This window comes from Lissotriton helveticus, chromosome 1_1, assembly GCF_964261635.1.
Source record: "Lissotriton helveticus chromosome 1_1, aLisHel1.1, whole genome shotgun sequence".
NCBI classification, from domain to species: domain Eukaryota; kingdom Metazoa; phylum Chordata; class Amphibia; order Caudata; family Salamandridae; genus Lissotriton; species Lissotriton helveticus.
Genome location: NC_136057.1, coordinates 798,186,181 through 798,258,269, shown reverse-complemented (window position 1 = coordinate 798,258,269; position 72,089 = coordinate 798,186,181).

Here is a 72,089-nt window from a genome sequence, read left to right as displayed (position 1 = left end):
CCTGCAAACTAACAGAGGTGGAGAGAGCGGACAGGCGTGGCGGCCACGGAGCGACCGGGGAGCGGCGACTTCGCGGGCCGCCTGACCCTAAGAAGGTGGCGCCCGTGTGAGTGCCCCAAGCCCCGGACGTCTGGCCAGAAACGCTAGGAGGCCTGCAGATTCCCCTCCTGTGGAGGAGTTTCCCGGCTACTGGAGCGGGGGCACCTGTGGCCCCTGTACCGGGGGGAGCACGACGACAGGTGGTGGTGGCCGAGGGCTGCTGCCGGTTGGGGGATCCGTCGCGAGAGGACAACAGGAGGACCGGGGGGCACCTTCGCGGGAGGCCCACAAATCTCTGGCACGGCCCGGTGAGCTAACCATAGGATCTCTGGTGGCCCGAGGCCGGCAGTGCCTGTTTTGGCTGCTTCTCTGGGTGCCCCTAGGGGGAGTCAACCTGGGGGCCCCATCTTTCTCCTCATTCTTGGTGGGGCCCATGGTAGACCTGCAGTGAGAGGACCAGGACTCCAGGAGTCTGCCCCTTGAGCCGGAGCGCACCCCCTGCTGTCCACGAGCCGGCCTCTCCACTTTACTGCTGCCTGCTGCTGCGGGCGACCGCTTCGGGCAGGCCCTGGAGCCCTCCCTGAGGACCCTGGTTGGGGCGTCCTTCCTGCGCTGACTTTGCCCCTGCACCCACTATCAGTGGAGTGGGAGTGCTCTTTGCCACGGGACGGTCCTTTCGTTATTTGGCTCCTCGTGCTTGGTATGACCTTCCAATTTCTTTAAGACAGGCTTCTAGCCTGTTGTCCTTCCGAAAGGCCCTTAAAACATGGCTTTTCCCTTAAACTGGTGCTGCTTTTGTTCTGTTTTTTACATGTCCCTTCAGTGTTATGTTTCTCCCTTACTTGGTGGGTACCTTCGATAAAGCGCCGGGATACTCCGTGGAGTGGCCGTGCGCTATAGAAGCATAAAAATAAAATAACATAACATAACTGAGGGGCGCGGACCTGGTTCTGAGGGCTCCCCTGTGGAGGTGACCGAGGGCTGACGTGCCCGGTGCACTGATCCTGAGTGGGCGGCTTAGAGTGGACTCCGGAAAACTACCGCAGGATGGTCCAGGGGGCCAAAAAGAAGTGATTTGAGGTTCTGAGGCTGGATGACCTGGGTCACAAGATGACAGGTGGCGAGCAGGCATCTGGCTCTGGGAGCTCAGCCCCACCACGGGACCCCTCCCTAAGTGACCTTATGCAGGTCATTGTGGCATCGCGGGAGGCCCTGGAGAAGCGAATGGACACCATTGGATCTGACCTGTCCCTCCTGAAGGATGACCACAGGAAGCTGAAGGAGCGGGTGACGACCACGGAGGCGAACATGAAGGACATCCCAGGTGATGTGGCAACCCTGAAGGCCTCATTGGCAGAAGTGGTGCAGAAAATTCGGGTGCTGGAACTCAGGGCCGAGGACAGCGAGGGACGCTCCAGACGTAACAACCTCCGCCTCGTGGGAGTCCCGGAGAGGGAGGAGGGCCAGGATGCGGTGACCTTCTTGGAACACTGGCTGAGGACGGAGGTGGCGCCGGAGGGGCTCTCCCCATTTTTCGCTCTGGAGCGCGCCTACAGAGTCCCGACACGCCCGCCTAGAGCCGGAGGACCGCCTCGCCCAATGGTGGTGCGCCTTATACACTACCGGGATCGTGATCACATTCTCCAAGCGGCTAGGGGCCTGCTGAACCTGCGCATTGGAAACAGCAAGGTCATGATTTTCCCGGACTTCACCAGGGACGTCCAGCATCAACGATCATCCTTCCTGGCAGTCAAGCGGAAGCTAAGAGCTTTGCAGATGCCCTATGCTATGTTGTTCCCGGTCCGCCTGAAGGTCATTGCTGGCGGGAGCACTCACTTTTTTCTTACACCACAGGCGGCTTGGGACTGGATAGAAACCAGGGGGGCAGCTGGTGGAGACACCCCCACTGCGACCACGCCTAGACATGGCTCCACTGATTTGACAACGACGCGGCGACCTGGCTCCCCCACTGGATGGCAACAGGAGAGAAACAAGGCGGTGTTGGCGGTGGCGGCCATCAGCCAGGGGGAGGTCAGCCCCTCCAGTAACGGCTCAGAACACTCGAAGAATGCTGAACTGAGTCCAGGCTCCAGCAGCGCTCATGGTCTCTCCGAGACGGATCTCCCGGTGGTCACCCCACAAACGGCGGATGGCATCTTTGGCTGAAGCGGCTGTGAGGACATGGGACACTCTGTTATACGGTATTGGGACACGGGGAGGGTCCTACCTGCTGTTGCGAGGGTGGCGGGGGTCAGCTGCCTTCTGTGGTTCATAACTGTACTGTTGAGGGGGGAGGAATGGACGATCTTTTGAATATTTGGGGGGGAGGGGGGGAAGCTCCGGATCTAAATGGCATTGACGTTCCGTATAGCCTAGCCTACTCTTGTTGATTAATGCTTGTTTTACAGGGTTTGGATGGGGTTACCACGTTGGTTATCCGTCCTGGGAAGAGGGAGTTGGGTAGAACTGTTCAATAATGGGTATGTGGGGTGGGGGGTGGGTTCTGGACGTGACAGAGGCTCCCATGGGGGACTAAGTGAACTGCAATGTGGACTGCCATGGGACCCGACTTAGGATACAAATGTCTCACGTGGAATGTGAGGGGGATGCATACCATGCATAGACGTCACAAGATTCACTCATACTTAATTCGACGGGGCATACATGTCGCCTTCCTCCAGGAAACGCATCTCTTAGCACAGGAGGGGAAAGCATTGCAGCGGAGATGGAGGGGACAGGTATACCACACTGATTACTCGGCCTATGCCAGGGGGGTGGTCATCTGGATAAGGGCTGGGGTACCCTTTCAATGCACACAACAGCTTATTGACCCGGAGGGTAGGTATGTAGTGGTGGGGGGCAAACTGGATGGGAGGGACCTAACGTTGGGATGCATATATGTAACGAATGTGGACCAACCTGCCTTCTTCTCCTTGCTGTCCCGCACATTGGCACCGTTCTTGATTGGCCCACTGCTCCTTGGGGGGGATTTTAATTGTGTGACTGACACTGCCTTGGACCGCTCCCATCCCCCTTTACCAAATGCACCGGCAAGCAGACTGGCGCTTGTGCGTTCTAACTGGCAACGGCGTTGGGGGCTAACCGACGCTTGGAGGGCTCACCACCCATTAGACAGGGACTACTCCTTCTTTTCCTCCCTTCACGAACTTCACGTCCGCATAGACACCTTCGTATGCTCCCCGGATGTGCATGGCGAGGTGTGCCATAGCGAATACCTTATGCGCACGATTTCCGACCATAACCCGTTGCTGTTGCACCTACGTTGGTCGCAATGCCGCCCACGCATTCCTACCTGGAAACTATGCCCGGAGGCGCTAGACGATCATGTCTTCCGGACCGCGATAGCCTCGGATATAGAGTCGTATTTTCAGGTTAACGCGGGGACTGCGGGGTCGGCAACAGTCGAATGGGACGCCTTCAAACAGTGGTGCGGGGACGATGCATTGCGACAGTGTCGGGGGTGCGGAAGACCTTGCTCAGTGCAGTTGACCAGGAGGAGAAGGACCAACCTGAGCGGCCAGATATTCAGGAGGCTCTACTTGAGGCGAGGGAGCCAGTAGCGGCAACGGTGGAACGCCTCAGATGCTTTGATCACAAAACCTACCTCAGGCGTGCGCACTCAGAACGTGATAAAACGGGGGTGCTCTTGGCCTGGCTAGCCAATCCGGCCCGCCGAAGTTCGGTCATTCTCGAACTCAGAGATCACGCAGGAATGGCGCAGTTCGACCAACAGGGGATAAATGAATTATTCCATGACTATTACACAGAGCTCTACCGTAGTCGGGTCCTTCCGTCGGAGACTGAATTCCAGAGATTCCTGGAGGGGCTGGATCTGCCGGAGCTGGAAGAAGAGACTGCAAAACCTCTAGGGGGTAAAATTGATGAAAGGGAGGTGAGAGTCGCCATCAAGAGTATGGCACGGAATAAAACACCAGGCTCTGATGGTCTACCGACGGAGTTCTACCACACTTACGTCGACCTCCTGGCACCCCGTCTGGCTCTACAATGAGGCTAAGCGTCTGGGCAGCTTACCGAAGACCACTGGTGAGGCGTTAATTGTCCCACTATTGAAACCTGGCAAACCGCCTTGGGACAGACCGGCGTACCGCCCGCTGTCCATGCTTAACCTGGACTACAAAATATTGAGCAAAATCTTGTCGACACGCCTACTTCCCCACATGTCCACTCTGATCCACCGGGACCAATCTGGCTTTATCCCGACCCGCAACACCGCGCTTAATATACAGCGGCTTCTCCACGTTCTGGAGGCTGACACCTACGAGGTGGACGAGGCGGCGGTGTTTGCGGTTGACATGGAGAAGGCCTTTGACAGCCTGGAATGGCCGTATCTTTTCCATGTTATGCGCGCCATGGGATTGGGTACGGGTTTTGTGGACTGGATGGCACTCTTATACAGGAACGCTACGGCGAGAGTCAGAACGGGAGGTGTAATAATGGAGGCTTGCGTAGTAGGGAGGGGCACGCATCATGGTTGCCCCCTCTCGCCCCTGTTGTTTGCCATAGCGATCGAACCTTTAGCGGCGCAAGCCCGATTGGGACGGGCATATCAGGGGTTGGACGTCTATGGGCAGGTGCATCATATCGCATTATATGCTGATGACCTCCTGCTGTTTTTGGCGGACACTGCTGCCTCCATGCGGGGAGCTAAAGCTCTACTTCAGGCGTTGAGCAAGGTGTCTGGCCTCAGGGTGAACTGGGCGAAGTCTTACCTGTTCCCGACTCGGGCGCGCGGACCATGCCCGCACTCTTCGGAAGGGGTGGCCTGGGAGTAGACGAGCCTTCGATACTTGGGCACTTCGATCTACCTTACTAACATAGACATTCTGGAGGGTAACATCAGCTCGGTGATCCGACTCACTAAAACGAACTTTGACTTCTGGGGTACGCTTCCACTATCCCTGGCGGGAAGGGTGGCACTCCTTAAGATGGTGACCTTGCCGCGACTGCTCTATTTTTTTCGGACTCTCCCGGCGAGCTACTTTCGTCATCTGCGGTCCATGGTGACCAGGTTTCTGTGGAGCTCGGGTAGGCGCAGAGTGGCACTTACCACGCGTCTACGGCCTCGGGCTGAGGGGGGTCTAAAGGTGCCGGACTACGAGCTGTACTACCTGGCGGCCCAGCTACAGTGGTTGACACAGTGGGCAGCGAGAGCCACGAGGGAAAAGAACGGATCTGGTGAACCAGCGGGGCCGGTGCAGGTGATCTCCCGGATTATACTGGGCCTCCCGATGGGGGTCCTCAATCTTACTCAGGAATTCGCGATGGTTCGGAAGTGTTGGAATCGATATCTGCGGAGAGGTCACATTGAGGTGCCATACGCACCAGAGATCCCGCTCAAGCTATGCAGGGCGCTCCCGCACGGGGGCACATGGCACCGACTAGAGAACTGGGAGCACCAGGGACTGACGCCCATTGGAGATCTATATGACGACGGAGCTCTAATGCCCTTCGACCTCTTGCAGGATCGCTTTGGACTGCCAAGGGGAGACTACCTCCTTCATGCGGCGCTGACTGCGGCGATCCGCAAACACTGGAAGGCGGGTATGATGGAGCCTCCGCTGTCCGTGGGCTGTCAATACGTGGCAGTGGACGCGGGGACGGTTAAGGCTGTAACGTGCCTCTATAAACGCATGACTGCGGAGGCTCAGACCCCCGCTCGCACCTCTGAAGGCGAAATGGGAGGCGGATCTAACAACGGAGATCCCTGAGACGGCGTGGTCTGGTATAGTAGAACGGGCCTGGAAAGGGACGCGCAATGCGAGGTTTCAGCTGATGCATTTTTACATCCTACACAGAGCGTACCTGACCCCTGACAAGCTTCATAGGTATTTCCCGACACACTCGGCGGCCTGCCTGCGCTGTCCGGCGGAAGTGGCCGATTTCCAACACATGTACTGGTCCTGCCCGGCTCAGGGCTCTTTTTGGCAAGGGGTGGAGGAGAATCGGGAGGTCACTGAGAGGGATTTGCAACCCACAATGGCACACTGCATCCTACACTGGTTCCCACACACATCAAAAAACAAAGTCACTAGTAAATTCCTAGACCTGGGTCTGCTGCTAGCGAAGCCAGCCATAACGTCCCAATGGAAGGCAAATAGGGGGCCCACGGTGGAGAGATGGTGGGCGGAGCTCACTAAATGGGCCAGCTGTGAGGGGGAGGTAGGCCTGCAGCTGGCACTTAGGGCAGGCACTGATACTGCTCTGGAGCGGACCCGGGCCTGGGGGCGGTTGGTACTCGAACTCGCGCTTCCGTCTTCTGACAGCGAGGGCTCCCCCGCAGATAGTCCTGGTCCTTAGACACCCTGGCTTGGGTTGGTGCTAGGCCCATTTCTTTCCTGGGATCGCCCCGCGCCCCACGTGTTGACTGCACTTTCCTACTGGTTATTCCTGATTGTCGGTCTCGGGCTTGCAATGCCCGCGAGGGAATCAGGCTTGCTCTTGTGGACCTCTGACACGACTGGGGGGATGGGTGGGAGTAGGGGGGTGGTATAGGGGGTAAGGGGGGTAAGGGATGGAGGGGTTAAGAGGGGGTAGATTAGGAGGGGGGGAGTTGTTTGATATTGTTTGGAGCTCATTGGTCAGGTGCGGGGGGAACCGGATGATTAGAAACGCAGCACTGTGTACTGCCTACGAAACAGTTATATGTGAGTACTTATGCAGCTCTTAGCAAATAATGCTCTCCTGTCTACTGCCGCTCGTCCTCCGGGGTGTGAGCTAAATGGCTGTGTTAGTCTAAGGTTTCCATTTCAGAGCTTTTATACCACGACTGGAAGATGCTGCCCTCGATGGCGACTTGATTGTGCACTTATTATTGCTGCAATAAAAATTCTTTTAAAAAAAAAAGTGAGTGAGAACCTACTTCTTTGGAGGATATTATCAATGGAAGCATGTGTCTTTGCTCTACTTCTACAGATTATATCAAGTCTCTCATTCTGTGTTGTGTTACTTATCTTCCTTGTCAAGAGTTCAGACTGCAATGTGGTCACATTAGGCCTAGGTAGGAACACCACCATTTTACATGCTCACATTTAAAGTTGACATCTTTTCTTGAACGTTGAAATTTGACACAAATTTGCTTGCAAGCTGGTATTGATAATTTTCTATGAAATAAGTTTGCTCATATTTACACTTCTTCGTAGGCTTATTATCTTGATCATTCTGCACGAAAGTTAAAATTCACTGCGCAAAATGATGTTGGCTATAATTATTTGCTCTGTGACAGCCTGACTGCGACTTTGGCATGGCAAAATGGGTGAAGTTTATTCTATAAACAACATCACTCCTTTGCATTATCAGAGGAGCATTTTGCTGACACTGTCGAAGTTTACCCATCCCGGATTTCTAGCCCAGCTGAATCCTGTTTACCTTCTGAGAAGGACGGTGCCCAGCTAGGGAGGAGCACAAATATAACTATATATGCAAGCATATACTCTATGTCACAGCACAATGGTTGAATTGTTTATTTTCTTTGCCATTCTCATGATGCTGATTACACAGCTCTGTTTCCTTCTAGTGATTATTACAGCACATGTATTTTACACAAGAATCCTATTGCTTCGATAAATATTGAAATGCCAATTCGACAATTCCATGTGTTTCTCCTGAGCATGCATGTTTTACCAAATGAAATTGTTCTAACTCTGTTTCCACGATTTCCTTGGGGAGTCTGAGGCTGCGCATACCACCTGTTACTTTGCTAGGTTAGGGGTACAGATGGTGCACTGTGAGCCAGCCAGGACTCAAGCCAACATATTCTGATGGTATACGAAGAATCAGTCTTGCACAGTTTTGACATTTATGTTGTCCAACAACTGTACAGTTTTACTGAGAAAGTATGAACCGTATGACATGGCGCCCAAAATATTCTAGCTTGGGTACTTATTTAATGGGTCTTCCTAGTTTTTCTTTTGTATGCCCAAATACCCTACCTAACTACTAACCGGAGATGTTTGAGGTGTTACGGAATAATCCTTCTCAAGAGGGAATCCCTATTTTCTGCCTGTAGGTTTTTCAATCTTGAACCTTCAAAAGATCACCGCACAGAGGTACCCTCTCTGAATTCCACATATTCAAATGGCTACTGCAGCACTAGTTCACATACCAGTAAACTTGCACTTACACAAATGCTGCAACAACATAGGCTTGGCTTTGCAGGAGGAGGCCTGCCTGCGCTGTCCGGAGGAAGTGGCCGATTTCCAACACATGTTCTGGTCCTGCCCGGCTCTGGGCTCTTTTTGGCAAAGGGTGGTGGAGAATCTACGGGAGGTCACTGAGAGGGATTTGCAACCCACAATGGCACACTGCATCCTACACTGGTTCCCACACATATCAAAAAACAAAGTCACTAGTAAATTCCTAGACCTGGGTCTGCTGCTAGCGAAGCCAGCCATAACGTCCCAATGGAAGGCAAATAGGGGGCCCACGGTGGGGAGATGGCGGGCGGAGCTCACTAAATGGGCCAGCTGTGAGGGGGAGGTAGGCCTGTAGCTGGCACTTAGGGCAGGCACTGATACTGCTCTGGAGCGGACCCGGGCCTGGGAGCGGTTGGTACTCAAACTCACGCTTCCGTCTTCTGACAGCGAGGGCTCCCCTGCAGATAGTCCTGGTCCTTAGACACCCTGGCTTGGGTTGGTGCTAGGCCCATTTCTTTCCTGGGATCGCCCCGCGCCCCACGTGTTGACTGCACTTTCCTACTGGTTATTCCTGATTGTCGGTCTCGGGCTTGCAATGCTCGCGAGGGAATCAGGCTTGCTCTTGTGGACCTCTGACACGACTGGGGGGAGGGGTGGGAGTAGGGGGTGGTATAGGGGGTAAGAGGGGTAAGGGATGGAGGGGTTAAGAGGGGGGAGATTAGGAGGGGGGAGTTGTTTGATATTGTTTGGAGCTAATTGGTCAGGTGCGGGGGGAACCGGATGATTAGAAACGCAGCACTGTGTACTGCCTAAGAAACAGTTATATGTGAGTACTTATGCAGCTCTTAGCAAATAATGCTCTCCTGTCTACTTCCGCTCAACCTCCGGGGTGTGAGCTAAATGGCCGTGTTAGACTAAGGTTTCCATTTCAGAGCTTTTATACCACGACTGCAAGATGCTGTCCTCGATGGCGACTTGATTGTGCACTTATTATTGCTGCAATAAAAATTCTTTAAAAAAAATAAGTGAGTGAGAACCTACTTCTTTGGAGGATATTATCAATGGAAGCATGTGTCTTTGCTCTACTTCTACAGATTATATCAAGTCTCTCATTCTGTGTTGTGTTACTTATCTTCCTTGTCAAGAGTTCAGACTGCAATGTGGTCACATTAGGCCTAGGTAGGAACACCACCATTTTACATGCTCACATTTAAAGTTGACATCTTTTCTTGAACGTTGAAATTTGACACAAATTTGCTTGCAAGCTTGTATTGGTAATTTTCTATGAAATAAGTTTGCTTATATTTACACTTCTTCGTAGGCTTATTATCTTGATCATTCTGCACAAAAGTTAAAATTCACTGCGCAAAATGATGTTGGCTATAATTATTTGCTCTGTGAGAGCCTGACTGCGACTTTGGCATGGCAAAATGGGTGAAGTTTATTCTATAAACAACATCACTCCTTTGCATTATCAGAGGAGCATTTTGCTGACACTGTCGAGGTTTCCCCATCCCGGATTTCTAGCCCAGCTGAATCCTGTTTACCTTCTGAGAAGGACGGTGCCCAGCTAGGGAGGAGCACAAATATAACTATATATGCAAGCATATACTCTATGTCACAGCACAATGGTTGAATTGTTTATTTTCTTTGCCATTCTCATGATGCTGATTACACAGCTCTGTTTCCTTCTAGTGATTATTACAGCACATGTATTTTACACAAGAATCCTATTGCTTCGATAAATATTGAAATGCCAATTCGACAATTCCATGTGTTTCTCCTGAGCATGCATGATTTACCAAATGAAAGGGTTCTAACTCTGTTTCCACGATTTCCTTGGGGAGTCTGAGGCTGCACATACCACCTGTTACTTTGCTAGGTTAGGGGTACAGATGGTGCACTGTGAGCCAGCCAGGACTCAAGCCAACATATCCTGATGGTATACGAAGAATCAGTCTTGCACAGTTTTGACGTTTATTTTGTCCAACAACTGCACAGTTTTACTGAGAAAGTATGAACCGTATGACATGGCGCCCAAAATATTCTAGCTTGGGTACTTATTTAATGGGTCTTCCTAGTTTTTCTTTTGTATGCCCAAATACCCTACCTAACTACTAACCGGAGATGTTTGAGGTGTTACGGAATAATCCTTCTCAAGAGGGAATCCCTATTTTCTGCCTGTAGGTTTTTCAATCTTGAACCTTCAAAAGATCACTGCACAGAGGTACCCTCTCTGAATTCCACATATTCAAATGGCTACTGCAGCACTAGTTAACATACCAGTAAACTTGCACTTACACAAATGCTGCAACAACATAGGCTTGGCTTTGCAGGAGGAGATGTAACCATCACGGTAGAGGTCACAAAGCATACAAAACAGAGGTATTCTATTCTTCGGTCACGTTCCCAGCTGTAAATGCACAATCAAGACACTTTCACAACTACATTGTAGCTGCAGTTCCTAACAACTACACAGCTTATATAGCATTAGAAATACCTTTAACAATAGAAGAACACATGAAAAGGTTTGAAGGCGCCCTACCACATATAAGAAACAATGTTACACTGAGCCCCCTCAATAATGAGGGAACAATATGGCCAGTCCTAGTGGGTTACACACCTTATCTTGATATAAGAAATCTTACTGCACCAGAACTATATACACTGTACTCAAGTCTAATCAGAATATACAGATGTTTGACACAATACGTGATGCAAACAATGAAAATAAACCCAGCAAAGGCTGCACAAGCTGCACAACCACAATTGGCTATGCCTGGAATTAGTCCAGTGGGCATTAATTTAAGAAAGGGCAAAATTCCCATCAGAAGGGAAGCAATTCCTTTCTGGATTGCTAAAAAAAATGAATCAGTTTAAAGTAGTGTTTCCCTATACTGGACCCCAGAGAAACATAGAATTATCACAATATGCCTGCCAATGGGGATGGCTCCCCAGGTGGAAGACTGCACCACTTGGTGCATAGTCCTTGCTGCAGTATATAACAAAATAAATGGTACACCCTCATTAGCTGTTTTGCTTGAGGTGTTTAAACAGATCTAAAATGAGTACGGGCGGTCACTACCCTGGATTTGGGGATGAAACTGATAGGCAATTTTGCTGCACTGCCTTCAATCATGTTAAGTAATATAAAAGGAGAAACAGCAGCGTTGGCTATTCGCCCGCAGCTCACACAAGTTGCTCCTGGAGATCAGGAGCATGAACTAACTAAAATTATTGAGAAAGCTATGCATCAATAGGTAGAGATATTTTGAAAGCCAGACCCACTAAACCACAAATTGAGGGTAATTTGAATAGGATACCTTAAAACAGGCACCTCAGTCTTCTAAAAAGAAGAGATAAAATATGAAAAATAAAGAAAATACTAGAGCATAGGGTGGATCTCCTCAACAGGAGTCCACTGGTCCACTGAAAAGCAGTATACTCTGTTCAACCATGATTCAATAAAACAACCTGATAGGTATCAGGATACTGATAAACATCCGACTCATTCCTTTAAGGCGTCGTTTGAAAAATGCTCAGAAAGAGGAGGAAAATCAAAGCACAGATCAGAGGGCTATGTGAAACCAAAGAAGGACTCACAATGCTTTTCTGGCTACATGATAAAATAGAAAGACAAACCTCCACAGTCAAAAACTCAATTTAAAATGAAGAAAGTGGCAGGGATCAAAGCCATGCATGCCACAGCTTCTGAATGGGAAGTAGGCTCTAACCATTCTGGGCAGTGCAGCAGAAGTCATGATAATTTGCTGGAATATTATGGAGTGTCTGGTGGCAGTAGCAATGAGTGACTATGTCCAGGTGTAAACTCCGGACCAGAGACTGTGTTCCTTGTCAATTATATGAATTGCAACTCTAGATGGAGGGGGTTATACAACAAACTATCAAGGATGTATGACATTACAACGCATGCTTTTACTACGCATGCCTATACATCGCAGGTTTTACAACGCATGCTGTTACAACGCATAGCGTTAAGGGGGGCTGGATAGTGAATAGTTTAATTTACTATTCCAACTCCAGTCCCCGTGGATAGTAGGGAAGGTGTTGGATAGTAAATTAAATCCATTCCCTATCCTAGAGCGCCCCCAGCGCAATGCGTTGTAATGACATGCGTTGTAATAGTTGCGTCGTAAAGGCACTGGGTGGTAAAAGTTGCGTTGAAAAGGATGTTCCCCAACTATCAATGTTCTCTTTTGGGAGAACTTGTCATTCACACATCCCACAAGGAGAAACAGTAATTTTACTACTTTTTTCCAACCTCATTTCAGAATCTGTTGAACACACATATGCCAAGGAGTGGGCTTGAGGGCAAGAACTGGGTTTGTACCCCAACCACGTGGATAGGGATGATGGATATCCATATCACATGTACTTGTGAGGTCCACCCTACAACCACAGAGACAATACCCCATTAAACATGAGGCCAAAAAAACAGATTAGAGAGATGCTCACACAATTTGAATACCAGGGTGTAATAGAAAGTTGCTCCTCACCATTGAATAATCCTTGTGTCCAGTAATGTAACCAGACTATTCATATAATTTAGTCTGCTATTACAGACAATTGAACACTTTAAATGCACATTTTCAGTACAAAACATGCATCGCGCTGCATCAATAAGCGACATAGTACAAAAGAAATATGAAACCACATTAGACATTTCAAAGGGATTTTGTCGGTCAAAACATAGCACCTAACAGCAGGTGCTTGACCTCATTTAGCACCCTTAGTTCTCAAAAACAGTTCAATTGCCTCGAGGTTATAAGAATAGCCCCAGGCTGTTTTCATCTTGGGTCATAGGACTATTACAAGATTTTGATGACCAAGCATTGTCCTATGTTAATGACATATACTTAGCAGATGATGCACTTGACTATAGTATATCACATAATTCAAGTATTTGCTGGCATGGGCTACAAATGTATTTACAAAAAAATCAAAGATTGCCACTGTCCTGTTCTTGGGATACAAGCTGCCAAGTGAAGGCATAAGCCTAACAACATATTTCTTAGAGAAGTGTGTACTTCTACAATCTCCCGAACACATTGAGAAAAATCCAATCAATATTGGGTTTTCTAAACTTTGGCAGAACAGATATACCTGATTATTTAAAATGGGTAAAACTGTTTTACGGCTTTATTCATCCGGACTTTTAAAACACACATTGAACAGCTGAACGCACACACCTTTTATGTTCAGTACCAGCTGACATGGTAGTTTCAAAAACTTACACACATGTGTAAACACCACAAACTTAGCAATCCCTATAATTGTGGGTACATCAGGATACACATGTCACATTCAATGAAGGAGACACTGTACCAATTGCATATACATCGCATTTATATACCCATGCAGAAATGCATTTTGCACTAACAAAAAAGATCCTGAAGGTGGTACATACAGCTGTTGTGAAAGAAAGATCATTGGCTCTGGAAACACTAATAATTGTTGTGATTCCCATTCCAGCCGAAGCTGTCACAAAGCACAACATTCCAAATGCAAAAGCTTTACATCCAAGATGGATACAGTGGGCCAAATCACTCACAGCAACAGATACATTTTGAATCTACACTATAAAACACAAACATACCTTCAATACAAACATGAAAATCCTTTGCCCAATGAGATAATGCCTGTAGATCAGTATGATGTTCTTGTCTACACTGATGGTTCCGGTCAGCCTACAGTAGGGACAAAACACCAATACTCGGCCACTTGCACAGCGCTAAAGAGTAAAATTAGGGTTGGAGAATTCTAGCCTCATAAAACATACACACAGTCTCTTGGTGTGAGAAGTTGGCCTGATGTGCAGTGTTCACTATTCTAGTGATCACTATATATCAGTCCAAACAACCCTTATTGATGATTGGTTGTAAGTCAACCTTATAGACCAGCTATCCTAGTAGCATGGATACGAGCAGTCTAAGGCTAAGACTCTAGAGGGCGTGTTAAGCCAGCTGTTTTACCATCACATTACCCCTTGAACACCCAGTGAAAGGACACCACACAAGTTGTTATGAAAATAAACAGTGTATTTATTTATAACAAGACTACCCTGGCTCTTTATGAGACAGGGAGCTAAGCACACAACAAAACTCTTACGAAAATACTTTTAAGTTAGCACGTTACACAAATGCCCGAGGGGCACGAAAAACCATATACGCTAAAAGTGGAATGCGAATTACTAGCAGGTAAGTAACAGTTCTAATAGGCTTTGGAATCGCTAGGACTGGACTAGGGAATCGTTAGATTACTACTAGGAGGCCTAGGGGACTCGGGTGCAGAGTGTGCACTCTCACGCGGGATGCGGGACAAAGTCTATGGAAGCTAGAATTCACAAAGTTAGTGTTCACGGGCGAACCCGACCTGGTAGGGAGAAAACGACAGTGGATCCTGACCCTTGGATAGTGAGGCTATGCTGGGACACCGGAGTGCCGAAGTTACCTAGCCCAGGGGCTGCAGCTGCATAGGTCTGAAAAGACGTCGGGGATCTCGTTGCCGGACCAGGAGCCTGGAAGGAAGAAGTTGCTGGCAGGCGACCAGTGAAGGAAAGTTCGATGGATCCAAGCCTGGATCAAGGAAGAAGAAAACCTGAAAGCAGAGGGGACCAAGTTCTTGAATCACTAGCCAGTGATTAAGTGGGCACCAGGATGGCACCGGGCGAAGTCACCGCAGTCAGGTGAGTGGGCACTGCTGGGCTCTGCAGTCTCTCGGACCAGGAGGCGTTGTCGGCGACCAGGATGGAGGTGCGAGCTGTCCCACGAAGGATGAAGTCGTTGGCGTCGAAGTTACCCAGGATTGGGCAACAAGCCTTGGCTAATTCAAGCCCACGCGGTGGACTCAAAATGGCGTCTTGAGTGGACCAGGAGGGTCCAGGGTGCTCCTCTTCTGGAAGGGAGCAAGGGCCAGTCTGGAGCAACCAGACCAGCAGCAGAAATGTCGTCGGGCGTCGTCAGGAAGGCCACAAGCCAACGGGCTAGTAGCCAAACAACGCGGTGAGCAGCGGAAAGCAGAAGGGCCCCACGCAGATCGTGGAGATGCTGGGGGGCTGCACTTCGGAGCTGGAGCTGCTCAGAGTCGGGGCTTCTCGGACCCCAAAGCACTCACCAGTAGATTACTCGGCGGGCTTGCTGGAAAGAAGTCGTGCAGTCTTGCAGATGGCCGGTCCCTTGAGGTCTCGTCGCACCCACGGTTCTCAGCTGGGCTGTAGAGGTGGGTAGAGGTCAGAGGTGCCAGGGAAGCCGGTTCTCGTCGAGCTGGGCAGTCGGATTCCGGAGGAAGGACTTACAGCAGACCGCAGTGTTCTTAGATGGTGCCTGCGGATGCAGGGTGACTACTCCTTAGTCACAAGGGAGAAATCTTAGGAAGAAGTCTTGAGTTCCTTTCGCAGAAAGTAGTTTCAGGATTCAAAGATGATCTGATTTGGAAGGGGGCCAGTCTCTACCTTTATCCTGTAAAAAGGGGCTGGCACGCGACTAAGTCCTGCCCTATGGGTGGGACTAGGAGGGGGGTGGTTACACCCACTTCCTTGGCGGGCTTTTCCCCAGCACAGGGTCTGGAGTGACCCTGGAACTGGTTCCAGCCAGCCTATGCACAGTGAGCACCGGGGTGCCACGTGCAGTCACCTTCCTCTAAAGCCCTGCCTACCTACAATACACAAAACCCTGTCTGGGACGGTGCTGGCACCGCCCCTGGCAGGAAACCCTTTGTCCTTATCTCCTGCTCTGGGAGGACTCCCAGCAGCAGGAGGGCAGACTTGTGTCTCGGTGGCAGCATCCATTTTGTGGATGCTAAGGCTCCGTCTGACTTTTAACCGGGTTATAGGTTACATGCATGTCGTGTCCCTCTAGAAGGGTGGAATGCTAACCCCGTCGCCAGAATTGGCGAGGGGTTAGTATTCCAATTCGTATGACACCTTACTCGACATGTTTTGATAAAGCGATACCAGAGTTGGCACATAACCGCGAGGATTATAATGCACTTAAGAGTATATGGTATGCGATATCATGGAAACGGCTAAGGGATGGATCCCGAAAGCCGCAGACAGGCTCAGCTCATGCCAGAGCACCATCTCACACGATTCCAAGCACTCTGCCTTCAGGATTGTTAAGGCCTGCCATAGGAGTGACTGATAGGAGATCTGTGTGTCCATTTTAGGGTTAGATATAGGTATACTATATCTAAAGCAAAGGGTGAGTACACCACCTTGCCCCAGCTGTCGTGCAGCCAGTTGTGTCAGTTTTAGTTAGTCAATCCAGGGGTGGCATAATACATGCTTCAGCCCCTGGGAGACTTCTGGGTGCACCTCAGCCCTGGGTACAGGGACTTGGAGAGGGCCCAGTGCCAATTCAGTACCTAAGTACAATTTGGATAGAGAGAACAGCTAGGCTGTGGGTCTGATTAGCAGGCCCACAGCCAGGGAAAGTCGTAAACCAGTGCAGCAAAAAGCAAAAATCTGGGTGATCATAGGATTGCAGACCCTACTCTCCTACATGACCCCCCCCCCAAACTTTGGGACAATAAGCTAACCTTGACCAGGTGAGTCTTCTTGCTCTAAGTGGAAATACCTGGAGAGCCCATCAGCATTGCTGTGATCAGTCCCAGGTCTATGCTCCACTGTAAAATCCATCCCCTGTAGGGAAATGGACCACCTAAGCAGTTTGGGGTTTTCACCCTTCATCTGATTTAGCCACAAGAGGGGCTTATGGTCTGTCTGAATGGTGAAGTGAGTGCCAAACAAGTAGGCCCTCAGCTTCTTCAGGGCCCAGACCACAGCAAAGGCCTCCCTCTCAATAGCTGACCAATTTTTCTCTCTGGGTGTCAACCTTCTACTAATGAAAGCAATAGGCTGATCATTACCATCAAAATTCAGTTGAGACAGAACAGCTCCCACACCCAACTCAGAAGCATCTGTTTGGACAATGAATGGCTTGGAGTAATCTGGACTCTTGAGGATAGGTGCTGTGCACATGGCCTGCTTTAGGTCATTGAATGCTTTCTGACAGCTTGCTGTCCACTGAACTTTCTTTGGCATCTTCTTGCTTGTCAGGTCATTAAGGGGGGTCACTATGGACCCATAATTTCTGACAAACTTCCTATAGTACCCAGTCAGGCCCAAGAAAGCTCGAACCTGAGTCTGGGTGATTGGAGGAGTCCAGTCCTTGATAGCCTGTATCTTACTCTCCAGTGGCTGAACCTGGCCTCCACCTACAAGGTGGCCCAGGTATACAACCTGTGTCTGCCCTATCTGGCACTTTGTGGCCTTGATAGTGAGGCCTGCCTTTTGCAGGGCCTCTAACACTTTCCTCAGGTGGACCAGGTGATCCTCCCAGGTGGAGCTAAAGACAGCAATATCGTCAAGATAAGCTGCACAGAAGTCATCCAGCCCAGTGAGGACTTGATTCACCAACCTTTGGAAGGTGGCAGGTGCATTTTTCAGTCCAAAGGGCATTACCACAAATTGATAATGCCCTCCAGGGGTAGAAAATGCTGTCTTGGGTTTGGCTTCCTCAGCTAACCTGATTTGCCAATACCCAGCTGTCAAATCAAATGTGCTTAAGAAGTTGGCAGAAGCCAATCTATCTATAAGCTCATCTGCTCTTGGTATTGGGTGGGCATCAGTCTTAGTGACTGCATTGAGGCCTCTGTAGTCTACGCAAAACCTCATCTCTCTCTTACCACCCTGGGTGTGAGGCTTTGGCACTAGAACTACTGGGCTAGCCCAAGGGCTATCTGAGGGCTCAATGACTCCCAGTTCCAACATTTTCTGCACTTCAGTTTTGATGCAGTCTCTAACATGATCAGGCTGCCTGTAGATTTTACTCTTGACAGGCAGACTGTCTCCAGTGTCAACATCATGGGTACACCAATCAGTTTGGCTGGGTGTCAGAGAGAACATATGTCGAAAGGATTGCAGAACTTGCCTGCAATCCTGTTGCTGATGTTCAGTGAGGCTGCCACAAAAGACAACACCATCAACTGACCCATCATCAGGATTCTGAGTGAGCAGGTCTGGGAGAGGGTCACTCTCTTCCTCCTGTCCCTCATCTGTGGCCATGAGCAAGCTCATGTCCTTCCTGTCAACATATGCCTTGAGCCTGTTAACATGGAGCACTCTGAGAGGGCTCCTGGGAGTTCCAAGGTCCACCAAGTAGGTAACCTCTCCCTTTTGCTCAATGATGGTGTGGGGCCCAGACCATTTGTCTTTCAGAGCTGCTGGGGCCACTGGCTCCAGCACCCACACCTTCTGTCCTGGCTGGTACACAGTCAGTACAGCCTTTTGGTCATGCCAAGCTTTTTGAAGTTCCTGGCTGGCCTCAAGGTTTTTAGATGCCTTCTCCATATACTCAGCCATCCTGGAGCGGAGACCAAGTACATAGTCCACTATGTTGGTTGCAGGCTTTTTGAGAGGTCTCTCCCATCCTTCCTTCACCAAACACAGGGGTCCTCTTACAGGATGCCCATACAGAAGCTCAAAAGGGCTGTAGCCAACCCCCTTCTGTGGGACCTCTCTGTAAGCAAACAAGAGGCAGGGGATCAGGACATCCCATCTTCTCCTAAGAGGTTCAGGTAGTCCATGAATCATCCCTTTCAGGGTCCTGTTGAATCTCTCAACAAGCCCATTGCATTGTGGATGATAGGGTGTGGTGAACTTGTAGTTCACACCACACTCTTTCCACATGGCAGTCAGATATCCTGACATGAAGTTTGTACCTCTGTCAGAAACGACCTCCTTAGGGAAACCCACTCTGGAGAACACTCCAACTAGGGCTCTTGCCACTACAGGGGCTGTAGTGGTCCTAAGGGGAATAGCCTCAGGATACCTGGTGGCATGGTCCACCACCACCAGTATAAACTTGTGTCCTGATGCTGTCTGGGGTTCCATTGGACCAACAATGTCAATCCCCACTCTTTCAAAGGGAACCCCCACCACAGGTAGTGGTATGAGGGGGGCCTTTGTTGTGCCACCTGACTTACCACTGGCTTGGCAAGTGACACATGAGCGACAAAACTCCTTGGTATTCTCATTCATATGGGGCCAGTGAAAGTGTGAGACAAGCCTGTCCCAAGTCTTTGTCTGACCTAAATGACCTGCAAGGGGAATCTCATGGGCCAAGGTGAGAAGGAAACCTCTCAGAGACAAGGGGATGACCAGCCTCCTGGTTGCACCAGGCTTGGGGTCTCTTGACTCAGAGTACAGGAGTCCATCTTCCCAGTATACCCTGTGGGCACCTGTGGCATTCCCTGCAGCCTCAGCAGCAGCCTGCTGTCTGAGGGGTTCAAGGGAAGGGCAGCTCAACTGTTCCTTCCCCAGGTCTGCTCTGGAGGGTCCCCCTGAGCCCAGAAACTCAACTTGATCAAGTTCAAGCTCTTTAGGCTCAGTTTCCCTCAGCTCTTCTAGATCAGCCTCCTCAGAGACTTGATCCTCAACCTGGGGCAAGGGGGAAGGCAAAGCCTTACCCTTACTGCTCTTCTCCTTGGGAGGTGTCTGGTCCATAATTTCAGGATCCAGCACCTGTTCAGTGGGGCATCTTCTGGCCTGTGACCTAGTCACAGCAAGCACATGTGCTGGCAAGCCTAACATCTCCATGTGAGTCCTCTGCTCCACTTCTGACCATTGTGATGACTCCAAATCATTGCCCAACAAACAATCAACTGGGAGGTCTGAACTGACTACAACTTTCTTTTGTCCCTTCACTCCACCCCAGGAGAAAGCTACAATTGCCACACTATGGCTAGTAGTGACATTGCTGGCATTGGTCACCAGGAAATCAGTACCTGGCATGATCTGTCCAGGGTCCACAAAGTTAGGTGTCACCATGGTGACACTGGCACAAGTGTCCCTATAGGCCTGAGCCATCTTGCCATTAATCAAAGGTGTCTGCCTGTATTTGCCCAAAGTATTGGGACTTATTTCAGGGGACATATCCATATCCCCTGTACAGACAAGGACAGCCTGAGTGAGTGTGCCAACTAAGTTGTCAGACCCCTCAGTACCCAAGGTTAACCCAACTAATGCCTTGGGAGTGACACTACCACTACTGACTGTACTAGGGGGTGCAGTTGCTTTAGGAGCTGTAGTGGCAGGAGTTTGTCCTCCTCCTCTTTTGGTGCACTCACTAAACCAGTGAGATTTACTTTTGCAGTACTGGCACCACCTTTTTGACTGGCCTTCTTGAGTCTTCTTCTTCTGGGAAGCCTGACCCCCACCCTCTTTGGTTTGTTGGGGACCTGGTGAAGACTTCTGGTCATTTTGCTCATTCTTAACATTACCCTTCTGGTCTGCTTTCTTCTGACCACCCTGGTTCTGGTTCTGGTTCTGCTTGATCCTTGTCCTGACCCATTTGTCTGCCTTCTTTCCCAATTCTTGGGGAGAGGTCAGATCTGAATCAACAAGGTGCTGGTGCAGCAACTGGTTCTGACAATTGTTTAAAATTTGTTCTCTCATCATTAGATTATACAATCCTGTGTAATCTGTAACCTTGCTACCCAGCAACCAGCCCTCCAAAGCCTTAGTGGCACAATCCACAAAATCAGACCAGTCCTGAGACTGAGTTTTCTGGGTGTCTCTGAACAGCAACCTGTACTGCTCAGTGGTTAAACCAAACCCATCAACCAGTGTGTTCTTCAGGACCTGGTAATTGTTAGCATCCTCCACTCTTGTAGTGAGGAGCTTATCTCTACCTTTACCATCAAAGGAGAGCCACAGTATAGCTGCCCACTGACTCTGGGGAATGCCCTGCACAGTGCAGGCCCTCTCCAGAGCAGCCATCCATTTCTGGATATCATCCCCTTGCTTAAAGGGGGGCACTATTTTAGTCAGGTGTTTAGTATCTAAACCCTTCTCTCTATCTCTTGGGAGATTGCTGCCACCAGTGGGAGCTAGCCCACTCATCTGCTGCTCTCTTGCCAGGGCAAGCTTCTCTTTGGCCAGGGCAATTTCTTCCCTTTCAATCCTCAGTTCAGCTTGTCTCATCCTAGCCTCATGCTCCTTTCTCTGAGGGGAAGTAAATCTCCTCTGTGGAGGATTCCTTCTCCCCTGAGAAGAGGCATTAGAGTGCAGAGATCTATTGGAGTCCCTAGAAAGAGATCTATCTCTCCTAACTCCAAGGTTAGGCCCACTTCGGGTTAGTACTGGGGGGCCCCCAGATCCTAGCCCAAGTAAGTCTAAGTTGGTCCTAGTTAGCCTTCTGACTACCTCAAGACCCTTGTCTACCTCATCCCCAGAGAGTACCTCCTGATCCTCCTCCTCAACTGCTGAATCAGTGTTGGGGAGGTCTGGATCCCCAGAGGTTCCCTCTAAGGCTGGCATGCTCTCATGTAACTGAGAGAGCTTTCTGGCATCATATGTCTCTAAGAGACCTATCAGAAAGGGAATGGTGGGGTTAGACCCCTGCTTCAGTTTCCTGGAGACACAGATTTGTCTCATCTCCTGAAAACTGAGAGCTGCATATCTTGAAGTGACCTGTGGAGGGTCAACACTGACCAGGGGAGTCTCAGTAGAGTCCCCCTGAGTCGACATGCTTTTCTAGTGAGGTGTAAGTGGTGCACTTACCTACACTATATGTTTGCCTACTGATCCCTTGCTAGAGTTGTAGTTTAGGGTGTGCTAGGCCCTAGGAGCTACAACAGCTGGTTCAGTAGAACTCAGAGTATTCTAAGCTAAGTTATATGTACCTTTAGTACTTATGTGATCTTTCACAAGATATTCTTAGGGCATGTGTGGTAAAACAACAGCAAGCTCAAATCCCACCGCTGCCACCAATGTGAGAAGTTGGCCTGATGTGCAGTGTTCACTATTCTAGTGATCACTATATATCAGTCCAAACAACCCTTATTGATGATTGGTTGTAAGTCAACCTTATAGACCAGCTATCCTAGTAGCATGGATACGAGCAGTCTAAGGCTAAGACTCTAGAGGGCGTGTTAAGCCAGCTGTTTTACCATCACATTACCCCTTGAACACCCAGTGAAAGGACACCACACAAGTTGTTATGAAAATAAACAGTGTATTTATTTATAACAAGACTACCCTGGCTCTTTATGAGACAGGGAGCTAAGCACACAACAAAACTCTTACGAAAATACTTTTAAGTTAGCACGTTACACAAATGCCCGAGGGGCACGAAAAACCATATACGCTAAAAGTGGAATGCGAATTACTAGCAGGTAAGTAACAGTTCTAATAGGCTTTGGAATCGCTAGGACTGGACTAGGGAATCGTTAGATTACTACTAGGAGGCCTAGGGGACTCGGGTGCAGAGTGTGCACTCTCACGCGGGATGCGGGACAAAGTCTATGGAAGCTAGAATTCACAAAGTTAGTGTTCACGGGCGAACCCGACCTGGTAGGGAGAAAACGACAGTGGATCCTGACCCTTGGATAGTGAGGCTATGCTGGGACACCGGAGTGCCGAAGTTACCTAGCCCAGGGGCTGCAGCTGCATAGGTCTGAAAAGACGTCGGGGATCTCGTTGCCGGACCAGGAGCCTGGAAGGAAGAAGTTGCTGGCAGGCGACCAGTGAAGGAAAGTTCGATGGATCCAAGCCTGGATCAAGGAAGAAGAAAACCTGAAAGCAGAGGGGACCAAGTTCTTGAATCACTAGCCAGTGATTAAGTGGGCACCAGGATGGCACCGGGCGAAGTCACCGCAGTCAGGTGAGTGGGCACTGCTGGGCTCTGCAGTCTCTCGGACCAGGAGGCGTTGTCGGCGACCAGGATGGAGGTGCGAGCTGTCCCACGAAGGATGAAGTCGTTGGCGTCGAAGTTACCCAGGATTGGGCAACAAGCCTTGGCTAATTCAAGCCCACGCGGTGGACTCAAAATGGCGTCTTGAGTGGACCAGGAGGGTCCAGGGTGCTCCTCTTCTGGAAGGGAGCAAGGGCCAGTCTGGAGCAACCAGACCAGCAGCAGAAATGTCGTCGGGCGTCGTCAGGAAGGCCACAAGCCAACGGGCTAGTAGCCAAACAACGCGGTGAGCAGCGGAAAGCAGAAGGGCCCCACGCAGATCGTGGAGATGCTGGGGGGCTGCACTTCGGAGCTGGAGCTGCTCAGAGTCGGGGCTTCTCGGACCCCAAAGCACTCACCAGTAGATTACTCGGCGGGCTTGCTGGAAAGAAGTCGTGCAGTCTTGCAGATGGCCGGTCCCTTGAGGTCTCGTCGCACCCACGGTTCTCAGCTGGGCTGTAGAGGTGGGTAGAGGTCAGAGGTGCCAGGGAAGCCGGTTCTCGTCGAGCTGGGCAGTCGGATTCCGGAGGAAGGACTTACAGCAGACCGCAGTGTTCTTAGATGGTGCCTGCGGATGCAGGGTGACTACTCCTTAGTCACAAGGGAGAAATCTTAGGAAGAAGTCTTGAGTTCCTTTCGCAGAAAGTAGTTTCAGGATTCAAAGATGATCTGATTTGGAAGGGGGCCAGTCTCTACCTTTATCCTGTAAAAAGGGGCTGGCACGCGACTAAGTCCTGCCCTATGGGTGGGACTAGGAGGGGGGTGGTTACACCCACTTCCTTGGCGGGCTTTTCCCCAGCACAGGGTCTGGAGTGACCCTGGAACTGGTTCCAGCCAGCCTATGCACAGTGAGCACCGGGGTGCCACGTGCAGTCACCTTCCTCTAAAGCCCTGCCTACCTACAATACACAAAACCCTGTCTGGGACGGTGCTGGCACCGCCCCTGGCAGGAAACCCTTTGTCCTTATCTCCTGCTCTGGGAGGACTCCCAGCAGCAGGAGGGCAGACTTGTGTCTCGGTGGCAGCATCCATTTTGTGGATGCTAAGGCTCCGTCTGACTTTTAACCGGGTTATAGGTTACATGCATGTCGTGTCCCTCTAGAAGGGTGGAATGCTAACCCCGTCGCCAGAATTGGCGAGGGGTTAGTATTCCAATTCGTATGACACCTTACTCGACATGTTTTGATAAAGCGATACCAGAGTTGGCACATAACCGCGAGGATTATAATGCACTTAAGAGTATATGGTATGCGATATCATGGAAACGGCTAAGGGATGGATCCCGAAAGCCGCAGACAGGCTCAGCTCATGCCAGAGCACCATCTCACACGATTCCAAGCACTCTGCCTTCAGGATTGTTAAGGCCTGCCATAGGAGTGACTGATAGGAGATCTGTGTGTCCATTTTAGGGTTAGATATAGGTATACTATATCTAAAGCAAAGGGTGAGTACACCACCTTGCCCCAGCTGTCATGCAGCCAGTTGTGTCAGTTTTAGTTAGTCAATCCAGGGGTGGCATAATACATGCTTCAGCCCCTGGGAGACTTCTGGGTGCACCTCAGCCCTGGGTACAGGGACTTGGAGAGGGCCCAGTGCCAATTCAGTACCTAAGTACAATTTGGATAGAGAGAACAGCTAGGCTGTGGGTCTGATTAGCAGGCCCACAGCCAGGGAAAGTCGTAAACCAGTGCAGCAAAAAGCAAAAATCTGGGTGATCATAGGATTGCAGACCCTACTCTCCTACACTTGGTGATTGCACTGCACAGCTGGCTGAACTGAAAGCTTTAATTCTAGTAGTAGAGAATACAGATCCTGATTCCCCACTCTTATATTGTGTGATTCGTATTATTGTTATCTTATGTTAATAAATTTTTAAAGCACTCATTTACCCTAGGGTACATGAGAGAGATTGTAAGTATGTTAGTTATTAAAGAACTAGGATTTCTGGAGTTTTCTGAAAGCAAGCAGAGAAGGAGCAGACTTGATGTTTATTGGTAAAAAGTTCCAGTGCTTAGTAGCTCCTGAGATACAGCTGCTTCCTCCCCATTTTGCTTTTGTAAATGTGAAGGCAATAGCTTTTCTAATTCCTCCTGATCAAGAGTTTCTGCAGGGTTCATACCAGCAGAAAGACTGCTTTAGAAATTTAGGGCCAGTATCATGCAAGACCTTATTTGCTATGTATAGAATTTTAAATTTGCTGTGGTTCCTAATCGTCAGCCAATGGTGGTCCTTGATTGCTTGAGAGGCGACTGATGTTTGGAGAAGCTTAGGAATAATCTGGCTGCAGTGTTTTGTAAGACTTTTTTTCAGGGATTGTTCTTGAAGGTTAATATTCAGTCTGTTGCAGTAATCTATTTGTGAGATGAAATAAGATAAGAGCTAATACTAATGATGAGATCATTGTTTTCCTGGCGTTGGTGGAAATATATGCAAGAATATTTTACATTTTTCTCAGTGTGTTAAAGGAGGAGGAGATGTCAACTAGCTTTTAGCTTTCTTAGTTGTCAGTGGGAGAGGATCCATATCTGGGGGCCAACTAGTGGTTGTCTAAAATTGAGGGCTGTCCCCAAAGTGGATGAGCTTGGTTTTGTCCGAGTTTAGTTTTTGACAGTGATTGACTTTCCAGACACCAATTTTTTTTATGCAGTTATGTAGCTGAGAACATGTGTGGTTTACATCGTTAAAGGCTGACAACATAATTTGTGAGTCATCTACATAGAAGTAAGAGAGAAACCAAAAGATCAAATTAGAGAGGCTAGTTCTATAACGTAGAGATTAAAAAGTGTTGGACTAAGTGAGGACCCTTGTGGGATCCCACAAGGAAAGGAGAAGGTGTTAGAAACGAAGCTGTCCAGCATCACTTCAGATATGACTTTAAGAATTCCAGAAGTGTGCTTTTTATTCCCTGGTTCTCCAGATGTTGGACCAAGATGGTGTGGTCCACCATATCAAAGGCCGCCAATAAGTCTAGAAGAACGAGAGCTGTCTTGCCTCCCTTATCTAAGATGGTATTTACCTCATTGGTGTCTTTAATCAGAGCGGTCTTGGTACTTTGTTCAGGTCTATACCCAAAGATGGATTTAGTAGGCAGTTTTTTTGAATAAACTGAGCCAATTGAGTGTTCATAATTTTCTTGATGATTTTCGCTGGAAATGGTACCCGGGAGATAGGGCGATAGATAGCCGGATCCTCTAGATCCAGATTTTGTTTCTTTAGAAGCGGGAGAATTGATTGAAGCCCTCTTCCAGATGGTAGGGAAGAGCCCAGTTGTAAATATATAATTAAATATGCTAGTCGAAGTAATTGCTATATGCTCTGGAGGTATTTTTACTACAGAGGATAGACAAGGATCATAGGGAGATCTATATTTTAATGAGTGAATAACCCCCTCCATCTATTTAGTGGACACTGGAGCAGAATTTGGTCAAACGGCCTAGAGTGGTATTATTGTGATTATTAAGGTTACAGGTGTGATCACGATTGTGTTACGAGACATTCCTACTCACTGAGGGGTCAGTGGTTGTGAATAAATAATAAATTTGACCTACCTCATTGCAAATGTGTTGGGCTATTATGTCATAAAAAGCCTGACTACTGTTGGTTCCTTTATTTTCAGGGTGTTAGGTCACTTTATTTATCACTTGACATAGCTCTTTAGCAGAGGTCTTGGAGGATTCAATCTGTAGCGTAACTTTTTTTTCTTTAGTAAGAAGTCCTTTATATTTTGACAGAGACTGTTTAGTCTGTATGCTTCTTTCTCATGAGAGTCGTAGTTAGACTTTCATTTCCTCTCCGGTCTTCTACAAGTTTGTATTTCAAGTCAAAGGGCTGCTGTAAACCAGGGAGCTGATGGTTTTTTCCTCCCTGGTTTGCAGTTTTGGCAGGGACTAAGTGTGAAAAAGCAGTGTCTAACCAGTTCAAGTATTTATGAGTAGTTAGTTCAGGGTCTTGGGAGACAGTAGGCTGGGAGTGAATGAGCTGCTGCTGGAGTAGGTTATAATCGAGGTTGTTCCATGAATGAGAGGTGGTGATACGACCATAATTATTTGTATCATGAATAAGATTGAGATAGATATATTATTTTAAAAGGTTGCATCTAGCCTGTGGTCAGCTGAGTGAGTGGCCTGCAGTAGCAACTGTGGAAGATTATGTTTGTTCATGGTTTCCTAAATAGCCCTAGTGTCTTTGTCATCAATAATATTTAGATGGAAATTTATATCACCTAAAAGTGTGTAGTCTTTATTACAGTTCTTATATTCTAAGAGGATGCTGATGGAGTTAAAAAAAAAACTCTCCTGGAACTGGGTGGACGATATGTGAGTGATCCTCTATAGAATTGTTTTTGGTTAATTCGAAGAAGAAGGATAGGGCTTCTCTTGCTCCATTTTGAATGTAGGCACAAATCTGGCCTCAAGCCAGATTCTATAAATGATTCTGAGCCCTATACATCCTTTAGAGGGTTGGTCATGTCTAAAAATGGAGTAGCCTGAGGGAGTTGCATGAATTAGGTCAGGACTGGAAGAGCTTTTGGCCCAGATTTCTGTGACAAAAATGATGTCCAACTGGTGACCATCTATTAATTCTGCCATTGCAGTTACGTGTTTAACCAGGGAGCAGGCATTTATAAGAGTGCAATGAGATCTCAATTGTGGGTATTCCGGAGGGCTTGTAAGGTGGGGTATTTGGGAGCCTAGAGGCGGAGACGGTGCTGGGATGGCAAATCCACATTATTTGAGGAGAGATTGAGCATGTTGAAGCAGGTACAGCTTAATTTAACATGGCTAAATGTTCATAGTTCCTTACCTGAGTAAGAGATGATGTTGCAGCGGTCTGGATTGAAACCAGCATGTCCACTGAGTATATGTGCCTAGCTGTGATTTAAAGAGCCCTCCATATGAGGGTGGACATTTCTGAATGCCGGCTCTGAAGCGTGAGTACTTCTAAAACCTAATTGGTCAAAGTAAAAAGGGGCAAATCCAGGATTGAGCAGCCCGATAACCCTACACAGGCTCCCAAGCGAGGGAAAGATACTGCAAACTAAGTAAAACAAACACGAAGGTGAGGAAATGACAAATAAAATGAACAAAATAGAGAACAAACCATTTTCAATATGTCGCAAAATGTCGAGGTGAGCAGGCAACTCTGGAAAATGACAAAGAGTGTCTATTTCACCCGATGCCTACAAGGACATTATAATTCAATTCACGTAGTGAAAGTCTCAAGGATGCTCAGCTTGTGTCCAGTCTTCAAATGAGTACTTACACTACTGAAGCCCAATGGATTTAGAGAGTCCAAAGGGTACACAATAAAGCATAATATACTTTGGGGTAGGGGCTAAGCTTAAAGCTAGCTTGCCACAGGCTCTTGTTATACACACACTGAGTCACCAACATGTAGGAATACACATTACAAGAAATTCAATGGCTGATGAAGCCACAAAAGCAACAATGAAAACTGCTGCAATCACTGTAATTACTCATTCTAGTACAAGTATATGTGAATACATCATGATGACTGTCGAAGCTGAGTGCAGTGGCATCCACTTATGGGGCAGCTGTGCGCTTTACAAGTATACTACATTGAAGAGTTTTCCACTAAAATACTTCTACCAGTTAAGCGTGCAAAAAAAATGTATTTCCAGAGTGGGGGATAGAGCAATACCTGATTCAGATCTCAGATCAGGGCTGATCCTAGCAGCACATGAGGGTCTAGTATCTGCTCATGCAGGGGTGGCAACTACAATTTCATTATTGCAGAAACACTGTTGGTGGCCAACCTTTACAAACAAGCCAACGACTATGTCCTTAAATGTGTTATTTGCTAGAAAATCAAAGTATCCTTCACAGCGCGTCCATCCCAGAAGCCTCTTTTGACCTCAGACAATTATCTGGCTCACGTGTAGCTGGACCATTGCAAAGCTACAGTGATCAGCTGACGCTCACACTATTATAAAGCATATGCAAATCTTTATCATCACATAAGCAGTATCCACATTCCATTTGGACCAGGATCTGGCATTCGCATCCAGGGCATTGAGAGATACAATGGGAAAATTAGGTGTGACTTTACAGTACTCTTACCCCTATCATCCAGAGGGAACTGCAGTAGTGGAGAGGAAAAACCATGACTTAAAGCAGTCTTTAACAACTAGAGTCTTCGGTTCAGGCCGGACGTTGGGTTCACCACCTGTATGGGGTCCAGAGAGCCTTAAAAATCTAGCTGAGATTTGAATAGCCCTCCATATGAGGGCAGACATTTCTGCATGCCAGCGCTGGAGTGCAAATGCTTCTAAAAACTAATTGGTCAAAGTAAAAAGGGACAAATGCAGCAGCCATCGAACCCTACAAAGGCTCCCTTGCGAGGGAAAGATACTGGGAACTAAGTAAGCCAAATAAAAAGGTAAGAAAGTAACAAATAAAATGAATAAAATAGGGAGCAAACCCTTTTCAATATGCTGCCCAATGTCGGACCAAGTATCTATTACACCCGATATCTACAAGGAAATTTTAAATTCCATTCACTCACTGAAAGGCTCAAGAATGATCAGCCGAGCTGCACGGATGCACTGAGCTGAGATTTAAATAGCCTTCCATATGAAGGTTGTCGTCTACACGATGGTGCTGGAGTGTGAGTGCTCCTAAAAATTAATTGGTCAAAGTAAAAATGGGCAAATCCAGGGTCCAGCAGCCCTGCTAACCCTACACAGGCTCCCCTGTGATGGAAAGATTCTGCAAACCAAGTAAATCAAATAAGAAGGTGAGGGAGTAACAAATAAAATGAATGAAATAGGGAACAAACACATTTTAATACGGGGTACAATGTCGAGGGAGCCAGGCAACTCTGGAAAATGGCACGGAGTCTCTAATAATACAGATGCCTACAAGGAAATTTAAATTCAATTCACTCAGTGAATGATAGCTTGTGTCTAGTCTTCAAATGAGATCTTACACTACGGAAGCCCTAATGGATTTAGAGATTCCAAAGGGTACACAATAAAGCATAAGATACTTTGGAGGTAAGACACCAGTCCTGTTTGGGGTTAAGATGTGGGATCTAGATCTTGACAGTCCCAGTATAGTGGTGGTAGAAACGCCTTTTGGTATTAGTGAATGTTTGGATGTATTACAGGATCTGAACAACTTCAGAGATTCTCAGTGCAATTCCCAGCAGAAACGTTTCACCACTGGTGAAGTGAAGGAAACACAGGCAACTCCTGGTTGGATTCCAAAGATCTGGGATCTAGTAAGAGAGAAACTAATTAACAAAATGGAATTCGGGCCATCTTATGGAGCACCTGTCCCTGTCCAGGCTGCTGAAGATACCAGAACTGTACTTTTACTGCCACTTGCCAGTAGCAAACACAAGTGATTTGATTTTATTGATCTCATCAAACCACATAATTTGGCCGGTTCTACATAGTAGGCCCGAGGGCTCCTGGGTATTTACCTGCCTCCTCTCACTACCTTAATGGAAGCCTGTTACAAGCTTTGACTAACGATGAAGCTTCTTCTCCCTGGCTGGGGACAGCTTACACTGAAGTATCACTACTTCCCATTATATCATCAAAGATGACTACACAGATTTCAATTCTGCAAGAAGACAATGATGGTGTTTACACGCCATTTTAGTCAGCTGTCAATTCCACAAAGCTTCACTAGCCCTCCACACTTGTACAAACAGCCTCCAGCTAATCTGCTGACTTCTCTTCAGATTTGTTAGACCGCTTACCAGAAAGAGGACCACATGATCTTTATATTTGGCTCAAAAAGACATACCTTATCTCTCTGTGGAAATACATTTGGATTACAAATTCATTACTCTTCTTCTTCATTTGGATTGGTTTTGTGACCTTCTTTTTCCTGCATCTGAATAGACGCTATCTCCCACAACTCTCCACTGTTGAACAGCTAAACGCAGTTTTGAAGCCTCAATTTTCATCCAACAAAGTGCGAAGAAACCCTACCATGGTTAACATTTCAGCTGTTCCAGTTCCTAATGGAATTGTTTGGATAAGGTGTCCAATGGTATATTTGGACTGACATAAACTCTACAAGTCCCATATGTATTTTATATTTCCATAAATGATGTTATGACTCCTGGTACCATATCTGATCATTAATTGTCCAGACCCACATTACATGAAGACAGAACACAAAAGAGTAGTCACAACATACAGTGTTGGAAGGTTGTGCCCAGATTGGCTCGAACATTCAACGTTTTCTGAGGTGAAACATCACTTGTCTCTTCTTTCTGATGACATGGCCTAATAGGATTTTTTGTTAGATCCTAGAAAGCCACATCAAAAGAACTTTTTGTATGAAATATACAATGAAGTGTGGAAAGTTTCACAGTAGGAAGCTGCAGATAGACCAAGTGAGATTGACAGAGCACATTTAGAGAACGCTCTAGCAGTAGTTGACAATGGTATGACTACATTATCCACTAGGATATATTCTCGGGGTAACATGTGTCATCTGATTTTGACATCAGACAGAGTGACATGTCCTCTTTTCAACATGGGTAATCACAACTTAGGTCTGTTATGCTTCTCAGTTGGACTGTACAGACATGATAGCCACGTTCCATGGAAAACCCGGATTGCCAGTAGTTTGTTTTTACCATACAAATTAATAAAAGAACAGAATAGTATGGCCAAGAAACACGCAACATATACTATGTTGCACATAGAAATGTTAGAAAAATTATCACTTACTGTTGTACAGGTACTGAGCACAGATTAGATAATACAAAGATTTATTTCTCTGCCAATTTTACTTTTTCACTTCAAATACTGCTTGCAACATCATCAGGTAAGCAGATATGAAGCCCAAGGAGAATGATTTGTACATGAGGCATGGATACTATCTTTCACTTATCATTGTAGGAATGGTACAACTGACATTTTTCTTAGTGGTACAGACTGTGATATTACTTTAGGCAAAATCTCTAGGGCCTCATTTTTGAGGCTTTGCCGTAGGACAGCGCAGCAGCCTTCCTCATAAATGAGGCCCCTAGTTTGCAGGGAGGTTACACTTCGTGGAACAGGTAATGCATCCAAGGTGAACTTGTCATATTATGTGAAAGGATCCCTGGCTGCTGTGATTTGGCTGGCATTCAGATTGCTCTCTAAGGGTTGTCATTTGAAGTTGAACAGTCAAGGTTTGTTGTGGGATGAAACCGGAAATTGCACATCTGGTGACAATTTCTGGTGTTGTGGCTTGCTGTACACAAGTGCTGTCTCCACCTGCCCGTACAGTTAGGGATATGGCAGTTAGGCCTTCAATAACAATTTTGATTGTGAACTTTGATGCTTTAAGCAGAATGAAAGCCTTATTGTTTCAGAAGAATGTGGTGTTAAAAACTGCAAGGGAGATGCTTGATCTTCAAGCTGCAAGGTATTCCTCTGAGATACAGTTGCATAAATCTCTCACACCATTTTGGGGACCTAGTGCACCGCACTTTTAAAATTTCCAATACTACAGAGATAGCGCACTTTTTAAAAACAATTGGCTCCAGGTTGCTTTATACCTTTTTTACCTTCTAGATGGTCTTCGAAGTTATTCGATCTTTCATTCACTCATTGCTTGGAAGACTAGTTGGAGTCTTGCTGTTTGTCCTATTCTTAGCTGTTGGGACACTGATTGTATTCTATTTGCTGCGCAGTAGATGTACCGTCACATGGCGAAATTGGGATGGCACTACCACATGTTCGACTGTGCCATGAGAGAATGATGCAGCCCTTTGGTGCACTCTTACTTCAAGAACTAATTGACAACTGGAGCTTGTCCTTTAGGCCTGTCTGGCTACACTACTTATAGCCCGTATTTTGCTGTCAGCAGTGCACTTTTGAGGGTGCACTGGATATTTGCTTGAGAATGCAACCAGTCCATTCTACGGACATTGCAGTACTGGTGGGTTCCCTAAACACTCACATGAACAAATGCCCTGCGCGACTGCTGTTCCTTCAAAATGCATATTATGAGCCTTGCTGGGATTCTTTAGCTCGTGGTGACTTGGATCCTGGTACGGCCTTTGAGGATGAGAGACTTAAACGTTCTGTATGAAAGGTAAAGTGCACAGTGCAGAATTATGTTGTTTATTATTGTTTGCTACGTGACAGCTTTGTCAGGGAAAAATCAATAATGGCAACCTGACTGGGACTGCGGCATGGCAACATGGGTGAAGTTTATTATATAAATGACATCACTACTCTGCCTAATCAGTGACAACAATGTTGAGCTTGCCCCATCCTGGATGTCCAGCCCAGTTGAATCTTGTTTACCTCCTGAGAAGGATGGGACCAAGCTCTACACCAAGACGGGCTCCCAGATGAAACATACCCATAGGTAACTGGGAAATTAGGTTACCCAACAGGGATTGTGGGTGATTCACCCACACTAGGCATATCAGGTTAGGGGGCGCTAGGTAGGAGCACAAAAATAACTATGCTCATATGCAAGCAGATATTCTATATAATAGCACAGTGGTTGAATTGTTTATTTTCCTTACCGTTCTCGTTGGGACTCAAAGGGAGGAAAATGAACTGAAAAAGTCCACAGTCAGAAATTATATTTTAGTCATGTCAACATAAAGTATAGAACTGTATTTAACTATTATAGACAATGCTCATGACAGAATTTTAATCACACAGTTTAGATTGAACTTGTTGCACCACTTACTGGCTGTAATTACGGGGTATACGGCACCTTCAGAACAAAAAGGGCCCTGTGGCTGCGACAATAGGTCTCCACAGGATACCCTTCATTTTGTTTTTTTTGTCTCCGTATTACTCATTTCCGATAAGAGCGTATCTTAAGGAGCTTTTAAGGAAACATACATTTAAGCAGGCTCGGTGTCTTTACTTTTTTTTTAATTGTCCCCCGATGCTTTTACATTATCATGTGTCACAAATTTTTTGAAATCCGCTCTAAAATTAAGAAATACTAGAGGAACATAAAAGTAGAAGATCTTTAAACACCTGACGCATTTGTGGGGACAGTGTGGGGTGTGCCTTTTTATTGTTTTTAATGTTTTAAGAAGTTTCTGAGCATTGCTCTTTATGTTTAAGTGGTGACCTGGCTGACCTGTCTTTTTTTCTTTATTATGATGATCTGTATTGTTGTGCTGAAAAATGTGCATCTTATATGGTCATATTTTTTAATATATGCAGAATAAAGGTTATTATTATTATTACTACCCTTCTCTTGATACTGAATACACTGTTCCTTCTATTGGTTATTCCAGCACACATATTTTACACCAGAAACCTATTGCTTAAATAAATATTGAAATGTAAATTTGAGTGTTCCCAGTGTCTCTCTTTGGGCATGCGTATGTTACCAAATGAAAGGGTTCTAAATCTGTTTTACACAATTCCTTGGGGAGTCAGAGCTGTCATGTCCTGAGGCTGCACATACCACCTGTTACTTTGCTAGGTTAAAGGTACAGATGGTGCAATGTGAGCTAGTCAGGTCTCAGCCCAACATATCCTGGTTGTGTGCATATAATCAGTCATGCACAGTTCGGAAGTTTACACTGTCCAACAACGCGGCCAGTAACTCAGCCCACACCAGATCCTGAGTCGGAAGTGACGGCCTGCGGATGTAGGGATGCATTAAGTGCGTATCTAGACCGCTAACCATTACATCCCTATACAACTTTGTCCTTTGATAAAACATGTCATTCAAAATTGTCAATTAAACCTTACATGTCAACATCCAGTACTTGCTTGGACCTCGTTTGGAGGATCTTTGGTTTCTTTATCAAGCATAGAGTCTCAGTCGCTGGCTCGGATAGGGGTTGGGCCTTAGGCTGTATCGTTGGGTGCCGGTGCGCCCCCCCCATGCTGTCTAGACTGGAGCTCTCAGAGTTTGCCTCGTGTGGGGGAGTGGCGGGTATCACTGGGGACTCACCGGACTGCCTGCTTACTGACTCAACAATGTTTTCTTTGGCTTCAGCCGTAGCTCTAGGGCTTGGATGGTCACTCGAGGTCTCCCTGCGATGTTCTGGCGGGACCTCTTTGAACCAAAATGTGTTTCTCGATACTTCTTCCGTTCCTCTGCATGCAGTTATCATTGTGCCCCGATTTGCCGTGACGTTCCAGGTGCCAGGCTCGTAGTGTGTGTGAAACTTTCCTCCGTGGTGCCTGTTTCGCAGAATGACCGTTGCTCCCTGTCTGAGTCTCCTGGGGGTGGCCCGTCGGCGGACACTTGCTTCCTGGTTCTGTCATCTTCTCCGCTCTTGTGTTTCCTCGGCGTCCAGGGGGGTGGCGACCACCCTGGGCAGGTGGGGAGGAGGTCTCGGTGGGGGCCATGGAGCATGAGGGTCCACGGGCTTCGCTGAGTCGTACAGTGTGGGGTGCTTCAATACTCCGTTAGGAATTCATGGAGTCTCTGATCTGGGTCTGCTTGCTCGACAATAGCTATGCGGAACATCTTGTTTAGCGTTCGCATGAACCGTTCTATGTCTCCGTTGGCTTGGGGCCATTGGGGAGTGATGCGGCGATGCAATATGCCTTGTTGTTGGAGGAAGGTGGCAAATTCAACCTCTTGGAACGGGGGCCCATTGTCACTGCAGACTTCTTGAGGGAAACCAAACATTGCGAAGATCTTTTCTAGCACAGGTCCCACATGACTGAATGCAGTCGACGCAATTGGCTCGACCACAGGATACTTAGAGTATGAATCTATGATGACCAGTGTGTGTTTCCCACCTGGGAAACTTCCAAAGTCCACACTTATTTTGGACCAGGGGACAGAACAGGCTTTTTCGGTGATGACCGGAAGGGGCCTCTCCGGGCCACTCGTCAGCTGGCACGATGAGCATCGCCAGGCGTATTCTTCCACCATGTCTTCGAGCTCCGGGAACCAAACTTTCTCTCTCATTCGTGATTTCATTTTGGTGATGCCCTGGTGCCCTCCATAGGCCAGTTGGACTGCCCGGTGTTTGAGGCTCTGGGGGATGACGAGCCGGGGTCCTCTCAGCAGGATGCCATCTTCGGTGGTGCTCAGCTCGTGCCAGACTCGCCACATCTTCGTGAGGAGCTCCCTGTCTTCTGGGGTCCACGAGTTCGCCTGTCACAGATAGTCGGCCCAAGAGCCCTCCTGCACCGCTCTCAGCCTCCTGGTGTACACTGAGTCAGTGGCAGCTGCTTCTTTCACTTCGTCCAGCGACATGCTCTGGGGGCATGATGTGAGGGCTACCCAGTGAGCAAACTCTTTGCTGCCTGCGTCTTCTTTGAGCTTTTCGGTCTGAGCGGGGTGCCGTGAGAGAAAATCGTGGGGTTCTTAGACCCAGGACGGTAGACGACCTCCATCTCATATGGTTGCGGTTGGAGCGCCCACCGTTTGATGCGTGGGGGTGGGTGGGATGCAGTCCCTTTAAAGAGGGGAACCAGCGGTTGATGGTCGGTGACCATTGTGAAGGAATGGCCTCGGAGATATAGATGAAAGTGGTTGCAGGCCCATTTGATGGCGAGTGCCTCACGCTCAATCTGGACATACCTGGCTTCCATTGGGGTGATGGCTTTGCTGGCGAATGCCAGGGCGGCCCACTGGCCTGGTTCACGGGTGTTTGTGATGATCGGCGGCTGTTGCGGAGTGGATGAGGATGTCGTCACTCACTTTCAACACTCCTGGTAGTCCGGACAGTAGTTCTCTTTTCGTGTTTTGAAGCACTTCTGCCGCCGAGGATATCCCAAAGTTTAGCCGTTTATATCTCCTGAGCCCGAGATAGGTGCTGAAAGTGGTTATGAATCGGCTCTCTTCTGCTAGGGGCAGTTAGTGGTATCCTGCGTTCAGATCGATTTTTGAGAACCACTTGGACCCGTTGACATCGGCAATGATGTCATCCATGGTTGGCGTTATGTGGCGCTCCCTCTTAATCGCCTTGTTGGGCAGCCGCATGTCAATGCATAGGCGAATGGCTCCTGGCTGTTTGGGTTTTTCAGCAATGACCATCGGAGATACCCATGGGGTCGGTCCGGATACTTTCTCGATAACCCCTTGTTCTTTCAGGTTCTCCAACTCTTTCTCTACGAGGGGTCATAGGTGAAATGGGATCCGCCTGTGCCGCAGGGCGACCGGGAACGGACTTGTCAATATTTAGCTTGATGGGTTCACACTTGATACACCCGAGGCCTTTGAACAGGTCAGGGAATTGTTCTAAGAGTTCTTCTACCTGGTGCGATCGGATCCTCCTGGCGAATGCAATCAGCTTGAGGTCTTCGGCGGTGTGGCTGCTCAGGAGGGTGTCGGCCTTGACGTCGTTCCCTGCAACTGGGACTATGCAGGTGGGTTGGGGCCTTTGTCGCTGCTTTAGTTCTTTCGCGAAGGACACGGCGTAGGCCTCCTCGTCGTCATCGTCTGACGAGTCTTCCACGGTTGGTAGGTGTTTTGCGGCCCCCTTCTGGGTGTGCTCGGGTGGGGGGCGTCTGCCACCGATAGCTGCCAGACAGCCCGCGTTGGGGGCTTCTGCCCTTGGTAGTTTCGGGCATTGTTGCGTCATCTACAGACAGATGCGAAATGGTTGGGTATTCCGCAGTTGGTGCATATTTTTCCTTGGGCAGGACAGTCTTTAGCGGCATGAGGCTCGTGTCCACCGTACCCGCACTTTGACCTGGGTGCGTCTCCTCGCGGTCCTCTGAGTGGGTCTCCTCTCACCTTTGTCTTTACCGCATCGGCTCGCTCTGTTTTGTTGGGCTCCAGTTTTCCATGGGACTTGGTCAGCGCTTGGTCCATTGCCGTTGCCCTTGCTGCGGACAGGTCATGTGACCTGGCTAGTATTAACATGTCTTCTAGCGTGTTCCCCGGCTTTCGCAGTATGAGGCCACAGAGCGTCCTGTCGCGGCATCCCTGGATTAGTTGCCTCCTGATTGCCTCTGGTTGATCCTCATCTGTGCACGTGCTGGCCAGTTCCCGGAGGAGGGCATACAATAAGTCCATGGATTCTCCCTCTCTTTGGCGTGCTTGTCCTAGCTTGAAAACTTCGAAATCCGGGTTCAACTGCGGGTCAAAATGGCTGTCCAGAGACGTCACGGCTGCGTCGTAGTCATCCGCTGCCACTGTGTTGGGTAGATGCTTGAATAGTTTGAATATCTCGTCCCTGGCATAGTGGAGCAGCAGGGATTTCTTTACTGTCTTGTCCGTCTCACGGGTCACGACAAAATAGTTGTCTAGACATTCCCTCCACGTCTTCCACCTGGGGGAGGCTGTCGCTGGGTCTTCCAGTTCACTAAAAGGGGGTAGCACTCCTGACGCTGCGTGTTGGAACAGGATTCGGATAGGCCCAGCAGCGGCGTCATTGTCAACCATGTTGCCTGGTGAAGGAGTGTTCTGGAAGTACTGGGCCCGTATTCAGCAACACAATGGCGTCGTGTGTCCCAGGTAAGGTTGTGGTGATCTCTATTCTTGCTTCTCTGGGGCACTCTCGTGTTCAGTAGGGCTCCCCTGCTCTCCTTAATTTGTGTTCCGGGGTGGAGCGACTGGCGTGGTGGTGTTTCACTCCCCTTTTCCTTTCCTTGCACCTCCGTTCTTTTATATATATATATCTTTTTAGTTGGGTTTGTCAATGCTTGTTTTTGTACTATGTCCTCTCAGGAGCCCAGGGAGGCCGGTGTTCCCCCTCACACTATTGGGGAGGCAGGCAGGCTGGATGCACTGTCCCTCTCGCGCTATTGTCTGTCGACGCTGCGAGGACCAGGAAAAGAAGGTCTCTCTGTATCAGTGCACCTGCACGTGGGGCGAGGCACTTATTTCTCTGGCATTCACGCCGATGCAGGGGAACGAGGATGGGCCTTCAGCGCCTGCCGACGTCTCTGGCATGGAGTGCGAGGTCGCTGGGGTCACAGGCTGTCCTCCGGGGTAGCTGCACGTTCTTCACCGCCTGGCCTGTGGATGTAGGGATGCATGAAGTGCGTAACTAGACCGCTAACCGTTACATGTGGGACCAAGGTCTAAGCAGGGGTTGCCAACAGGGACAGGAACATCTGTGCCTGTCTGCACATGGAAAAGGGGCTGGTCTGCTGAAGGTAACCTCCCTTGCGGTGACAGAATGAGAACGTGTGGTAGATTGCGCGGCCGTGGTGTGTCTCGCAGCATGCGGGCTGCTCTTTCGTGAGCCCTGCTTTGAGACACAACCAACATAACATGTTGACGTGTTGTATTCAGCCCGTGGCAGTGGTAGCCGGAAGGTGGATTTTCTGTTACAGAGTCAGTTGACTATGATCCTTGCTGGCCGGTTGCAACTCGTCATGGGTGAAGATAGAAACTGCAATACACTTACCTCTTTCAACTTTAAGCCTCCATTCATCATAATCACAGAACGTCCGGCCCAGAGGGAACCACACTCCTTGGACGTGCTGAGAAGAGCTGGGTTACAGACTTTACGGAGGAACCTGCCCACTGATGCACATACGTCAAAACAGAAAAAAAAACATCCGGAAATGCTCACCGGTCCCCACCTTGTGGCAATGAGAGGAAAAGCAGGTGCAGCAGGGCAGTGAACCTGGAACCAGTCACCCGCCTCACAGGAATTTAGGAGGCAGCAGAAGAACTAGGGGAGAGAATCACAGGAAAGCAGTCTATGAGATAAGTGAAAGTACCAGAGATGGAGGCTTGCAATGGCAGAAGAGAATGATAAAGCAGTATCAGGGTGGGCAAAATGCAGTCTCACAGGAAAAACCACCAGGCAGCCAGTAAATATCAATGTAGGCAACAAGCCTCAAAGCATATGAGCATCCGAAAGGAAAGCTGAACAGGAGAGGAGGATCCTGACGCTGCGGTTCACAGAAAAACAGGAGCATTGTAACGAAGAGCAGTAGGCAAGACAGATATATAGGGGTGGAGATGAGTAGCTGTCCCCTAAACAGTGGATCCCATCCTGTTGTCGACAAATATTAAAAGTAAAAATGCCATAAAAGTAACTTTAGCAAAGTGGAGTTTATTGCCATACAGAACATCTCTAACTTGCCTCTAAAATGCTCCTCCTGCAATGACAGTTACTCCTCTCACCAACATTCTAGCATAAGTTCTCTGTCCAACATTTCAATTAGAATCTACCAAAGGGGAATAGGGAAGCAGATGTGAAAAGCAGGATCGGATGTTTCAAGTGGAGGTCATAAGGAAAAGGGAAATACCAAAAAGAAATTACAACAAGTTCCAAAATAAATCAAAAGTATTCTTACATTACATCAGCCATTTTAACCTCGCTTTAACTTCACCTTACATGTCATCTGCACACACCATTTGTTCTGCATGAACGATTTTCCATGCTATTGTGCCACGTGACTAAAATCTGTATTGCTGCTGCCTACAATACCTTCACTATGCTAATTAGAGGCGCTCACATTTGAAGTGCGAGGGGGGCAAACATCTGAGTTAGCAGCCACCAATGCAGGTAAGAGCGGTGTGGCCGGGTGGAGGGGAATTTGAGGGACGATGACGTGAGTGGATTCTCTTCTTAGTAAAAAGTCCTTTCATGGATCCTTTAACAATGCTAAAGTAGCCGCTGCATCACAGACAGGAAGTTTTGTCTTATTTTATGTTTATGTTTATGTAAATGTGGGAATCTGATCACTCTATCCTCTCTCATGAGTAGTTATGAAACACCATAATTAGCAACCCTCACTGTAGGCCTTAGTAGTGCCTCTGCAATGCTGTCACCACACACTTATACTGTAAAAGAATTTCTCTAGACTGCATTAATTTCTGTTTGACTGTACTGTTTGATCCATGGCAACAACAGGCAGGGTTCCCACAAAGGAAGCAGTTAGACTGGATATAAAATATTCTCCATTAAAGCAATTGATTTTATGATTAGTGAGTACATTGTCTCATAATGTTTCCAAACAGAAGATCTATGAAAATGATCATTAACGTTTTGTATAGTTTTAACAAGAACAGACTTTCTTTGTTTATTATCTTCAAGATAACATTGTGATTCTTTTTTAGTTTGTTTACTTATAATGTTATTTACTTAACCCTAATTTAAGTTATTTACGTCAACGTGCTTTGAAATGTAATGGCCCAGATTCACCAATATATCTTCAAGTGGAAGATGCACACGCCTTCACCCCTGGATCTTCTAAACGCGCCTCACAATGATGTTCTTCTCTCTAAAGAAACTTGAATGTTTTGCAGCGTCTGGATCTGTCTTTAAGTTGCTGACCGGACGCACTAATTAATATGCAGCAACTGGATATCTGTACGTCGTGGTTATTGCAAGGACCCCTGTGACCAAATGGAAGAAGCAATAATTACTATCTGGTGACCTCAGTAGCGATATATGTATGGGTGTATGTATGACAACAAAGGTATGCAGTTCCTAGAGAGAGTTGAACGGAAAAGAGAAGGACTGGCCGTATAGGTTAATATCCAAAAAGGGGAGAGGGTGTCTCTCACTTTAGGAACTCAGGCCCTCACACACCCGGCTAGGTGTCATACTTAAGCATAGGGCATTCACCTTGTCAGGTCAGCGCTGCAATGCTTGACAGGCACCCTATGAGGGGCTCTTTGTTGGAGATATTTTATTCCCAATGCCATGGGTGTGGTGCGGGTATAGTGCTTTGTGATGTAGATGAGTGTCAAAAGTGTGGGTGCAAAGTGGAAGGTAATTATAAAATGGGATATAGTGGTACTCAAAATTAATTTTAATCAGCGAGTTCACTAATCTCTTTTAAAAACAATAAGTGCGCTGTACTGATGTCATGTTCAGAGCTGGCTAAACATGTTTCTTGCCTTGGTTTTCACAGGCTGAATTGGCTGTTGGCAGTTAATCAGGACTAAACATGTATAAAATAACTATCTACACAGTGGTTAGTTTCCGTAATTAGTAATCGGTGTAAGCCAAACACACAAACAACCTAACAGTGAGGTACCTTGTTTATAGACCGACCTAGGAAAGCATAATGGTAAAGCTCATTAGACATTATTAAAAAAGTCCTCTGTAAAAGCAGGATGCGATAAATAAAGTCAGGCTGTTAGAGAAAGATAAAAGTGATAGGGGCAGTGAAAAGGAAGAGATACGTGGCAGGGAGGTGGCAGGTGGGGTGGCTGAAAAACCACCATGGTAAAAGAAGAACACATGTAACTTACTCAACTGGGGTGGATCACTTGTAGCGAATGCTGGTAGAGGGAACATTAAGGATTATCTAATGTCCTGGTGTGCAAAAAGGAAAAAGAAGAGAGAAAAAGTATTTTTAGCATAATGGTCAAATAGAAAGAGTGAAAGCAGTCTTACCATGGGTGAAGTAAAGGGTATCTCTCCTTCTGACAGTATTGCAGCGATACTCATGGTTGAACAGCGGCTCATTAGCCATTTGACCTACCCTCGCTCCACCAGTTCGGCATAGTGACGTAAGGATAGTCCTGCGCAGTTAAGTACACGTAGCGGCAAGACTCAACAATGCGGGAGGCTGGAAGGAGGCGACCGCCCCCCAAGGGATGTGGTCTGCCTGGCCGGGGTGAAGTATAATGGTGAAGCATCTAAGGATGTGGAATCTGCTCTGGGCGCCATGTTGGAATGGGAATAATCCGGTTTGAAATGGGCTCTGTGCACGGCAAGAATGGATGCCTAAATCAAGTGGTAATATCCCGCCGAGGTCGAGCTAAAGTTATAGGTGACCACAACCACCTGATACGCTGTTTAATGTGTGTAGAGAAATTCTAAAATTATTTATGTAAATACAGCTGGAACAAAATGTCCCCCTATTAAATTTCATAAGTCAAGTTTACTCTATGCCGGGCGAAAAAAGGGTCCAAATGGAGAAATAATTTTCTGCCAAGGTCGAGATGAAGTATAGTGTCCACAGCCTCCGAATATGAGTCCAGGAGTCAGATTGAACTCGAACCCCATTGTTGGTGTTGTTGCGGACCGAAAGTCTGAGACTGTTCAGTGACATCTGTTAGAGTATGTTGGAACAGTAAAATGATCAAGAGAGTTGATGATCATTTGGGAATAAGCGTGAAATGTGTGTGAGCCCACCCAAAGGGTCATGGTGGACAGAACACCATAGCAGGTTGCTTAAAAGCAATGTTAAACAAGCCTGGACAGGCATCCAGTGTGGCTAGAAAAATGAAGGGGGTGGCAGTCCAACCAAAGGAATGTGGTACAGAAGTGGTGTGAATGCCACAACAGGTTGATGATGGCAATATTAGAAAGGTCCATGTAGGGTATGTAGAGTGTGGGGTTGTATTGCAGCAGAGGTTGTGAAGTGAAAGGTTACATAAGTAGAATGCAAATATGAATCAGCATTTCCAAAGCACGTGGTTACCAGAGGGCATCCCAGCACTGCTAGCAGTACAGTCAAAAAAGCTCTGAGCGATATTTAGGGAAAAAGAAAGGTTTTAAATTTGTTTTTGAAAGATCAGATAATTTGGTTCAAGATGGGTCTGGAGAGGAAGGTGATTCTGAAGTTTGACAACATTATACGGAAAGAGACACCCTCCACTCCTCGATATTCTGATTTTCGGTACTGCCACCAGATATTTATTGTCTAACCTCAAGACACTATTGGAACGGTAGGGCAAAATGATGGAACGCCTGATAGTGCTTTATATGCCGTGTACAAAGCCTTAAACTGGATCCTCTACTGAATAGGAAGCCAGTGAAGAGTAGCAAAGGCCAGTTTAGCCGATATATGGTTAGCAATGTTCAGGAGCAATCGTGCTGTGCAGTTTTGCACAAGCTGTAATTTTTTTGTGGTACAGCATGGAGTTCCTAAATAAAGGGCATTAGCATAGTGAAGCTGGGAAAGGACCAATGCTTGCACCATCAGTCTTCGTGTAGAAAAGGGTAACAAAGGGAGGACTTTCCATATCATCCTTAAGATGCCATAACAACTGGTTACAACCTTTCGTGCTTGCACCTTAAGATCAAGGGTACAGTTGAGCCAGACGTCCAAGCTCTTAATTTAGTCTTTGGAGGGAGGGGCTGGACCAAGACATGGGGCCAGAATGATCCTACATTCAGAGAGACAGAGCTGCCAAGGAGCATCAGCTCCGTCTTCACCCGGTTGAGTTTCAAATAGGTACATTCTATCGATATTGCAACCATTTCAAGGCACAGTGTTAGACCGGGTACGGTACTGTCCAACTGATTGAAAGAGACAGCCGGGTATCATCAGCATAGGTGATGATATGGACTTCAAAAGGTAGAACTACTTCTGCCAAGGAATTCATATAGACATTGAATAGTATGGGGGTTTGGGAGGATCCCTGTGGAACCCCACATCTAAGAGGCATCCGTTCTGAGGTGGTTTCATCATCGAAAACTTCAAAAGCTCTATCCTCCAGAAAAGACTGCAACCACTTCAGAGCTATCCCAACCACTCACACATCCCTAAGTCTCTGGATCAGCAGCTGGTGGTTAATTATGTTGAAGGCTGCGCTGAGATCTAAAAGAATGATAGCAGCGCAGCCTCCGTCATCTAGGATTTTTCTGGATTCCTCTAATACTCCCAGGAGAGCAGTCTCCATACCTTATTGACGTCTAAATCCCATCTGCGAAGGGTGGAGACAGTTGTTATTTTCCAAAAAGGCAAAAAGAGCAGAATTAAGATGCTGCAATTTTGTTAATTCCTGGCAGTAGTCAAATAGGACGATAATTCCCCCACATTTCAGGGTCCAGATTCGGTTTTTTTAAAAGTGCTTTGACCATTGCCCGTTTCAAATATGGTAAGGTATGTGAATGGCAGATGTTGTCAAGGGCCATGTAGTTGTATTTGTACAGTTGCTGGCATGTAACAGTTGGATGTCTTGGGTAGGGCAACCTGTTGTGGTAGTGAAGGCAAAATGGCACAGTAGTTGTGGTGCTTCATGGTCCTTTCATAAAGAAGTATGTTGAAAGGATCGCCTGTGTGTCCATATCTGTTGGCACAACCCAGTGGAGAGGTTTATTTGTTCAGTTCGCTCCAAGGTATGTCTTCATTCAGACCCTGTTTATCAGTGGAGAGTTGAAAAATCCAACTTTGCTCTCTCCTGAAGAGGGCATTCTTACTAAGCATGGGCGCAAAATCCGTTCCGCTCGCGGATTTTGCGGATTTTCGGCAAATTCGCAATCCGCGAATTCCCGCGAATTTGCCGAAAATCCGCAAATCCGCGAGTGGAACGGATCCGGGGGGCAAAAGTTCAAGCTTCAAGCTTGTAACTATTTTAGAATGGTGCCGGCAAGCTGCCAGTGCCATTCTAAAATAGTTACTAAGTTAGCTTCAACAGGAAACACTAATAGAAGCAGGTGCTCGAGTTTAACTGAATTCGAGCACCTGCTTTATTTTATCTATTAGTGCTTCCTGATGAAGCTAACTTAGTAACTATTTTAGAATGGCGCTGGCAGCTTGCCGGCGCCATTCTAAAATAAAAAAGGAGAGGGGCAGAGGGCAGAAGGGCACAACAACGAGTGTGGCAGAGGGCAGAAGGGCACAACAACAAATGGGGCAGAGGGCAGAAGGGCACAACAACGAGTGGGGCAGAGGGCAGAATGGCACAACAACGAGTGGGGCAGAGGGCAGAAGGGCACAACAACGAGTGGGGCAGAGGGCAGAAAGGCACAACAACGAGTGGGGCAGAGGGCAGAAGGGCACAACAACGAGTGGGGCAGAGGGAAGAAGGGCACAACAACAAGTGGGGCAGAGGGCAGAATGGCACAAAGACGAGTGGGGCAGAGGGCAGAAGGGCACAACAACAAGTGGGCAGAGGGCAGAATGGCACAAAAACGAGTGGGGCAGAGGGCAGAATGGCACAAAAACGAGTGGGGCAGAGGGCAGAAGGCCACAACAACGAGCGGTCTCGCACAAAAAAAACCCGCGAACACGCAAAGCGCCCTGCGAACACGCAAATCGCCCCACGAACACGCAAAGCGCCCCGCGAACACGCAAAAATACAAAAATCCACAAATTTTGCGGATTGCGAGTTCGCAAATCCGCAAATTTGCGGATCGCGAATTCGCAAAATTCGCCCATTCTTAATTCTCACTCATCTGAGGATGTGCCTTGATTGTAAATAATCTGGTGTGTATCTCTTCTGTTCCACATTTTAGTATTGAGTTTACTGCAACAAATGTTACTACAATGTTCCATAATCTGAGTTTTTACCATCTTGGTAGTCATACTAATGTATTGTAAGTTACAAGGGCATGTGAAGGTATATATGCAGTTGTTAGAGTTACAATGTGTACCTCCGTAGCGAACCACAAGTCCTGAACATGGGCCCTAAAGAATTCCCAATGATGAATTTGGTTGTCTGACAGATTATGGGAGAGAAAAATAATGGGGTCAAAATATCATGACAAAAATATCCAGGCCAAAAATATTGAGAATATAAGTGCATATAGGTAAGCATAGGTTTACTATTCATAACATCTACATGCTTTGTTATAAATCATCAAGGTACATATATGTAGAGTGAAGTATAGTTAACCTATGCTTACCTATATAAACTTACCTTTACAATATTTTGGTCCGCCATATTTTGCCATGAAATTTTAGCCCCACAATATTCTGGTGGAGTACTGATGAATTCAAATGTTCTTATAAAATGTCTTTTTTCCTCCGTTTCAAGTGACTAAAAGTCACTCACTTGGGGCTATGTTGGTATAAGATAGTTGCAGTTTGACATTTGGACTGACAAGACACAGGGGGCAAGAATGACCCTTGTGCCGTTTGTCATAGCAGATGTACTATAGGCTCGAAAATCAATCAAGGAAAGTCCTTTATGACACCCTATCTCATTTTCTTATATTCTAGACGGCCCTGGGCCCGATTCAAAAATATATTTGTGCATATGAGCTAGCTGAGACATGGAAATATTAATTTTTAAAAGCCCATGCCAATTTTAGAATTTACAGAAGCCGATTCTACACTCAGAAAGTCTAACTCACACACTGACTTACTTAAATTGACTGTCAGGAGTGGCGAGTAGGAGGGGAGTGGCCTTTGCAGGTCTGAAATACCCTGAAAGTTTGAACCCATCTATAAACTTAAACATGTGTGGATATTCACAAATGTCTCTTTAATCCGTTGCTGACATGGACATGTTTGAAGAGTTGCTCATGGCAAAGGCTGCAGTAAAAAACTTTATAAAACGGAAAGCACTCCCTCCCACCCGAAAATTTGGTGCGATGTAAGGAACGTTTTTTTTTATTTTTCCCTTGGAGAAAAAAAAAGAGAAAATATATGAAGTGTATTTGTACTTGGTCTGGGATTTTTGAATAAGCAAATATTCAAGAGTGAACAAAGAATGTTTTCAGAAAGGAATTGCAGAAGTGCTTTGGGAACTGTCACAGCTTCCCAGGAGTACCCTTGGAAACCTGTGTGAATTTTGAGAACATCGCATATTTACTCTCAATGAAGGAGGAGACCTCCAGGAGTGGATATACATGTTTTGTTTGTTTTATTGAATCGGCCACGCAAATGTATATTCTACAAGCTGGACTCACTCCTTAAGATCACTTGGGAATGCCCCACATTTATTTAAGTTGATTCGCCAGTAGAATTCTAAGCAGTGCTGCACTGATATTACACCCAACGTGTACCTAAACACAATGGTAGGGAGTATGTGACAGCAGATTTGTCATGCAGGTTGTTAGACCGGACAACCTTAGGTGGCCTTCCCCCATGCGCTTTGACTTCTCCCTTTCTATTTTGCTGGAACACATCTTTGGTGGTGTTAAAACTCTGTGCACTTTGGCACTGCTAACCAGTGCTGAAGTGATTGTGTTCACTCCTTTAAACAGGGTAATATTGCCTTACACCTAGTTAGCACATTTCATTTACTTATAAGTCTCTAGTAAAGTGGTACTAGATGTACCCAATGGCTGCAAATTAAATGCTACTAGTGGGCTTGCAGCACAAACTGTGCCACCCACTTAAATAGCACTTTTAAAATATGTCTCAGGCCTGCCATTACTGCCTGTAATGCTGTTTTAAACTGACACTTTGATCTGACAAAATACAATTTTGGGGAGGCCTACACCTGCCCTGTTAATGCATATATCACCCATAGGGTAGGCCATAAACAGCCCTTAGGGGCAGAGTCAGTGTAGTTGAAAAGTGGACATGTACTTTTAAGTTTTACATGCCTTGGTAATGAAAAACTCTTACAGTGTTTACAATAGTGCAAGGCCCACCTCTCCAATAGGATAATGTTGGCTTACCTTATTGCATCTAATAAGTGCTTGTTTTTAATTGGGAAACAGAGGATGTCGAGTCTGGCATCTAAAGAATTTAATTTAAACCCTTGTTAACGGTAAAGTCAGGTTTTAAGTCATAATCCTGAAACTGTCATTTTTAGAAAGTTGCCTTTATCTTGTCCTAACGATTTGGTGCCTGCAGCCTGTTTCTGAGACACATAGATGTACCTGGCAGTTGGTCTTTGTGTATTGCTCCCAGAGAGTGAGACGAAGGGGAATTGGTGTTGGCAGGATGGGAGATCTCAGACTGGATGAAGGGGAGAAGCTGTCCCCACCCACACTCCTACATCACAAAGGCTCGCCTGACCACACTCACAAATGGTTAACACTAGTCTTTTGTGATCCCAGACAAGCTGGGGCCAGGGCAAGGAGGCAGGAAATTCCAAGCACCTCTGGGGTGGAAACCCAACTCTTCATATACCTCTGGCACAGTGGAAGACTCAGAAGGGCTGCTATGCTGCTCTACAAGAAGGACAACTACTCTGCTGCCCTGGTGCTGAGTGAAAGGACTTGACCTGCTCCTTGAACCCAGGATCACCAGAGTGATAACAAGGGATAGTTGACTGGCTTCCTGCTCAGAACTTCAGAGACAGAAAGGTATCCAACCATCTTGAACCCAGCACCTCAACTCTCTCTATTTTGAGTCCTAACCCCAAAGTGTAGCAACACCAGTCCAGGAGCCTTGTAAGTGGGGCTGAAGAATCTCTGTCAACACAGCTGTGGTTGAAACTGATGCAGCGTGACGCAACTATTTACAGCTCTGCTTCTGAACTGCTGTCGTGTGAAGGATTCCCAGCACCAAACCCCGCACTGCAGCCAACAGCTTCCTCAGAACTGCTGATGTGTGATGCATCTTCGACACAGACCTTCACATTGTAAGTCCCTCATCAACGGCATCATGGAGAACAATGGACTTTGCAAAAACAGCCTTTTCAGCTTCCTCCGAACCGCTGGTGCAAGATGTATCGATGATGAGGCATCTCTCAATGCTTTGCAAGAAGGATTTAAGGTACTTTGTTCAGTGGGCCTAACTTGGTCCCTGTATCCAGCCCAGTGCAACCAGATAAGCGTAGTTTGCCCTTCTAAGCACTATTTTTACATACATCTTTAGAATTGAATATCTCTGTTCTTCTGATTGAACTTTTGAAATATTGGCCTCAAATAATTTATTTGATTGTACTATATTTTTTTGAATTGGTTTGAGTTTTTCTTTTGTCGTGTTTTCACTTTATTGGTGTTTGTAGTGCTACATAAATATTTTACACCTTGCGTCGAAGTTGAGCCTGACTGCTTTGTGCCAAGCTGCCAGAGGGTTAAGCACAGCTTAATTGGGGTTTAATTATGCTTCACCCTGACTGAGATTGTATTTGCTGCTTGAGTAGGGTTTCACCCCCCTAAACCAGCAGTTCGATTTCCTACATTGGTGTTCAGCGGTGAGATTCAGTACTTGTATTTGTGCCGTGCTAAACAGTGATTTGGTATAATACTAAAATCCCGGATAAATCATTTGATACCATTTTGAGTTTGTTTCAATATTTCTTGATTGGCTCTTTTGCTTTTCCCAAATCCACTCTCATTCTATCTGACTGTCTGCACCTGTGGCTACACCTGCAAGGATGGAATTTGAGATTGCCTACCTGGATACCTACACAGTGGTTGAGCTTGAGCAATTCTGTACATGTACTAAGCCCAACGTCATAAACATTAATATATATGCCCTTTCTGCATTTCACTGGTCCTGAAATGACTGATTTCATGTTTTCTGAATAATATCACAGAATTACTGACTTAAACAATGTGTTTTTGCAGCGGTGCTGAGCACATACGTCTGGTAGCTCTTTTGCTGCTTTATAAGAAGAAAGTACACAGTTAGTGTTTTGTATAGGACTGCTTCTTTTATAATTAGTTTACTTTGGAGGCAAAGAACTGCAACACCAGTGGGGATAGAGGTAGTGTTTTAATATGTGATCTGGAGAGTGCATCAAGATGTCATTTCTTTCCTATCTGCTGTGGTGCTATGCAAAGTGAAAATATGAATCTCTCTTATGGTTTAGTAGCTGTTATTGCGAGTCAGCTTGCTGGATCTTCCACATTGTTTTATAATAATGTTTTTGGACGTTGATTCATCAACTTACACTTCGTGCAAATTACATAGAACCACTATAGATGTGTGTGGCTTGAGGGATCATGTATATTGTTATATTCTTGTAATGGTACTATGTTCAGTGCTCCAATGATCCTCCACCTTGAAGGATTATGCAAAGGATGCACTGACCAATGCCCTGGTGTTGGTGAGCATGAGAAGTGGGCTTTTGTACATCTGATTGTTATAATGGTGTTATGTGCAAATTGTCATGTCTTTATTTACTGAAGATGGTGTATAGACATAGCGAGTTGCATTTTTTTTGGGGTGCAGTATGCTGAAAGGCAAAATGTGCATCCTCCCTTTTGCTTTGAAAAATGAAAATATGCTGCTGTCACTAGGGCTAGGCCCTTTCCTAAAGGAGTCAAAAAGAGTGAACGTTTTGGAAAATGTTCATGCAGATTTGTCTAACACTGATAAAGGTTTTAAAGAAACAAAATATGCTCTTCCTACGGGAATTCTGGCATAACTAAAAAAAACTACATTGGTGCTGATATCACTACTGTAATATATGTATATTACCTACGGGCAGTCACCAGTAGGTAGTTTTGTTTCAATAGGCAAAGCTTTTTTTTTTATAATAACTTGGGTGCTGTTTGATGAATCTCCTTAAAACTTTTTAAATTAGTTTGCCCCTCACCTCACCTGCTGTTTCGAAATTTTTGGGTTGATCCATGAAGCAGGGGCCGTGAAAAAGGGTGCAGTCCCAAAAACACGTTTTGGCCATGCAATTTCTCATACAGATTTTAGCCAAAACTGCAGCCCAGAATTGGAACTACAACAAATTTGGCAGAATGCTACATCTTGCTCCAAAAAGATCTCTTGTTGTAATTTGATAAGAATCTGTTTAGTAGTTTTGAAGTTGTTATGGAAAAAATGTATATATATCTAGGGATTGCTGGTGGTGCATGGATCCACGGATCCATGCACCACCAGCAATGTCATCATTGGCTGGCTGCAACCTGAGAGGAAAGCTGCGGCCACTATTTCATGTATCAGGACATGTTCCCGTGATCTGAAATTAAACGTGAAAATCAATAGAAGGGGTGAGGGTAGAGGTACCCTGAATACATGGGAATGATGAAGGGGTCACAGAGGGATCCCTGATGGGCAAGGAATTGCCCAAAACATTTTTTTCCATGTATCAGGCTTTGCGGACCCATCGAGGCACTCAGGGTGGCTCCTGTTTGAATATGCGGTGGATACGTGGCCCCTGCCCCAAATGGAAAAAATTGCAGACCCACTTACACTTTCTCTCACAACCCCGAAGGCCATGTGCAGCAGCTGAATTAATGTATGGCAATTAAATAATTCAATGAAAAATCAAAGATTACACGGACTCTGTAGTTAAGAAATTGAATTACAAAGCTTTTAAATAAATCCACTAAAAAAACAAAGGTTACTGGGACATTATAGTTAGGTGCAGATTTTACACCCACAAAACCTTAGAAATTCAGCATTTATAGTCATAATTATCTCAAGTAACTATAAATCATGACCAAGGTAACTATAACTCGCACCACCATGCACAGTTTTCTTATCAATAATTTCATTGCAAATGATGCAGTGATATTATCACTTCTGCCTTTGGGGACCCTATTCTCTATGACCTGGTGCATTTGTGAAGTGGAGGGGGGCACGGGAATCTCCTCCTCTGGCTAATTTTGGCCCCAGGGACCTCATCCACTGGGGCCAGACACCATATTTATTGGGGAATGGCCACATGGTCCCTCTACATGGCCCAATTTAGGGCCCCAGGGACCCTATCCCTCGGGGCCCAGCACATTTCTTTGGGATGAGGTAGGTGGCCTCCCCCCCTGGGCTATTTTAAGCCCTGTGAACCTCAACCGGGACCCACCGCTACATTTATGGGGAAGATGGCATGCAGCACCCCTGCCGGCCCGATTCATGTCCCATATTCTGTGGATTGTCTATATTCGAATGATGGAGGGGAAGCATGGGTCCCTCCTCACTGGGCCAATTTTGGCACTAAGAATCCCATCATTCAGGGCCCGGCCAACAATTGTGGGTGTCCTGTTGCAGACCCAGGACACACACCACCCCATTTTTGGGAGTTGTAGTGGGAGCCCCCATGGCCCCAGCTGACTCCTCACCTCCAATGAGAGCTCGCATTGGCCCTGCCCACAGAGAGCAGCTTAAAATGCTGCTTCATGTGGGTGGGAGAAATCTTTTCATCTGTTTCCCTGCCCACTTCACTATAGGCAGGAAAATGAATGAAAAGTCCACTCTGGACCACTGGGTGTGGACTTGATGTTTGCTCCCCTCAACAGGGGTTTTGAAATTGCTCCTGCCAAGTGAGAGCAAACACAGGTTTCCCTGCTAGTGCCAGGGCGGGCAGGGGAACTGCTATGTCCTGAGGGTGGGCTCCCTGGGACATTGCCTGAGCCAGCTCTGAGGTGTAGGGTCCACAGGGCCATTAATGGCTCATTGGGGTCATGCAGTTCCCTCCCCATTTTGTGCACGGCTGATCCCTAGAGACTGAAATGTGTTTGGCACATTTTGTAATGCTGAAATATGTTTCTGTGAATAAACAGAGCACTTAAGCCACTCATGGAGTGTGGCCATTTGTTATTTCTGGCAAGGGAATAGTGTGAAGTTAGTAGAAGTTTGTCCACCTGATTTGGCCTGCATCGTTGTGTAAAAAGTAAAGTGTGCCTACCATGCCTAAAAGAAGGTAACTTCATTGGAGGATTACAACTGAGATATGGGCAGCCATCACTGTGTTGACCGAACAAGTCCCCAGTGAGACCTGGCTGCCAGAGGTTTGGATGGCAGCAACTGGAGGGTTGTCTTTGCCGGATAAAAAGCAGCAGAGGTGAGGAGAAGGCAAGCTTGTTTTCTGATTCAATTTGAGAGGATTCAAACAGAACAGGCACATAGTAAAGCTGTTAGTGCAACAAAATATCAGCAGCAGTTGTCACAAATTGATGGTTCATAGTGAAAGCGACACAGGACAAACAGTGAAAGAAACACTTGTACAGTGATTACAAGGCGACCGTAAAAGTGCTTTATGTCAGACAAGTGGGGAACACTTGAAACAAAGAGAAACAAAATTCAGAGTTCAGCATTAATGGAGCAATCAGATTCACAGCATACCAACAAAAATTCAAAGATGTAATCACTGCAAAAATTGAAAAACATGAAGAAACAGTCAGACAAAGGAAACAAACCAAGTACCTACGGGACGAACAAGACTATGAAGAAGGGTTAATTTGTACATTTGCAAAGAGATATGGCTTGGTAAGGCAATTGTATATGCTCACAGTGAGGTCAAGCAGTGAATCAGCATCCACAGACACATACCTAAGGGAAGGGGAAAGCAAAAAAGGATCAAACACACTCAGGAACAACCAAACACAGATCTTACAGTTGAGGACAAAGAGACTTTAATGACCCTCAGGCACTTTAATGATATAAAAAATGAAGATGGAATCACAAATGTCGATATTGGTAGAGCACCATTGGTGAAAGGATTGAGTGGAAAAAAATGAAATCTTTTACTACCTCGCTCTCGCAGCAGGTAAAAAAATAGATGCATTTCACAAGATCATCATAGATGATCTTCACAAAATGAGGAGAACCCTTTACAGAGCTAATTTAACTGAATGAGAAAAAGTCACTGACAAAACTTGTAAATGATGACACAATAGAAATTGAGGCTGTAGATAAAGGCAGTACCATCATTATTTTAAATAAAAGAGATTACTTGAAAGAAGACAATCACCAACTTTCAGAAGAAACTTGCTATAAAAAATTGGTCTCCGATCCAATCCAAGCACATAGATCTCTTGCAAAATTGTCTGGAACAATGGGAGAAAATTAATGTATTCACATATGGCATTCTCCAAACCACACTGCACAGAAAAAGTCAGGGCAGCGAATTCTGTGCTACCTAGGGGCAGCTTTCACCATCCTAGCTTGAAGTGAAGTATCCCATATGGGAAATTTCTGAGGATAATAAGAAATTGCTCAGAACAACTCGAAGTGGAGGAGAACAGTCTGAAACAAAACAACAATTCAAAATACACAATAACATTTGTAAATAAAGGTTAAGAAAGAGTAAAAACCAATAAGCAGACCTTCCCTACCACAGAAAAAAGATAAAATGTCAGACACGCAACCAATCAGATGTATTATAACATTCTCAACAGAAGCAAGCTCTATGCACAGAATCATGTAAAAACATTGGAGATTGTTGAAATTGGATCCAACTGTCAATAATGTTATTGGTGATTACCCACAAATAACGTACAGAAGAGCTTGCAACATGAGAGACAAATTGGTGCACATTCACTTTAGCACTAAAATCAGCACAAGGATGCAAGAACAAGAATTCTGGAAATGTGCCCATTGCAATGCTTGTAGAATTGCCATCAACAAAAGAGAATACACAACGGCAAGTGGGCACACTTGCAAAATTATTCAACATATAAAATGCTGGACTAAATACACAGTTAATGTGAGTGAATGCCCTGCAGGCTGCAGAAACGAATGCCCTGCAGGCTCAAATACACAGGCAGCACAATTTGTGACGACAAAAAAGAATTTTGGAGCATATTTGAGCCACTGTGAAGCTTGACAGCAGCAATGCTGTTGCAAGGCACGTGGAACAACAACACACATATTTTAGTTGCTTCCAACTGAAGAAGCAACTAAAATATTACATAATTGATCATGCCAAAAAATGTAAGTGAGGGGTGACAGAGAGAGGATATTAACATTAAAAGAATCACATCAAATCCTGTCACTACAAACTTTGATACTGAATGAGCTCAATCAGCACAAAGAATTATATATCCACCCCCAGAATAACACACTAACACATGTTTTGGAATGTTAAATCTTGAGGATGAGGGTAATTGTGACCAAGAAAAATAAAAATGAACAAAGAAGGCAATATCAATGGATATTGTAAAAAAAATTCCCCTAAACAATTGTCCTAGAATAAAAGGATATGGAAAGTCCAATAGAGGCCACATAAAAAATGAGCATCTACCAAGAACATTACTGTATTGACAGAACAAACTATATATATGATTGTACTGACAACACAAATTACATAATGTGAACTACATTCGCCATGGAGTAGAAACAGTGGCAATAGTGGAAACAATGGTTGGGGACATGTCACATTAACTGAATCACAGCCCACTAGAGGGTATATACAAGTAGAGTAATGGTGGCATGAAATCCTGGAATATGTTCAATTGACATACAACTCCATTAACCAGCATGTACCTTGTTGGAAAGACTGTACATAAACTCCAACATGGCAATGATAAAATATTAAATTCACTGAAAAAACCATAGGTTTTACACCAGTTATAGTTATAGTTAGCTGGAAGTTTTACTCGCATAAAACCATTGAAATTCCCACGTTATAGTTAGTTGGACTCACTATAACTTGCGCGTTCAATGCACTGCTGATGACGTCACATGTTACATCACTCATGACATGGTCAGTGACATCACTCATGACATCACTGATGACACCATCCAGTGAATGTGTGTCTTTTTAAAAAATAAATATGTGTTATATATGTATATGTAAAAGTTGATGGAAGAATAAATGTTTAAATAAGTGTTTACGTGGATGTTTTTTGAAAAAAAAATTGATTGGTTAACTGGTTTATTAAGTGTATCTTAGTGAATACATATATTAGAGAGTAATGTTTAAATATTTAAATATATGTATTAGTGTTTCACTTTGTGTATAAGTGGCTGCATGGGTTGGTGAGTAGCTACATGTGTATGTATATGGGTTATTAGATTTTTTTTAGTATCAGTATGTATGGTTTGGTGGTAGATGCATGAATCACTGACTCTCTGTTTGTATCTGTTTCGAAGACAGCATATGTGCAGGACTATATGGGTGGATGAGTGTGTATATGTGTGTGTTAGTGAGTGAATGACTGTCTCACTAGTGTCTTTATCAGTAACTACATATGTTTTAATCTAGTATATGTGAATATTGATGTATATAAGTGAGTATATATGAGAGTGAGGGATTGTAAGAGTTCCTGTTTAAATTAGTATGTGTTTCTATAAGTGATTGTTTAAGAGAGTAAGTATGTGTAAGTTTCCTTAGAAGTAAAGTGGTAGTGTGTGTATAGCTGTATATGCAAATAAATGGATGTTCAATAGTTTATTTGCATGTGTGAGTATGTGTGAGAGTATCATTTGGATGACTGTCGGTGTGTAACAGGATGTATAGGTGTATCACTACATATGATGAGTGAGTATATGTATGAGTGACTATATAGAACTGCTGGTGAATCAGTGGATGTGTATATAGATGGTGGAATTATTGAATTGGTTGTTGTAAGTGGTATGGGTATCTCCATTTTTTTGAAAGTTTTAGTTTCTATTTTTGAATATGTGTTTCAAGGGTTACATCACAGTGAAAGGAGGTCTGTCACTCTGTCAAAAGGATGGTGTCATCAGTGATGTCATGAGTGATGTCACTGACCATGTCATGAGTGATGTAATATGTGACGTCATCAGCAGTGCATTGCACGCGCAAGTTATAGTGAGTCCAACTAACTATAACGTGGGAATTGCAATGGTTTTATGCGAGTAAAACTTCCAGCTAACTATAACTGGTGTAAAACCTATGGTTTTTTCAGTAAATTTAATAGGTTTTTTAAATGCTAATTCCTAACTATAACTGGTGTGAAACCTATGTTTTTTTCAGTGAATTTCAATGGTTTTTTAATAGCAAATCTTTATAGGTATAAAAAATAATACATTTTAAAACGAATTTTATATTGTATAATTATGTCAATTTTTTTTTTTTTTTTTTAAATTGGGGCGCGCCCTGGGGCGCGTACCGGGGAGCGTCCCGTTAGCGCTATTTTCGCGAATGAAAACAACATCGTGACGTATCGCGTAAACGCGTGATGCGTCATATGACGCACAGCGTAAGCGCACCCGGAAGCACGGGTGCGCATACGATTGCGCAACGTCTCGACGCGCTTACGCCGCGCGCCCCGGGGCGCGCCCTGGAGCGCGACTACGGGCACGCCCCGCGGCGCATAGCGTAAGCGCGTCAGGTCATGTGACCTGAAAATAACACTTTCTATTGGTGCAGAACAGTTTTGGTTTCCAAATGAGTAAAGCCCGGGTCATGTGACCTGAAAATAACACTTCTCATTGGTTCAGGACAGTTTTGTTTTTCCAAATGATGAAAGACCCCACCTTTTTTCCTTATTCTGACTTTGTCCTTTGACTGAGGAAGACCTGTTTGGATATCTTTGTCTTATATTTTGTACTTTGAAATGGCTACTGTAGCTGCAACAGCTGGAGCATCTGCACCACCACCACCACCACAACAGTACATTGGTGGTCAAGAAGAGGAGGAGGAGGAAGAGGAAGAGGAGGAGGGGAGAAGATGGCTGCCTGAACAAAATACCCCATACAAGCCCAAGTCACACATTGTATGGGAGTTTTTTTCAATCCCAGAGGGCAAGAAAAAGGTGAATGCGGCCAAGGTAACTTGCCTAATCTGTGCTGAAGAACTCTCAAGGGGCAACCCAAACAAAAAATATTCATTTGGTAATAATACCATGATTCGTCATATGACCCGGAAGCATCCCAACAACTATTCTCGTGCAGAGCTCAGGGAACTGGCCAGTAACCTCCCCAAGTCTTCAAGGACCACCTCCAAAAGAACACAACCCACTCCATCGGGACCAGAAACAACAGAGATGATGCCTTGTATTCAGCTACGATTTGCTGATTTTAGAATCACATGTATACAATGTGGCAAGCTCATCGCCTATGGTGAAAAGAGCATGAAGCTCGTCGTCCTTGCTGGTGACAATCACAAATGCCCCAAAAAACAGTAATTTTTTCCGTTTTTTGTTTTTTGCTCCAGTTGAGCCATTTTCAATTCCCTGTTTTTTGTTTCTCCCCATAAAAAATACAAAAAAAATATAAAACTGTTTTGAAAAGCCAAAAAAAGTACAAAATGTTCAAAAAAACATTAAAAAAATATAAAACAAAAAAAGAAGAAAAAAAACAGTTCTCTTTAGAACTACCTTTCATTTATAAAAATAAACCTATATTTTTAATGAATCGCTGTCAATTTTTTTTTATTAGGGTACGCGTACCGGGGCGCGCCCCCCCCCCAAAAAAAGAGAAAAAAAAATGTAATGAAGGAGTTACCATGAGGGAAGAACACAAAGAGAGTAATGTTAAGAGAAAGAGAGCTACAGGATAAACACAGAGGGATTATTTATTACATAGTAAAAAACAGAGAAGGTGTAATAGGGTGAAAGTGAGAAAAGTAAAATGACTAAAGGAGCGAAAGAAGGGAAAAGAGAGAGGAAGAAGACTAAAGTAGAGATAGTGGGAGAATGTGAGTGGGTGTTGAAAGAAAAAGAAAGGACAGTAAAAAATTGAGAATGAAGGGTAGTGGCGTAACCGGGATAAATGAAGAACGGTGAGTGAGGGTAAGAAAAGACCAGTTAGTGTAAGTAAAGAGGGGTGAAAGAGGGTGAAAAATTGAATTAGGATAAGACATGGGGAGTGACAAAGAGAAAGGACAAAGAGAGTAAAGAAAACAGTACCTGAATGGATTTGAGTGAAACAGCAAAGAAAGATAAGTAATGCAGGGTGTGTGACTTATAGGGAGTCAGTGGCTGTAGGTCGGGGTGTGGGTGTGTAAGGTGTGTCTGTGGGTGTGGCTGTGTGGGGTGTTTTGGTGTGGGTGGAGGTGAGGGTGTGTGAAGTATGTGTGAGGAGTGTATGGGTGTGGGGTGTATATGTGTGCGATGTGTGTGTGTATGGAATGTGTGTGTGTATGTGAAGAGTGTGTGTGGGGGGATTTTTTGTGTGTATGAGGTGTGTGTGTGGTGTGTGTGTGGGGTGTATGTTAGAGGTGTGTGTATGTGTTGAGAGGGGGTTGAGGTGTGTGTGTAGGAGTAAGATAAATAATTAAGAAAAACAAAATGAGTGAAGAAGCAAAGGAAGGGAACAGAGGGTAAGTGAAGTAAAGAATAGGGATTGAAAGAAGTTGAATATGAGAGGGGAAATAGGGAAATTGGAGTAAACATGGAGAATAAGAATAAGTGTGGTAAGCAGAATAAAGACACAGGAGTGAGGTTGGTTGAGAAAATATTAGTAAGCTTAAAGCAAAGGGTGATGACAAAGTACATTTTTTTAGTCATACTTACCATATAATAAATGTAACTTTAATTATTTTTTTTACTGCACTTTGTATCTGTGAAAGAGAGAAGAAAAAATAAGTTATAATTAGTAAAATGTGTATTTTAAATTAAAATATACAAATGAAGAGGTTAAAAATCATAACAGTGTATCTAGAAATAAAGTAAGAGTGAAGGACACAGAAAGGGAAATAAAGTAAGGTAGAAGGATAAAAAGAGAAAAAAGAAATAGAATGAGAGCAAATTACTAAAAGTAAGGCATATAGATTCACTGACAGAGAGGAAGAGAAGAACAGAGAAATGAACTGAAGGTAAGAAAGATACTAAAACAATGTGACTTAGCAAAACTAAATCAGGAAACAGTAGTAAGTAAAAAGATAATGACTGAGACGGAAAAGATAAACACAAGTGAACATAACACAAGGAGAGTGAGGCACTGAGGACATAGAAGTAGTGAACGAAAAATAGAGAGAAAAGGTCAAAAGTAAGGAGCAAACAAAGATAAGCGAGGGAGAGTGGGTGATTTATAGTGATAGACTGCGATAATACTGCTGAGTGAGTAAACAGGAATTACTAAAAGAGCAAAGGAGGAAAATACGGAAAAGGGAAGTAAAGCAGAGACACTGGAAGCTGAAAACTTATGCAAGGGAGAGAGGGGATGCAGACAGTTGAAATGAGAATGAGGGCTTGTCAAAGAAGTAAAGGAACGGGGGTTACAGAGAGTGAGAGAAAGACATTATAAGTGAGTAAAAAGAGCCGAAAGAGGATGGAAAAAGGAAAGTGAGTGTCAGAGAATGGGAATACAATTTAATTTACACAATCCAAAGTATAGAATAACTTGTACAACATGTTACATAGTTTATTTTTGCTGTTCTCAGAATATATTGAATTTCACTTAAAACAGTGAGTTCAAATTACTCATCATATGACAGCGGGGAAAAAAAACCACAATCTAAAAGATTGTGTTTTAAAAAAAAACTTAGATACTGACAAATGTACACTAATCTTTGATTGATTTACTTTTCCTTGAGGCCAAATAGTATATCATAGAGATCCTTTTCTCGTTGCAAAGTACTTTGCTGTTCAGTAAAAAATCCATTTCATCGACTTTCTAGAAGAAAAGCTCCAAGAACATCTGAAATATTTTCATATACCCCTTTTTTTCAGTCATGACTCTTTACTCATTCCTGTACCTTTCCTTTTGGCCAACTAGTGTCAGATGTATGAGTATATTTTCAAATTAATTCAAAGAAACTCTGAAATGACCTTTTTTCCGACGTTCTGAAAGAAAGGCTCTACAACATTTTCACAATATTTAAGTATTTGTAAAACCATCTCTGACTCACTCATGTTCATCATTTTGTATAATACTAATATCACTTACTATGAGATCCACTTACAGTACCTATATGACAAGTCAATTTTTTATATTACCTGGATCACTTTTACTCAGAATATATTTTTAAACAGCAAAATAACCTTTATTAACTGCTCCCGTCTTCATAGGCCAATTACCTTTACCTAAATTTTGGTTGTAAAAACACTAGGTATGAATTTTTTAAGCCAAAAGGCAAACGTAATTTGAAAGTCAAATGAGTGTCGTTACATTGGGTCCAACCTTTACAACTTTTTAAATAGAATGTGTAATGCCCTGATGTTGTAGAAGGACCTTCATGAAAAATAATAGCTGCAGTTGCAAAGGTTCTTCCTGATATCGATAACTGTGAACCCACGAAATTTGTCAATTTAGTTCCATCAGGTCTACATCGTTGGAACATTAAAATGACATACTGACCATAATTTTGTAGAAATAATGTGGACAGCATTGTAGACTTACATTGGGGACACACCATATTGTGATCCGCTGCTTTAACTAGATTATTAAAAGGCACTGATTTGCAGTCTGGTAAAGTCAAATATATAAATCTTTCAGTGTCTATTCTAGTAGTACTTGATAAAGTACAGTTGTCGCAGTCATGCTGCCATTGATAAGAAAGGCTAAAAAGATTTTTTATATCTACACCTTCATCTTCCAATACATCAAACATATACATTAAAAATTCCTGACAATCCTGCTGAATATTCTGTGAAAATTGATTTTGACCAGTACATATGTCTAGAAGATTTCGAATTTCTGATACACTTTCTATTTTTGCTCTATCACTGGTACATTTCTCAAACACGGAATTCAACAAACAACAGAATCTTTGATCCCGATTTTCAACAATCTGTTCTTGTATATTTTGAAGAAAAAAAACAACATTAACCACTACATTAGCATAGCAGTTGACACCAGACCTGTTTTCAAACTGAAATCCAACAACATCTTCAACAGAATCCTTTTTCCTTCTGCTTACAATTACAGTTTCGTCTACTTTTTGTCTTTTTGCTACCACCTCACTGCAATTACTCTCATTTCTTCTTTTTCGGCTTACCACACGTTTTTCAATCAGAGGATATTGAGGCAAATGTGGAGCATACTCTCTTCTTAACCTATTGTATTCTTTAACACAATGTAGATCTGCACAAATCTTTGTTTCATCACACTCAATCAAGTACAATCCTGATAAAGTTCTGACTCGTGATAATGCCACATATGCCATACCCTCTTTAAACATAGAACTTCCAATGTTCACCAAAGCGCTATCTACACTTAAACCTTGAGACTTATGAATTGTCACCGCATATGCCAAACAAATAGGAAACTGTTTTCGGCGAACATATAAGTCTTTCACGAGCAAAAATCTAGCTGAACAACGACAAATTTGTTCTATTTCATCAATGCCATCAAATTTAATTTTTAAAATTTCAATTCCATCTCTATTTTTGTAATTCACAAAACCAACAACATGACCCATTGCTCCATTTACCAGACCTCTTTCAACATTTAAATTCCTTCTCAAAATGATACGACAATTTAAACACACATTCAGAGTCTTTTCAAAACCAGCAGTTTTAGATATAGTCTTCTCTAATGAATCCAATTTTGATTTCAAATTTTCAGACAAAATAATTGTAAGCATGGGCGTAAAATCCGTTCCGCTCGCGGAATTTGCGGATTTTCGGCAAAATCCGCGAACTCTAGCGAATTTGCAGAAAATCCGTCAATTCGCACACGGCGGATTTTTTTGCTTGGTGATACAATATTGTGGCGTGCGGCGTGGCGCACGGCGTTCACTTTCCGTCATTCAGCGTTTGCCGAGTTGTTTTTCTTGATATTTTGCGAGTGATGCGCCATTTTGGATCTTGCTGCGGGATCCCGCGTGAGTTGGCGCCCGCGAATACATCATCGCGGCTTGCCACCTTACCTTGCACAGCACGCATCGCGAGAGTTCGCAATTGCGAACACGTAGGTGCGGCGCGCAGGAACAATCTCGCACTCGCGAAATAGAGATTTTGCAATTCTGCACAAGAAATCCACCAGCAAACAGCATAAACCTTCAGAAAATGATGATTTTTATCAGAATCACTCCTCAGGTTGACATTTGCCTGCACTTTTTTATTGCAAGGAGTCCATTTTTGGGGGGGGAGAGGAAGGAAGTGCCCCACAGTCTCCAACTTCCTGTTCCTGTCCAGCAGGCTCCTCCCAGTGCTTTCTTCATGTGATGGTCACTTTCATTTGGACCTTGACCTGGAAGGATTACTTTTTGTGGGTGCTGCTGGATATTTGGATTTGAGGCCTTTTTGACTTTCTTTGGATCACTTTTGGATTAGAAATCAACTTTCACAAGTAAGTTTGTTGGGGCATTACAGTTGCTGCAACTACAATTTTGGAACTTTTTCAGAACATTAAATAAAATATATTGTGGGTAGCCACAGTATCCAGTAGGACCAGGGTTGGTTATGGGTGCATGCATTATACAACTGTTTTGTTGAATTTAAACATCATTGAGGCCATGGATGGGCTGTGATTTTGCTTAATTTTGTGTTTTTTGTCGATTTTTTGGGGCTGCTGTTGGGGCCTTTTTGCCCAGGGGTAGTGAGTGGTGCATGGACTGAGTCTGCCTGTGGGGTCTCACTCTCTAATGTAAACATCCTGGATGGCATTGGATTGTGGTGATTTTTGTGTGTTTTTCGTTTTTTTGGGGTGCTACTGTTGATTTGGACTGGCCATGTGGGTGGTGGTGGTGGCCATCTTGAGTGCTGGTACAGGCAACATGTGCTTGGGATGCAAGGGGCCATTTTGAAGAGAGGCAGTGTCTGAGGCCTGCACTTATTTTGCCTAGCTTTCATCCATTATGCCCAGGGGTAGTGAGTGGTGTATGGGCCTAGTGTTTCTGTGGGGTGTCTTCTTGGATTTAAACACCATTGAGGCCATGGATGGGCTGGCATTGTGCTGAATTTTTTGTTTTTTGTCGTTTTATTGGGGCTGCTGGTGGGGCCTTTTGGCCAGGGGTAGTGAGTGGTGCATGGACTGAGTCTGCCTGTGGGGTCTCACTCTCTTTATTGTAAACATCCTGGATGGCATTGGATTGTGGTGATTTTTGTGTGTTTTTCGTTTTTTTGGGGGTGCTACTGTTGATTTGGACTGGCCATGTGGGTGGTGGTGGTGGCCATCTTGAGTGCTGGTACAGGCAACATGTGCTTGGGGTGCAAGGGGCCATTTTGAAGAGAGGCAGTGTCTGAGGCCTGCACTTATTTTGCCTAGCTTTCATCCATTATGCCCAGGGGTAGTGAGTGGTGCATGGGCCTAGTCTTTCTGTGGGATTTCTTCTTGGATTTAAACACCATTGAGGCCATGGATGGACTGGGATTATGCTGAATCTTGTGTTTTTTGTCGTTTTTTGGGGCTGCTGGTGGGGCCTTTTGGCCAGGGGTAGTGAGTGGTGCATGGACTGAGTCTGCCTGTGGGGTCTCACTCTCTTTAATGTAAACATCCTGGATGACATTGGATTGTGGTGATTTTTGTGTGTTTTTCGTTTTTTTGGGGGTGCTACTGTTGATTTGGACTGGCCATGTGGGTGGTGGTGGTGGCCATCTTGAGTGCTGGTACAGGCAACATGTGCTTGGGGTGCAAGGGGCCATTTTGAAGAGAGGCAGTGTCTGAGGCCTGCACTTATTTTGCCTAGCTTTCATCCATTATGCCCAGGGGTAGTGAGTGGTGCATGGGCCTAGTCTTTCTGTGGGGTGTCTTCTTGGATTTAAACACCATTGAGGCCATGGATGGGCTGGGATTGTGCTGAATTTTGTGTTTTTTGTCGTTTTTTTGGGGCTGCTGGTGGGGCCTTTTGGCCAGGGGTAGTGAGTGGTGCATGGACTGAGTCTGCCTGTGGGGTCTCACTCTCTTTAATGTAAACATCCTGGATGGCATTGGATTGTGGTGATTTTTGTGTGTTTTTCGTTTTTTTGGGGGTGCTACTGTTGATTTGGACTGGCCATGTGGGTGGTGGTGGTGGCCATCTTGAGTGCTGGTACAGGCAACATGTGCTTGGGGTGCAAGGGGCCATTTTGAAGAGAGGCAGTGTCTGAGGCCTGCACTTATTTTGCTTAGCTTTCATCCATTATGCCCAGGGGTAGTGAGTGGTGCATGGGCCTAGTCTTTCTGTGGGGTGTCTTCTTGGATTTAAACACCATTGAGGCCATGGATGGGCTGGTATTGTGCTGAATTTTGTGTTTTTGTCATTTTTTTGGGGCTGCTGGTGGGGCCTTTTGGCCAGGGGTAGTGAGTGGTGCATGGACTGAGTCTGCCTGTGGTGTCTCACTCTCTTTAATGTAAACATCCTGGATGGCATTGGATTGTGGTGATTTTTGTGTGTTTTTTGTTTTTTTGGGGGTGCTACTGTTGATTTGGACTGGCCATGTGGGTGGTGGTGGTGGCCATCTTGAGTGCTGGTACAGGCAACATGTGCTTGGGGTGCAAGGGGCCATTTTGAAGAGAGGCAGTGTCTGAGGCCTGCACTTATTTTGCCTAGCTTTCATCCATTATGCCCAGGGGTAGTGAGTGGTGCATGGGCCTAGTCTTTCTGTGGGGTTTCTTCTTGGATTTAAACACCATTGAGGCCATGGATGGGCTGGGATTGTGCTGAATTTTGTGTTTTTTTGTCGTTTTTTTGGGGTTGCTGGTGGGGCCTTTTGGCCAGGGGTAGTGAGTGGTGCATGGACTGAGTCTGCCTGTGGGGTCTCACTCTCTTTAATGTAAACATCCTGGATGGCATTGGATTGTGGTGATTTTTGTGTGTTTTTTGTTTTTTTGGGGGTGCTACTGTTGATTTGGACTGGCCATGTGGGTGGTGGTGGTGGCCATCTTGAGTGCTGGTACAGGCAACATGTGCTTGGGGTGCAAGGGGCCATTTTGAAGAGAGGCAGTGTCTGAGGCCTGCACTTATTTTGCCTAGCTTTCATCCATTATGCCCAGGGGTAGTGAGTGGTGCATGGGCCTAGTCTTTCTGTGGGGTGTCTTCTTGGATTTAAACACCATTGAGGCCATGGATGGGCTGGCATTGTGCTGAATTTTGTGTTTTTTGTCATTTTTTTGGGGCTGCTGGTGGGGCCTTTTGGCCAGGGGTAGTGAGTGGTGCATGGACTGAGTCTGCCTGTGGGGTCTCACTCTCTTTAATGTAAACATCCTGGATGGCATTGGATTGTGGTGATTTTTGTGTGTTTTTCATTTTTTTGGGGGTGCTACTGTTGATTTGGACTGGCCATGTGGGTGGTGGTGGTGGCCATCTTGAGTGCTGGTACAGGCAACATGTGCTTGGGGTGCAAGGGGCCATTTTGAAGAGAGGCAGTGTCTGAGGCCTGCACTTATTTTGCCTAGCTTTCATCCATTATGGCCAGGGGTAGTGAGTGGTGCATGGGCCTAGTCTTTCTGTGGGGTGTCTTCTTGGATTTAAACACCATTGAGGCCATGGATGGGCTGGGATTGTGCTGAATTTTGTGTTTTTTGTCGTTTTTTTGGGGCTGCTGGTGGGGCCTTTTGGCCAGGGGTAGTGAGTGGTGCATGGACTGAGTCTGCCTGTGGGGTCTCACTCTCTTTAATGTAAACATCCTGGATGGCATTGGATTGTGGTGATTTTTGTGTGTTTTTCGTTTTTTTGGGGGTGCTACTGTTGATTTGGACTGGCCATGTGGGTGGTGGTGGTGGCCATCTTGAGTGCTGGTACAGGCAACATGTGCTTGGGGTGCAAGGGGCCATTTTGAAGAGAGGCAGTGTCTGAGGCCTGCACTTATTTTGCCTAGCTTTCATCCATTATGCCCAGGGGTAGTGAGTGGTGCATGGGCCTAGTCTTTCTGTGGGGTCTCTTCTTGGATTTAAACACCATTGAGGCCATGGATGGGCTGGGATTGTGATGAATTTTGTGTTTTTGTCGTTTTTCTGGGGCTGCTGGTGGGGCCTTTTGCCCAGGGGTAGTGAGTGGTGCATGGGCCTAGTCTTTCTGTGGGTTGTCTTCTTGAATTTAAACACCATTGAGGCCATGGATGGGTTGGGATTGTGCTGATTTATGTGTGTTTTTTCGAATTTTTGGGGTGTATAACTGATGTTCCTCTGTCTTCCATTGCTTGTAGGTGCACAAGAGAACCACCAGTGCCAGTAAGAGGTCCTGCTGCGGTGTGTGCAGCACAATGTCACGTGTGGCCACAGACAACTCTGCAACTTGTGCAACTGCGGCCTGCTGTTCAGAGTGACATCTGAAGAAGATGGCCCCAAAAAAAGTTGCCTGTAGCTCCTCTAGCAAGAAAGTTGCCAGTAAGGAGCAGAAGAAGCAAGTGGCGCCACTTGCCAAGGAGACTGGTGTGATGACGACCGCCACATTTTTTGGGGGAAAAAAAGTACGCCTGCTGCAGCAGCGGGGTCTGCTGGGGACCAAGCTGGGAGCAGCACCTCCGCTCCATTGGGCTCAGTGCCACCACCACCACGCCAACTTAGGTCCAAGCCCTTGAGTGCTGCAGAGGCAGCCAGTATAGTTGTTCAATCACCATCGACCAGTGATGTTGGCTCATCGCAAGAAAGTAGCAGCAATGTCCCTCAAGAATCAACACAGGTTGTTGTAACTCATCTGACGAGTGTTGAACAACCACAGCCGCAACAACAATCACATGTGCAAGTAGTACAAGCCCAAGTACATGTGGAAGGAGAGGAGGCCGCGCAAGGAGAGGAGCAAGCAGAGGTGCATGGAGGGGCACAACAAGTGGCCACAATAGTTGTTCCTCCAGAAGTAGGGGCACATCTGGAAATCGACAATCAAGCCGAGGTATCATTCGAGGAAGCCACTCCTCCTGATGATCATTCATTGTCTTCCACATCCCGAGCAAGGAAAAGATCAAGGGTGTTGGTGTCTACATCTTCTTCAAGCCCACCTCCTTCTGATGATATGGATCTTACTTGGGAACCAGCACCACTGCCGTCTGAGAGTGAGGTTGAGGAGGCACACCATGATCTGACAAAGGTAGCTAAGCGTAAAAGGAAGGTCGTCGAAACTCTCAAAGTTATGGAGTGTGATGACGCTCAACAAGAAGTGGCGTATACTCCTGCTGCTGAAGACTCTCACGACGACGACGCAGTCATCATCACTAACGTCACTGAAGCCCCAGCGGGCATGCAGCAAACAGACATTTTGACCCTAGCCCGACATGCTGCTGAGCGTGATGATGAAGTCGACGAGGAGGCAATGGGAACACCAGAATCATTGATGTTAACTAGTACACCACAACGTACCGCTTCCATATTTCTTACTCGCCAGAAGGGACCTCCATCCACCTCGACCTCAATTAGTGGTGGTGAAAGTGCACAACATAGTAAAGTTCAGCAATACACATCCTCCACTTCATCTGGCATTAGCAGCACGGCCACCACCAGTATCGCCTCCTCCGGCCCCCACAGACATTTCAAGTGCGCAGTTTGGGACTTCTTTAGTGTTTCCACAAAAAGGGAAAACATAGCCATTTGTAGCATTTGTAAGCTTGCAGTTAGTCGTAGTAAGCTTGGTACCAACTATGGGACTGGAGGCCAGAGAGGTCATCTTGAGAGACAGCACGCTGTCCAATGGTTTTCGCACCTAAAGGAGATCAAGGAAGCCCGAATTGCAAGTCGAGAAAACGTTGATGTTCCATCTGATGATGACAAGGAGGAAGAAGTGTCACACACTTCACTTACACCCAGTACCCCTGGGAGCCACACTAAGAGTGTGGGACAGAGTGAGACATCAATGCGAAAAAGTTCATCAGCGAGCGTAACTGGGTCGAAGAAGTCATCATCATCCCGTAAAATGGTCCAGGGCAACATTAAAACAATGTTGTTTTCAGACGCGCCATATGACCGCAACCACCCAATGGTGCGTCTGTATAACACTAAGCTGGCTAAAATGCTAGCGCTGGATCTTCTCCCTTTTTCTTTTGTAGAAGTGGTTGGTTTTCTCGAATTAGTGGCAGCGCTCTGCCCTAAATGGAAGGTTCCTAGCCGGTACTATTTTGCCCGAGTTGCCCGAGTTGCCCGAGTCACATGAAGATGTGCTGGAGGTGATTGGGGCAGCTTTGCAGAAGAGTGCTGTTCACACTATACATCTCACAACAGACATGTGGACCAGTGGTGCAGGCACTGATTACATGGGCATCACTGCACACTGGGTCTCTTTTTCAGGGGTTAAAGCAAAGCTAAACACAGGTGCTGACCTGGACCAAGCTTTTAAAGCTGCTCGGAAACATGCAACACTAGCCATGTTTGGCTTGGAGAAACGTCATACAGCACAAAACATTTTGAATGAGTTCAACACAAAGGTCTTTCACTGGCTGTCTCCCAAAAAATGCGGCATTGGTTATGTTTCCACGGATAATGGCGCCAATGTAGTTAAGGCCATGGAACTGGGTGACTATTTCAGAGTGCCGTGTTTGGCGCACTGTATAAACCTGGTTGTTAAACAATTCTTGGATAAAGAAAGTCCAGCATGCCAGTTAGTGGTCACCTGCCAAAAAATGTGCAACCATTCTTTTAAGGCCCGGAAGCATCTGAGGAGCCTGCTACATGAACGTCGAATGCCAGTGAAAGCACTCATCCAGGAGGTGCCAACACGTTGGAACTCAACCTTCTACATGCTTGAGCATCTGTATGAGCAGTTTACGGTACTCAATCAGTATTTCTTAACAATGGGTACAGCTGTGAAGGAGGACCTGAGGTTAAATGCGGCGCAATGGGAGCTAGTTAAAAGCCTGACAGACATGCTTCGTCCTTTTGAGTTCTTCACGCGTGCAGTCAGCAGGGAGGACTGTAATTTGGGAAAAGCTATCCCATTGTTGCGCATGCTGGAGCACAAACTGAAGGCGGTGTCTTCAAAGTTTCAAAACGATGACGAAAAGCAAGAAGGTTTTGTGTTGGCGGAGAAATTATTAGAGCGTCTACGTGGCGATGAACGTCTTCAAAAGATCCACTCAGAACAGCATTACATTTGTGCTACTATTCTGCATCCACGCTACAAAAAGGCGCTGGAAGGCTCTGCATTATTTCCTTTTAGTGATGAAGATGCTACAAAGTACAAACGTTGGGTAGCCTGGTCAGCCATCAGGTTTGAAAGAGAACGGAAGCAAATTGAAGGAAAAGGCAGTACATCAGCAAGCCATCCCCAGTCAGAAGACTCCACTTCTGCACCTGTGGCTGTGGCAGAAGTGACCTCTCAGCCATTAAAGACACCGGCAACCGCATCATCTGCACCAGACACAACAGAAATATCGGGTGATGAAGAGGATTGGCTAGCTGAGATTGGTTATGGTTCTGAAAAGGTCCGAGCGAAAATTCAGCTAAGTGGAGGAAACGTGGAGAACTTTGAGTCGATGGTGCAGGACTATCTGAATGACTCAACAGAGGTCTATGTTAATGCTGACCCATTGGCGTATTGGCATGGGAAAAAAGAATTGTGGCCAGAGATCTCCCGCCTGGCTATACATTACTTGTCTTGCCCACTCGCAAGCGTGTCTTCTGAACGTGTTTTCAGTGCTGCTGGTGGCATTGTAACTTGCAAACGGACCCGCCTCTCGCCCAAAAATGTGGAGATATTGACAATGATCAAGATGAATGAGCACCTCATACCACCAGATTTCAAAGTACCAGATCGCACGATGGAAGAAGACGAGGAGGACAGCAACTTAGATGAGGGAATTTCTTCTGTGTTAGGTGACACTGACCTATTCCTGCCTGATGATTTCGTAGAGTATGAGGATGAACTCTTCTTCCCTGACACCGAGGCCTGAAAATGAGCCAATGAATTCAGACATTTTCTTTTTCGTACTTATTGACTTTCATTCCTGTGTTTCTGTCTTTCTTTGTTTTGCACAAGTTAATATAATTAAAACTTTAATCACCTGTACTTTTGCTTTTTGGCTGTTTGGGGGTCTTCTACTTTTTTTCGCTTGGGTTGACGGCTCTGGGGCCATTGCTGGGAAGGTCTAATACCGGATAAAACTGGTTTAAACAACATCCATGAGGAAAAAAGGTTTTGCCTTTTCTGACATTTCGCTCAATGTAGCGTTTTCAGGGGCCTGTTTGGGGGGCTTCCTGGTGTTTGTGGGTGGGTTTCGGGGTCTGGGAGCACTACTGGGTATGGATAGTTTAGATAGCAAGAGGTTTGAAGGAAATCCATGGAGGCAGAGGGGAGTTAGGGCCTAGCTGCAGAGCGCGCGCTGAGTGATTTTGGAAATGTTCACAAAAGTGACAAAGTCCACATTTTTGTACTTTTGCTTTTTGGCTGTTTGGGGGTCTTCTACTTGTTTTCGCCTGGGTTGACGGCTCTGGGGCCATTGCTGGGAAGGTCTAATACCGGATAAAACTGGTTTAAACAACATCCATGAGGAAAAAAGGTTTTGGTACTTTTTGTAACTTAGGGTTCGTTAGGGTTAGCCCTAGCAGCAGGATTGCATGTGTTTCGGGTTGTTCTTGATTTTTGCAAATGAGTTATGGGGTTTTAGAATGTGTAATTTTTGTTGCAAGTGACTTGAAGAAAATCCATGGTGGGAAAGGGGAGATCACTTACTCTGTGAGAGGCACTTAGTGTTGAAAAGATTTAGCCATTTACACTTAAAGGAAGAAAATGACACAGACTTAAGTTTCAGGGAAACAAACTTACTGTTAAACCACCACCCACCAGATTCAAAAGCAGTAGTATGGTGGGAAAGGGGAGATTTGGCATAGTTAAAGAAAGCCTTTGCCACTATTCTTAACTTAGGGCTTGTTAGGCCGGGTTTCAGTCTGTGCAATGGGGTAAAAAGGATGGAGTCAGGCTTCCCATTAGCGAGCCGCAATTCAGCATCCGCCAGGCAGGCAGTGGACAGGGTGTCTTCTGGTCACCAACATTGCTGGACGTAGCGTCAGCTGGAATGGAAGAGTGCCGCTAATAAGAGGAATTGTTTGCTGCATGCAACTTACTTACTTACTTGTGGAGAAGCGTGGCTCAGTGGTTAGAGGTGGCAGACCCAGATGCTGAGATCGGCCGTGGACCAGGGTTCGATTCCCCGCCTCGGCGGGTCTCGGGCTCAAAAATTCCACGGACTCGACAATTCGCGCTCTGGTGCCTACTCGACTCACGGGGTCACACTCTGCGACTCTGGGCAATAGCTTGCTTAATCTCCACTACGGCCCCTCGCGGCGGGATGCCTGGCTTTCACCTTGTGGATACCCTGCCGGGGC